This window comes from Alligator mississippiensis, chromosome 10, assembly GCF_030867095.1.
Source record: "Alligator mississippiensis isolate rAllMis1 chromosome 10, rAllMis1, whole genome shotgun sequence".
Classification (NCBI taxonomy): domain Eukaryota; kingdom Metazoa; phylum Chordata; order Crocodylia; family Alligatoridae; genus Alligator; species Alligator mississippiensis.
In genome coordinates, this window is record NC_081833.1 from 73,147,251 (window position 1) to 73,218,483 (window position 71,233).

General features: G+C 45.9%; 3 protein-coding genes across 4 annotated transcripts in view; 1 reads left to right on the forward strand and 2 right to left on the reverse strand.

Annotated features, from left to right (window-relative positions):
* Positions 1-41,550: 41,550 nt before the first annotated feature.
* FOXL1 (forkhead box L1) lies at positions 41,551-45,725 on the reverse strand. The gene has a single exon (XM_019488242.2). The coding sequence runs from the start codon at positions 43,404-43,406 to the stop codon at positions 42,549-42,551; it is 858 nt and encodes a 285-aa protein (XP_019343787.1). The 5' UTR covers positions 43,407-45,725; the 3' UTR covers positions 41,551-42,548.
* A 5,070-nt stretch (positions 45,726-50,795) lies between these two features.
* FOXC2 (forkhead box C2) lies at positions 50,796-53,626 on the reverse strand. The gene has a single exon (XM_006276695.4). The coding sequence runs from the start codon at positions 53,113-53,115 to the stop codon at positions 51,727-51,729; it is 1,389 nt and encodes a 462-aa protein (XP_006276757.1). The 5' UTR covers positions 53,116-53,626; the 3' UTR covers positions 50,796-51,726.
* Positions 53,627-60,671: 7,045 nt separating this feature from the next.
* The window catches only part of MTHFSD (methenyltetrahydrofolate synthetase domain containing), a 20,138-nt gene continuing 9,576 nt past the window's right edge, over positions 60,672-71,233 (forward strand). Inside the window, exons 1-7 of one of the 2 annotated variants that reach the window (XM_014609294.3) lie at positions 60,672-60,744; positions 61,236-61,342; positions 62,029-62,142; positions 63,247-63,360; positions 66,296-66,386; positions 67,199-67,311; positions 67,562-67,687. In XM_014609294.3, the coding sequence (XP_014464780.1) occupies positions 60,708-60,744; positions 61,236-61,342; positions 62,029-62,142; positions 63,247-63,360; positions 66,296-66,386; positions 67,199-67,311; positions 67,562-67,687 (702 nt within the window). In that variant the 5' untranslated portion in view covers positions 60,672-60,707. Of the gene's footprint in view, positions 60,745-61,235; positions 61,343-62,028; positions 62,143-62,187; positions 62,302-63,246; positions 63,361-66,295; positions 66,387-67,198; positions 67,312-67,561; positions 67,688-71,233 lie in introns of both variants that reach the window. The other variant, XM_014609293.3, reaches the window with a different exon arrangement.

The window sequence follows — 71,233 nt, forward strand, 5'->3', positions numbered from 1 at the left end:
TGCGAAGTGGAGTGACAGGAGAAATCTCCAAGAAAGGCTTGATCCTGTTCTCCCTGGAATCAGTGGCAATGAGGTACCTTGATCTAGTGTTATCACCTGGCCTCCTTCCTGAACACATTGCATCAACAGATTAGCCTCAAATAGCCGCAAGGATGTTGTTATTGGAGCTCTTGCAGAATTTAAGGCAGTTATGGAGCTTTTTCACTGAGGGCTTTCTGTCCCAAATGAAAAAAAAATGGAGTTCAAAGCTTTTGGGATTAAAAACAATCAGAAATCAGCACTGCATCTGATGAAAAACATGTAATTTTTTGTTGGGGAGTGGAGTTGGGCAGTGGGGGGTGTAGGAGGGAGCTTGTTTTACGCTTCTCGAGGTGGGGGACTTTTAAAGTTAACTAACTGCTTTGCTCACAGTAGGCAAAACGCTATCACTCCTGTTTCGAGGCCGAGCCAGCCCAGGGGTATCATGAATAAGGTTTATTCTTTTAATTAAAGCACAGGAAAATCATGTTTCAGCTCTCGGGTAATGCTTTTCCTAGCAAGTAAGTCCTAAAGAGTATCAAATGCAGATACCCTTTTTTAAAAATGAAGTGGTCAAAAGGTCTATAGGGAAGGAGGGATTTTGGAAGTATGCATTAAGTCAACAGAAGAGTTAGCAATGGGATAGTAAAATTTCACTTTTTGCTTTGATCGGCATTTCAGAAAAATGAAGGCGTAATGCAGAATGCCCTGTGCATCAAAAGCGAGGAAGCCTTTGTCTTTTATCTTCAGCATCAACCATGAAAACTGATATCAAAATGCTGTTACCTTTCATTCCCCCTGATTTTGCAGAATTGCTTTGGTGCACATGTGGTATCTTAATGATGGCCTCAGTTCCTGGGCAGCTTCAGGAGTTGTATATGCTCTAAGAATGAGCCAAAGTCATAATAATCTTTACCAGTTACTTAAAAACAAGTAGCTAAATTCTGCCTTTGGTTATCCTGATGCAGCCTCTATGAAATCAAGGGCTTTAATACTGATGGGTTCACTCTCTGTTCAGAAGAGACATTGAAAGGAGGAGGGAGCTGGGGCAGGGTGTAAGGATAGCTCAGGGGAGGAGAGTTGTGTGCTTGTTGACCCATTGAATTATATTCTGTTTTCACCCCATGCCCCTTTTTCAATCCTTCCAAGCACATTAATAATCTTATGATGCTTGAGTTTGAATCTAAGCAAAATAACTTGACCTGCCTCTTCATATAAGCAGCCTTTGATCCAAAGTTTGGGTTGCATCTGGAAGCAACATGTTTCGAGGTGCTTCAATCTTAGGTGAGGCTCAAACGCATGCTTAAAATTAAGCGTATGCTCAAGCACCTTTCACTGGTGTGTGTGTTTGCATTAGTTCCTCCTTTTACAGAGATCTCAGCCAAGTGCAGTGCTGAGAACTGGCTCTGAACTGTCACAGCACTTGGAAAAATTGGACTGGTTGGTTTGGGTGCAAGCCCACTGGTTGTATAATAGATGTTTACTGGCTCTCAGAGCGCAGCAATAACGTCCATCACATGCATTTCCATTGTAAAGCACAGGGTGCCTCTAAGCCACTGGAAAGAGCACGAGCAAATGAATAAAACATGATTGTGACAAGTTTGCCGGCATCCCCTTGGCCTGTATCGTGTGTATTGCAAAGGCCTCTTTGTGAATCTGTTATGTACCCAGGCATTTTGTGCTGCTTAAAAGTTCCAGGGATGTGTGAGCCTCCCTCTTTGCAAAGGAGCCATGAGCCAGGGAGCAAGCTGCTACGAAGCAAGATAATAAAAGGATGGAGAAATGTGTGTAATATGAGGAGCCGCTTCCATAGCTTTAAGATAAATGATTAGGACATCAATTAAGACTTTGGAATGTACTTTCCTTCCCTCTTAGGTTTCGCAATGAGCTATTCTGTATAATATATATATAAAAAAAACCCATACTAAACAGAGCTGATATCAAAATACATGCATAATAGAGTCAACTGATAGCCAGCCTCACCATTTGGCAAAGGAGAGTCTCACATGGTTCTGAGGTTATGGTTCTTCTCCAAACCAAGTTCTTCCAGAAAGATGACGGGACAGTCCAGGAGGTCAGGCATACTTGTGCAACCAGCCAGTGCTGCTTGTTGTTAGCAGAGCCAGAAAAACCACAAAGGCAGCATTTCTCAGGGCGCCTCTGGCCTACAGAGATGAAACTAGTGAGTGAGTATTCACTGACCAAAGTTGCATGATTTTATTTTTAACTGACCAGATATTTATTAATCTTCTCTAAGGTCCAAGTTCAGCCTCATTTAATGCTGAAGCACTTTGTGAGCAATGAGGGAGACAATTCCCACCCTCCTTATGGACAAAGCTTCAGAGCTTGCCCGGGCCAGGGGGCTGGGCCCGATGACCTGATGATCTTCCGAAGTCCCTTCCAGCATTGCAATCTATGCATCTATGAACTTCCCATTGGCAGGGAAAGGAGGATTAAAACAAACAGAAGCTAAAGTTAAACCACAGATTGGTCCCATTCTCTTTGGGATTCTCCGGTCTTGATCCTTTATACTTTATGAGTGCCTTGGCATGTCAGCCTCAGATAAAACAGCATGACAAAGACTCCAAATACAAGGGGTATGTTGTGAAGCCTGTCTAACTCCAGCACACAAAGATGTAGTTAACTGAGTTAGTTTGAAGTCGTGTAGAAGGCAGGGTAGATGTGCACCTTATAGACTAACCAAAGTGGATGGGTGGATGGATGGATGGATGGATGGTTGGATGGATGAGTAGGTGGATATAGCACAAGCTTTCATGAGCTGAAGCTCACTTCATCATAACAGTATAATAGTATGTTTAATACGTACTAGTCATAGTCTTTCTGTGGTCTTTCCTTAGCTTCACATGATCACACCACAAGCCTCCCATACTTGCAGCCTACCCCTGCCAGCTCTTCGTGACACATGTAGCCCTCTGAAACTTTGTTTAGGCCAGGGATCAGCATTATAGGGCCCATGGGCTGGATCCAGCTTGAGGAGACATCCCCAGAGCTTCTGTGCTGTTTTGGCAGTGGGGGCCCTTAGCCGTGTTTCAGCAGCAAGGGGGTTTGCTCATGTGGCAGTTGAGTTGTAGAGAAAAGCAACAGGTTGGAAGGGCCAACGCACTTCAAGTTGAGCTGGGTAATGTTGGCCCTCTACTCCTGATACGTTACCCATCCCTGGCTTACGCTACTCACACCAATATGAGCAAGGAGTCCTCAGGAGAGAAAAAGATTGACAGGACAATGTCCTTGCTCTGGTACCATTCATCCTGAAGAGTCATGTCAGGGCAAAGGGGGGGTCAGGAAAGACGTAGCAGCGGATGCTTGAGCAGGTGGATCTGTTCAGAAGCAATCCATAGGCTGAATTTTAGTAACACAAACATTGACAGAAAGCAAATATCCACGTTGCACGCACAAGCATTCAATAACACCAAATGTTTAAAGCCGAAGTACAACGATTCACACTGGAAAAGCAACTATGCTCATCCCATCAGAGACCAGAAAGCAATGTTACCTGATTGGAGAGAGTTGGCTCGCCGTGTGAGTCTGAAGTCAGTCAGAAGGCAGAGGAGATATGCACCTTTACAGACCAAGTAAATAAAATATGGAGAGAGAGAGAGAGCACAAGCTTTTGTGAACACAAGTTCACTTCATCAGATGTTGTATTCTGATTTCTTGCTCCTTCCTATCCTCTGCTTTCTGCATGCCTTTTCACAGCACCCAATTAAATGAACTTGGGCTGAACTTAGGTTCAAGCTCTTTCTTTATATATCTTATTTATGTACCTGATTGCAATCAATCCACTAAGTAGAACAGAGATATGTCAAATAAATCTGAACAAGCACATTCAAGGAACATGCAATTGGTTCAGGGGCTATTCCCTAAGCAGGAAAAAAAAAGAGGTTAAAACTGGCAAATAAAAATGCTGCTATTAAACTATTCACTCACCTCTAACTGAGATGCATCCAGATCCACAGGGCTTCAAGTCAGGAGGTTTTAACAGCTTAGGACTGCAATACTTAGGAAAACCTGGTGTTGACAGTGCTAGGCTACCCTGTGCTTTCATCAAGCCACTGCATCTAGATCTGAACTGCCACTTTTCTCTGGCTCTGCAGATCCTTGATGTCCTATACTGCCCTCACATCTTGCCCCCACCTCTTGTCATGGCTGGTAATTCCTGTTAAAAGGTCTCGGGTCTTGCTCGATACTAGGCCACCCTCTATTGCCACGAAATCCAACCCTTGACGAATGAGCTTCCAAAAGATGCAGCCATAAGTACAAGTAAGCATGAAGCCGAATATCTCCTATTGCCCTGAAGGTCTAAAATGTATTCATTGCATGTTCATTTTATTTTGAAAATCAGTATCAAGCCTGATCTCATAGCTACTCTGTGCATGGACCTCCAGGGAGGTCTGTCCCATTCTGCCTCCTTGGATAGAGGATGTAGGTCAACCACCAGTCAGGATCTGCAAGAGGATTGTGACCCCTTCTAGTAACCGGTGATTCATACTAGGTGGTGCTGACTTCATCGACATGCCTTGACTCATTTTCACCGGCTGAAAATTTGCAAGTAAAACTGCATTCACCACAAATTGCTTGCCCACTTCTTGTGCGTTTTAACCCAAACACCATAACATCCTCTCAAGCAGTTGATATGTTTGGTCAGCACCGAAAGGGAGAAATTCTCACCGTTTTGCATCTCCGTATGATTCAACGTCCTGTGAAAGTCCTGGCATTTCATCCCAAATTTCTGTGGGGCTTCCAGAGCTGTTGAACCTCTTCAAGACATTTAAATTTCAGCTTTGCCTTTTGTTCTGCTGCCTGGTTAAAAAACTTCGGTGCGTGTCAAAGGCGGTTTCTCTGCTATTGCCACCCAGATACCCACGACATAGGGGAACTGCTGGCTGGTCTGGGACTTTGTGGAGGTGCAAGTTCCTGGCCACAAATGAAATCTTTCATAAAGAAACATTTCAAAGAGAAGCATGGCTGGAAGGGACCTCAAGAGATCATCTAGTCCAACCTGGGGTCAAACCTGCCACCTTGGTTTTTATTAGCACCATGCTATAACCAACTGATTGCGACTAAATTCTCCTTCTTTGCAGTATACAAGTCAGGTTTTCAACAAATGACTTTTTGTCCCCCGCGCCCCTACACCACTTTCTCTCACCATCAGTCTGAGGCCTACGTTTAGCGCTCAGCAGTTGGCCCGGTGGGATCGTACTAGGCTACTTTCAAGTAATCGGCTTGAGTTTTCACAGCTGAAAGAGAGGGATCCAGTCATCCCTAAGCTGACCTTTGCAATTGCTTTTTGCCACAGAGGTGCTATAGAATTTGGGCAGCTTTTTAGAAACCTCTGTATGCAAGGGAACTTTATTGGTTTGAAAACATATTATTCGCGGGTGGCAATGTGCATAAAGCAGGACTTCTGAAAGGGCAGCCAGTAAACGTGCTTTTCTTTTCATTCAGAAACAACTGCAGCATTCATCTGCCTCAGCAGAAATGATTTTTATGATAATGACCAATACTTTCATTTAAAAATCAAGTGAAATAGTCAAGTTAGGTTTATAGAAACCTCCCAGTGACTGTGGCATGAAATGCAAACCTTTCCACGGAGAAACTTTCCATCGCAGATGTTCTCAGCGGGCACGATGCTTTTGTCAGAGGTTTCTCCAAGCTGGAAAATTCATTTGTTCTAAGTTCACACTACATTATGACCCACACCACTTTGGTTTTTGGAGTAAATTAATCCTACCCCTTATTTCTGCACTCTACACTCATTGTGAAAATGGATCGCGTTATTCCCAGTGCTATTCTTTCCACTGACCTCCATGTTCTTTGAATCCACGTTTTGTATGATGACACAAATATTTTCACTTTCTTTGTAACCATCTATTTTTACAGTGGTTCAGTCCTTTTAGCCACTGAAGAGCATAATTATTTGCGTCTGATATTTCCTCTCTTTGTGGACAGGGGCGCACATCCCTTTAAGTCACTGGAACATTTTCGGTTATGGCAATGATTGGTTTCTATAGATAAATAATTATCTAAAAGGATGTCACGTCGCTCCGTGCCACCTGGGAAAACAAGTCACAACCAAAGCACTTCTAGTGGTAGAACGAGCGGTGTCCAAGATTTAGCGAGGCAATATTGCAGTCTCCTTTCTCCTGTCCCACGCACATGCGTTGGTATGCGTTCTCAAGGATCCAGTTTTCTTCCCTGCTCCAAGCTGACTCTGGAGATTTTGCGTCACACTAATCAGTTTTGATAGTTTTCTTTTTTCCGTACTACTATTTCCCATACAACAAAGGCCCTTTGACAGCAGAATCCAGATAAACATGGAAATAAATAAATAGTGTCTTTTTAATTTGAGTTGGGTACCCATGGTTTTTTGGCTTGACAAAATTGTCTGAGAGCAAGAGTCCAAGCGCGTTCACATTCCCGATCTCAACCCATACAAACAAAGGAAGTGGTTTCCTGGGAACGAAAGCCACATGAAAGCTCTGCAGATAGTGTCTTACTTCCTATAACTTCCTCTCCCGGTAATGTGTTGCCTGGAAGCTCACCAGTAGAATTGGGCACCTGGTGTTTGGGTCAAATTTATTAAACCAAGTGAAGGAAGGAAAATAATATAGTTGTCCATATTGGTTACAAGCAAGCAACTTTATAGCCACCAATGCCAGACCCTAATACATGCCCATTTCAGGTGGGTTCCAGGCACATCGATTAAAGTAATACTATAGCTGTGGTTATTTCTATTTAATTTTACTAAAACATAAGCAGGCAAGTATAGCGATCTGAGGCAGTTACCAGGCATTTAAACTACATCTTAAAGGTAAAAACACATCTTCACTGGGGCCAAAATCTATTGCTATCTCAAGGCTGGTTAGTGGCATTTCCACCAAAACACATCGTCCTTATTCACTACTTACCTAGCAGAGTTTTAACCCAACATCCCAGCAGTGCAAGGCAGAACGGCTCGTTCCCAATCCTCAGAGTCACTTATTCCTCTAAACTATAATAATGAGTAATTAAAACTTCAGTGAGCTAAAGGATCAACACTTCTGGAAAGACATCGGGGGGCAAAAACTCCAAATGGCTTCAATGGGGCTAGGACCATAGTTACTTTGGTATGAACCTAACATATGGCTTGTCTGTTTGGGAAGTAGACAGTGCTTCAGTACCAGTTGGCTGTGGATGTAATGGAAAGTGCACAGGGAAATAATATGACTAGATGATAGGAGCTATTAACATTGATCATTTAATTAAGGAGGATGCCGCTTCCACTGATTAAACCAAGCTTTTCATGTGAAGAATAAGCCGCTTGCTGGTCTGTTAGCCACTTCCGGTTGTAAAACTTGACTTTGTACTTTGCAGCATCGCCAACAAAGGCAAATCTCTGTAAAACACCTCAAATGTTAATAATCAATGGCCCGACATTGTGTCTTATTCCTTGCAAATTAAGCTTTCGACATGTGTTTGGATCCTAGAACTTCAGCTGTTTCGGCTAATTAGAAAGCTAAAAAAATGCGGCTTAATGAATTCAATGCTTGTTTATGTTAAACTGCCAAAGACTTTAGCAATGAAAAAGTGTGATTTGGGGAACATCTGATTACAGGCCGTGTGGAATTCCATATGTCAGGAAAGCTGGAAAGCATTTTTATTGAACTATCGTCTAGAATGTGAATTAATTTCCTACTACCTCATAAGAGCTTCTAAGCGGAGCTGACAAAGGATTTATCATAATTATTGCTCTGGCCACAGTCATGATTATAAATGATACGTGTGTATATTTTGTTTATAAAATTTCCAGTTCACAATTAAAACATCCTGCAATTTTCTTTTCTTCTTCAGTGACTGATCATCAAATCTACCATTTGTTTTCAGAATTAATACCTGTCAAATCTTTCTTTTGATTTCCTCTGCCAGAAAAAAGGCACTAAAAAAGAAATGTTTGAAAGATTTTAATATAAAAGTGTAAGTATTGATATTGGGGAGTCTAATCATAAAGCGCTGCATTTGTTTGGTGCTTTAAAATTGAAGCAATGATGCACAGACAAGTTTCTGCAAACTTTCTCCTAAGTCAAGCACCTTTATCCATGTTGCCCATGAATGGTTCCCTTGACTTTTCAGAAAATCACATATGAGAGACCCAAATCCTAGTGCCAGACACACTTGTACGCTAGTGGTTGTATGGACTCACATACCTAAAAGACTAAGTGTTCAGTTTTACAAGACTGTGTGTGTTTGCACAGGAAGAACACGCTTCCAAACAGGAAGAAGAAATGGTGCCACGCGACTTACTTGATCAACCACAACTCACCATCGTGCCTTGAAAGAGGGGATCCTGCATACAAATAGTTGGATGAAATCCTGTGAATTGTTTGCTAATATTCACATGAGCAAAGTTGCCGTGTAATAACCATTGCAATCTGTTCAGAGTTATCCCATTAGAGGAAAAACAAGCTAAACTAAATACTAAATGGTGTGAATTCTGGGTAGGCTCTGAAGGGGAATTTAGTACTCAAGTAGTGCTTGGATCCCACGTTTCCCAACTCAACTTGAACGTTTCGATAGTGGCCCTGTGCATGCAACATGCATTCACTAGATAGTCTTGGCAAGAGCAGATTATCTGAAGCACCAGTTAAATGATTCTCCAAATGGGTGTTATAGCCCCAGGTTCGCTAAGCAGGAATCCCTGATTCACTCTCTAATGAACATACTCTGGTCTCCCATTATCGACACCTGGAATTTGAGTCATCAGCCCTAATTATAAAGTCACTTCTGGGAGTTAAGCATTTTAAATGGTTCTCAGGACAAGGAGAAGAGGTAAGCTGCCAGGGGGAGCTCATCTTTCCACCTGTGCTTCGTATGAGACTGTTTCGTGGCTGTCGGTGATAGTACCATCCTGTTGGCTCTTTTATTGCCCTTCAACTGAGAGGAAACCATTTCTAAGGTTGAATCTCCTTGGCCACACCTCTGACCAGAAGGACCCTTTTTTTCTGGGTGGCTTATGATGTAGTCATCTATGTGCTAAGAGCCAGATTGAAGATTTCCAGTACTTCCACCCAGAGACCAAATAGCCCTTATGGATTTTAAGTTATACCCTCTAGAGGCAAAAGACCCCATCTCTCATTCTTGATGCTGAGAGCTGTACGGCCCCGTCTGGCGACTAGTGGAAGGCAAGCTAAAAGGGGAAGCATCCCACTAAAAATATATATATATTTTTATGCAGACATCTTAACAAAGGATGAGCTAATCTTAGAGATCGCCTTTCTTTTTTTTGCTATGGGTCAGCTCTCAAACTGTGGGTCAATACCTAGATGGGTCCATCTGGAGGCCAAGGGGATGACTCCAGACTATTTAGACTCTGAGTCAACAGCCCACCAAGGTAGCGTGGGGAAGGCACAGCAGTTTCTGCAGCAAACAGTACACCAGGGAGCGATGTGGTTAGCTTCCTATCCAGCTGCTTCGGACTCCCAAGCCCGAATGACCTGGTGCTGGGTCAACTGAGGGTAGCCTTTGGCATGAGCTTGGCGCTTGCACGCCCACCTCTGGAACCACAGCACGATGCCTTCTCCGCTCTGCTATAGCTCCCAGGGCATTGCAAGTAAAGGGCCTTACATCTTCAGCTGGGTGGCTCCTTCTCATAGGTTTTAAAGTGCGTTCATGTGATCAGTGAACTCCAGTTCGCTCCGACTCTGTTTGGTCTGGAAGGAGTCCAAGGAGCTCCCATTTGCATTTTGAACCCTGAGACCCAAACCTTTAAAGTGCCAAACAGTCGTGACTGACTTCAGAAGGAACTGAGGGTTTATGCCACTATCCAGGTCAGACCGGCAGCCTGAAGGTGTTGCCGCTCTTGGTTCGTCGAAGTAGCTGATGGCTGTGAAAAATAAGAAGTTAAAATGACCCTCTGGAGTTTGTCAGGAGTATTTAATAGGAGACAGACAAACTGTCTCTGCCTATAAACCTAAGCTCTATGCGGGCCTGAAAAGGAAAAATTTGATAAAGTGTAATCCAATGTGGCACTGTGAAAATTCCATAAATCCACCAAAAGGTCCATTTTTACTGTGTACTGCGTGTGTACAATAGCCGTATGCCTTTCAAATACATTTTTACTGGTTGATAACATCTCCAGTTCAGTAACTAGAGACAGCCATCCTCTGCTTCTTGATTAAGGTGGAAGAATAAACACTTCTCCAGCCCTCATCTGAATCACAAGTACCTTCTCTGTTCAAGCCCAGTCGCGGAGAGACACAGATGTGATCGGAGTGCTATTATTGCCACAAGTGTATTGCATGGGTTAATAAAACCACCGCGGTGCATAGAAAACTCAGGATCCTAGAAATTACAACTAAAATGGCAGAAGGAACACCAAGGCTGGTATATCTACCCAAAGATAGTCCAATAAATATAATAAGTTTGCAAAACATGTGTTTTGTCTGTAAATCAACTTCTCATTTTCCAGTCACCATGTGTGTGTGTGTGTGTGTGTGTGTGTGTGCGTGTGCGCATGTGTGTGTGTGTGCGTGTGCGTGTGATTTTAAAGCTGACTGCTTTGGATGCTGTTCAAACAGCCATACATTTTTATCAGGGTTTTTTTTTTTTTCCTTATGAAAGTTAAAAGCCTAATGGGATTGCTGCACAGAGATTGAACAGTTCCAAGGGAGGAAGTAATATAGGATAAAAAGAAGAGTGTTCAATTTCAAAGCCTTCTCGTAGAAAGTTTCAGAAAGCCATGAATAGAAAACCCTTACGCTAATCGCGCCGACTTACATTATGCACATGGAGTCAGAAAAAGCATTTCCCTTTTTTTTTTTTTAGCACTCGAAGGAAATTAAAATAACATACTTGAAAAGAAGGTTTCGTTTGTGCTTAGTATTGCACATAGGGGAAGCATGTTTCCAGCTCGCCCTGTTAAAAAAGGCTGGATATATTTAGGTTCAGCTACGATGGGCCAGAGCTGACTCTCCGGATGGATGTCACTCCCTTACTTTAGATGCATGTGCCATCAGCTCGGGCTTTGGATATTCGGAAACCCTTTTTCGAGTCATTATTAAACATCGTCCATGCTCCTTCATTTTCCTGATGCACCGTTGTCCAGAACGTCTTTGCTTGATATGGTGCCTGGGTTTCCCTCTGGAGATGGGACCATCTGCATTTCCCTGTCAATGCTCCTCATCGGTTTCCTGACTCTTTGTCCCCTCCCCATACGCTTCTGCAAACTTGTAAGCCGTTCCGGAAAGCGGGCCAGGTTTTCCCTTTGGAGGGCCTGATATTTCTTCCTCTCCAAAAACCGATAACAGATATTTATTTGTACTACTACTGGAAGGGAAGGGAGAACAGAAGGGAAAGTAAATTGTGTCCTACAGCGGTGTCTGAGTTTCTCCGCAGGTGCCGGCATTTGAGAGGGTTGCTTAAAATTGTTCCAGTTATTGCGGCCATTTAATTTTCTGACAAGCAAAATGAGTTGGAACTGCTTTTCAAAATGTGCCCGTCCCTCCTTTGCATTGAAGCGATCAGCAAAGGCAAAACCCTGGCTCTGTCCTCTCTTCTGCTTCTCTTCCTGAGACGTGGAGGAAAGGAGGGACGCTTGGATTTAATGTAGGAAAGTGTCCGTCTCAGTCTGAGTCCAACGTAGCTGTTAGAAAAACTACATCCAGGACAATAAGAAGCTTCCCACTCATCACGACCAACGGATGCCCCCATGCATGGGGTAATTGCCCCTGGAGTCAGGCTAAGGCAACTAATGAGCCTGGCGTTGTGTCCAAATGTGGTCAAGACAAAGCCAGGTCCACACAGTGCCCCTCACTTAAACCAAGGAGGAGGGTAGCTTTAGGGTGCAAACAAATTTCAGCTCCCACACCATCGCAGCAGGAGAGAGCTGGTTTGGAAGGCAGCCAGAGCCCAAGCCCTCCAAGAAACCAAAAGTCACATAGTAATACACTGGCAATTTGTGTTGTGGTCCATTGGGCATCTCGTCCGCCTGGACATGTCTGCAGCAGCCAGGAACCGGGGGAGAGAGCGCGCTATGGTCGTTCCACACATGCTGTACCCCAAAAGGGAGGTATTGGGGCTGCCTTAGTGTGCTGTTGGGTTCATCCCATTGAGAACCAGTGTGATCCCAGTGGGCAGCTACCTTACCGCATCTTTGGGACGAAGCAGGTGTGGGATGCACGTCACCGTGGTGTTCCTGCGTATGGTTTTTGGAGGGTGTAGATCTGCTCGTTAGAGTCAATGCCTGGGAACTGCGTGAGATTTGGACACTGGCGCTGTCATTCTCAGCTGAAAGCTCCTGTTCTTGCAACTCCCTCTTCCCGAAAATGTAGCAAAGACTGAGTTGGCCAAGCCGCAGCTCAGGCTCAAATGCTAGGTTACAGGCATGCTTTCTGATTGCACAATGTTATATTTCTTTCCCAGGGTTTTTTTGCTTGGTTTTCCTAGTGCGTTGATGCTTTATGCCACCTGGCACTTTACAGATGAATTGATGAGCTTTGTGTTCTGTATCGGCCCAGTCCTGAAGGCCTCGCCTCATTTGCACCCAGGCAAACTCCCGAAATCCCCCTCTGAAATGGCCCAGGGGAGATTTGTCTTCCATTGGGGCCCCCCTAAAAAACAGACAAAAGCTGCCAAGGTGCAGCATTATGTTTTTAACTATTCTTGTGGAGCGTGTGACTACTGACGTAAAGGCCTTCATATCGCAACGGTAAGGAAGTAAAAAAGTTGAATGCTGCTCAGAGAGCAGACGTCGTCCCTTATTATGCTTTGTGGCCTGATTGTGGGAAAACTGCTATTCCCATCCAGCCCATATAAATAGCAAGAAAATATATGCACAAACATGTTTGCTGCATCTGACTTGCAATTACATTCAAATATATTCAGAGGCTTTTTGTGATCATTTTTCTGCAAACAATGCTGCGGTCAGTAGGCACTGGCCTGAATGTTTGCAGAGGCACTTTGATTCAACATGTCAATGAGAGTATTTAGGTTGTAAATGCTCACCCAGGCTCTGAGTGTGTGCATGCAGCTACTTGATGGGAATGTGACAAGAGGAAATTGAATATAAAGTCGGCTGGACAGCCAATAAATCAAGCTTATATCTTCCTTTCTACCTCAGACAGGAAGGAACCCAGCTATTTTTAAAGCTGTGGTCCACGTAGGCTATTTCTTGTGCAAAAAAGAACAAGATTTGAAAAGCCCTAAAATTTCATCCCTCCTACGTGTCTCTCTCACACTCCCCCCATCCTGCCTCGCAGAGTTACATGTGCCCAATAATTTATTGAAGGAGGGGTCCTCTTTATAAAGATATGCATGATGACTGACTGAACTAAATTGTATTTACTGCCTGCTCAAAAGAACAGTCTGCTTGGGGAAAATATATTTTTAAAAAAGTCTCAATCATCAGGACTGTAAAAAATCCAATCAGGACTGATTCGCAGCCCAGTTGCGATTTGGGGAAAAAAACGTGTCTAAATATGACAAATAAATTGTCTATGACGCGTAGTTTGACTAGCTGTCCTGTAAATCTCATACGGTAATATTGCTTCATCTTTGGACAGTCGTAATTCGTGTAATCAGTTATTCATACATGACCTCATTAGGGCTGCCTGGTAGAATTAATTCAGTCCCAACAATTCCCCAGTGTGAATCTTTGCTGATTAACATTTTCATTTGTCTTTCCTTAACAAGCAAGTTACAGCAGAGGAAGAATTTGGGAGCTCTAAAGTTTCTTTTAAGGAAAAGTTAAACATTCCTGTTCAATTTGCTCTGGCTGGCTTTATGTTACATTGTCCTTAATGTTGCTAATTTGAAAAATAGTCTTGGAATTTAATTTTTTTTTCCTGTTTCTGATAGAGATCCAAGTGCTAATAAGGAGTTAAGTTACATTTCGTAGTAAGGTTTCTTAATTGCCAGTGCTGGCTGTAACTTGAACAGTTTAGAGATTCTGTTGATTATGTCAGCTTAAATATTATTACATCCAATTCCCTCTGTGATAACTGACGTTTTTGTTCTGGACCTTTGCACCACGGTCCTACTTTCTTTCAAGTGGGGGTACTGAACAAATTATGTGAATTTGGGATAGAAATGAGAAGTGCAGCACCCCTGGGGCGCTCACGCCATTGTGACTGCTTTGTAAAATGGTTTCTCCTTATAAGCATGGTCCCTATTTGCCAGTCATTTCAGGGGAGATTTTCAGAGGTACAAATCAGAGGTGAACGCTGATGACTTAATAGCTTTTCAGTAGAGGCTGGGCATCTAATTGTCCTCAGTGCTTTTGGAAATTTCTCCCTGTAATACTTTGAAGGTGGGACTTTCCAAGAACTTAATGATATTAGACCCACTGGGCACGTCTACACGAGACACTAAATGTGCAGTAGCCTAATTCTACTGTGCATCACAGCAAAAGCTGTGCTATTGCACTAATGCACAGTAAAAAGTAGTCTACTGCACATTAACGTCACTAAAAAGGCGTGCGCCGGTGCTACTGCGCAGTAGTGCTGGTTACTGCTCATTCAGTTAGTACCTGTTATTATTAAAATTAATGCACATTAATGCATGTGTATACATGCCCACTGAGTATCGAGGCCATTGGGATGTGTTCCTAAATCACTTGGGTGATATTCAAAATCCCGCTTTATGTACCTACAGCACCATCTCTATAAAGGCTTCCCAGTATTTTCATCATCATCAAGACAGGACCCCTCCCTTGCACTCCTCAGACACGTTAGAAACCCTTTAAAATGAATTAACCCTATGCGAGTGGGTCAGAGGTATACAGTTGGACCGTGTTAAGTCTCACTGATGTTGCTGGGATTGAAATAACAGAGGAATAGAAAGTACAAGCGATTTATGTACGCATAAAAAGCCTAAGGCTTTTAGATTTAAAGCCACCTCTGAAGAGAGGCCACGCACAAAGTCTGAATACTTAAAAGGCTTACGATAAGTCTATGAAGCTGCTGGAGATTTAAGCCACAGATCCTGGGACGGATCCCCATGATTTCAATGGAGCTGTAGCAACTTACGCCAGTTAGTAATCTGCCTCCACGTTTTGAAATGCATTTTTGCGACAAGGAGATATAATAAGTTTGGACAAAGTCAGCGGAGGTGGCCCAGCGTCCGTGTGATCTGGCTCAGATCTGCAGCATGCTGTCCGGCTACCTCCTCAGTGAAGGTTGGTCAGCAATATCCCATTTGTATGCTCGCGCCTTGGAAGGGTGCGCAGACAGACGATCTGTTAACTGCAAATCACCAACAGCTTCACCGGCGATTTGTTCGTTTTGAAAAATGGTGTCTCTGAAGGTCCAATATTGCCCTTAAGCTGCAGCTATCATTGTCTCATATATCAGCTCATTAAGAATACGGTTCCTCTCAATGGGCTGATTCAGATGATAAGAGACATCAAGTAACAGTCCCTGACAGGAGGAGTGTGGATAATACCAAGCAGTCTGATTGGACTCAGCTGTCATTTCCTCCCGGGTCCTATGCTTTCAGAGGAGTTCAGCATCGGTTCTTGCCGTCATTGCTCATTTTAAAATATTGCTCACCGGAGTTCAGGGTGCTTTTTCTTCCCCCCCTCCCCTGAAGTGAATGTATGGTTGTATTCCTCTTTAGTGTCTCAACATCTCCATGCCCAGAACATATCCTGTTCAGATTCAAATACGGGTTCCACGAAAGAAATGTGTTTCTAGTTTTGCTGGTGTCAGATTCGCAGAAATAATTTGAGTCTAAACTTTCCTCCCAGCCGATCCTGCTGTTCTCTGACTTGTTTTCCAAAGGAGAAGGCTCGACAGCCTCCAAATGTCAATTTGCTGATTTCCTCCCGCGGTATGACAATCTTTTTAATAAAAATGATAAGGACTCCTATTAAAGACTGCGGTCAGCTTCAGATTTCCTTGACTGGAGCAGGCGACTGGAGAGAACAAAAGGTACCTTACAGCGCAGGAAATAATATGAATATTTGAAGGGATCTGTAAGGTTGAGGAACGGCCCTTTTAACAGCAGACCTTGTGCATTTCTAACATTTACATTAAAGAACAATATTTACCTTTACCATGGTATTCACAATATTGCCTGAACCTAGGGAGCTACTGCAAACATCGGGATAAATGTAACAACGATGAATGACAAGGGTCTAGCTTTCCTGGGTGCCCATTATATAAGTGTATAGTGTTTTTTTAGCTCTGCACTATTTTTTGAATGTATTGTGTCTCCTACATCGACTAGAGGAAAGGGTTGATCTTATCACTCGTACGCACGCCTGGCAGTCTGGTGACCTGGGGTGAAATGGGAATTTTGCCACTGACACGAGCAGAGCCAGGATTTCCCTCCTGATATCAGTCATCAACTCTGCTGCTGACTTCAATGTGGCCTTGGTCAAATTACTTCACCGCTCTGTGTCCCTTTTCCCCCACCTGTAGAAGGAGAGAAGCAGTTTACTGCAAGAAAAGTAGTTGGCAATCCACAGAGAAATACTGCAAAAGAGTTGAAAGGTTATTTTTATGAAAGAAATATTTTCAGCAAGTGGAACTGACTGCTCTGATGTGAAGAGCCTTTTAAGAAGATCGATATTCTCTTCTTAAAGAAAAAAACATTTTTGCAAAAATCTTGTTGGTCTAATAAAGGGGATCATCTCGACTACGAGTCCTGATTGCCATTCTCTTCTTATGCACCTGTAAGGAACGGCCTGGTAAAACTCTGGCACTGATTTGCGTCAGTCATTGTTTTTCATTGATTCTTTTTTCTCCTAAAGTGTTACAAGATTTTCATCGGCTGAAAAGTTTCCATCAGAAGTTCTCTAATCACGGACCTAATTCTTCTGTCTTTGAAATGAATGGCCATGTTCCCAATGCCATAAGTAGAAGCAGGATCAGTTCTCATATAATGGCCTACTTTGTTTTTACTGGTTTATTATTATTATCAGTGACTCCTGTGTTACTGAAAGGTTTATTCATGCTGTCCGCATGATTTTTTTTTTTTATTTCTAAGCCTTGGGTAGGCGGGTGAGATCACGGAGCTGGCAATGAGCGTTTAAGTGTTGCTTTTGGACTGCCTTGCACCTTATCAGATTGGATCAGAATAGTGCATCTATTTGACAAAGCTGCAGCCATTTTATATACCCAGGGTTGTGCGTTTAGCAGAATCTGAATGGTAATGATCAGAGTATTCCCGCATGGATCTGAATGTGCATTTCATGGGAATAGCCGGAAATGTGTGTTCCTGTCTCTCCGGGTCCGATGCGTTTTGTTACCATGACACAAGGTCTTCGGAGGCATGCTCTCTGCTCAGATTTGGAAAGTGCCTTTTGGATTTAGTAGAACAAGAAGCAAAAGCGCACAACCCAGGAAGTGAAGAAGGAAAGAAGCCAAATTCAATAGCATGCTGTACAGAGCAGCACAATCAGAGCAGCGGGTCTTTTTGCTCCATTTTCCTTGTTCTCGAAACAAACTTGGTTAACTCAGAATTGGGAAGAAGAGAGGGAATTAATTCCCTCTTTGGTCCAAATCTAAAATTCCATATTAAACTTCTGTCCAAATTCAGAACATTTTGACCGACCCTTGTTCTTACCAAGTCCATGGAACAGACATGAAAATCTTGGGGGGGGGTCTCTTAAAATGAGGTCCTCTGAAATGAAATGGTTTCCCCTCATTTTTTCCTTCTAAAGATCACAGGCCTAGATTCAGCCAAGGTCACTGCTGGCTTCGGCTGATGGTTGATACCGCTTGGGATGGAGCTCTGCTAGTGCAAACTCCGGTTGTAATAATTTTTCCTGGGTCAGAAGAGACTATAGTGGGTGCTAAGTAGCCAAAAAAGAGACACAAAATAGGAGAAGTAATGTCTAGGTGGACTGTTTGAGGACTGAAGGCATGAGTAAAAATGGCACAGTATGGCCTTTAACAGAAGCATGGACTCATAAAAAGTGAGAGCTGGAAGGGGCCTCAGGAGATCACATCTAGTCCAACCCCTGCTCAAATCAGGAGTAGATCATCCCGGCCAAAGCTTTGTCTAGCCAGGTCTTGAAAACCTTCAAGGATGGAGATTCCTCCACCTCTCTGGGTAACCAGTTCCAGTGCTTCACCACCCTCCGAGTGAGAAACTTCTTCCTATACTTGTCTATGAATGTCTATACATGTCTGGCTGAAGAAGGGGATAAAACCCCTTCTAAAACAAATGGGACACCCTTGAAATGGTGGGAAAGAAGCAGATAAATGGCAAACTGCCATGTCCGTTCATAGCAGGAGGTCCCAGAAGGACCAGCCTTTCATGGAAAGTCATTTCAATAGGCCAACAAAGGCAGCAAAGACAGAGTTTAGGTTTGCTAAGCTGCCGGTATCTAAGGATTTTGCACTGCTGCCCATCACCCCTGTGTTGGTGTGGCTGCCATGTAATATAGCTTAGCATGAGCAAAATCCCAAATCAGCATCATAAAGCCTCTGGCTTTTTTTTTAGTAACAGGAAGCTTTGCTTAGAGTCTCTTGGTAGAGTCTCTTTGGTAGACTCTCTTGTTGACGCTTCAAATGTCATCCTGGTTATGCTGGCCAAGTTTCTCCAAATAACATTTCACATGTTCTACGCATGGACAGACTCTGGATTGTCTAATTTCCTCCATACCAAGTGACTTACTGGTAGCTTTAGACCCTGGGAGAGGTGAGCCACTTTGATTAACCACAAAACCCCAAGCCGTCATCTAAAATTGGCAACTTAACTATAGTTAGAGCCCACCTTTTCATGGCTCCTGCATACCACAGGGACTGGGTCGTCATACAAGCATCGCGCCATTTACCTCGTGTACCATCATCCGTTTGTCTATGTGCTTGTATCTGACCTGGGTCTATGGACCCCATTCAATGTGACCTCCCACCTTGCAGTTAATTGTTGTGCTTTCTAAACACGTGTTAACATCTACCTCTTTTTTGCTCGTCATCGGGCACGTCAACACATGAACTTTAATGTGCATTAGCTTATTTTAATGCGCATTCAAACGGCACAAAAAATGTGCTATATCGCAAATGTGTATTAAAATAGGCTAATGTGCATTTTTGTAGTACCTCACAATGGATGGGATTTATATACGGACTTTTTTGGCTCCACGACATGCTGGAGATCCACCACTTCAGAGCCCACTCGGTTAATCAAGTCTGGTCCGCACACGAGCTTACACGCTCTGCGCCACGCCGCTTGCAATTGTATAAATGGCAAAATACGTGTCAGCGTGCAGAAAATGGCGGTGGCACTCTTTTGAATTAAAACACTTTCTATGTGTTTAATTCAAAAGTGCGCTGCCGCCACTTTCTCAGCGCTGATGTGCATTTTGCTACTTATACAACTGCGCGTGTCGCAGTGCCGGGTGCTTTTCACACGTGCGGAGTTTGCATGTGTAAAAATGCCCAGAGGTTCTAGATTTAATGTGCATTACCTAAAGCACATAAATGAACGTGCCGACATGCCCATCATGAATAGGCAAAGGGAGCTGAGAAATTCTCTTTGGACTTCTCACCATTTATTGTGAGTCTGGAGATGAAGTCATTCATGTACTTCAATAAGGAATCCACAAAACGTTCAAATTCTGAGGGGGTCGTCGATCTTATAAAGACAATAATGTCGTCCCATGAACTCATTTGATTTCTGTTATATATATATATATATATATATATATATATATATATATATATATATATATATATATATATGGAAGATCTAGAGATACCATTTCCATCAAAGTTCTTTAACAAGTTGTACTATGTTACATAGACGTATGCATACATGTTTCCAGACATGTATGAATGGAAATTTATCCAAACCAAATGGATATAATCTGGCCACGGATAAATTCAGGCTGGAAATGAGAGCGATCGGAGGAGTGAGGCTCCGTGACAGTCTTCCAGCAAGTGCACTAGTTATAAAATGAAGCTTGATTAGTTTAAAAGTGGGATTACATGAGATGGTCCATTATGATGGTCAGAGACTAAACTCATTCGCCCCTTGCCATCTTGCATTCTTTTGTCCTTGAACAAAATTATGAGTGCTTTTTGGTGGGGTTTGTGTGAGATTTAATTTACCAAAGATACAGTATAATATTCAGGCAAGCCCTCCATGAATTCAGGCTATGATTTCATTTAGACTCACCGGCAAAGCAGGTTTGGGTTAGATTACTATCCGGGGTGAGGAAGAAAAAGAAAACTCAGGTGTTGCAGGAAGTGTGGTGGTTGACTCAGCCATTTGTGCTCTCACCTTGAAATCCTTGAGCAATTCAAGGGCTTTGCATTTCACTTCAGGTTGCCCAATATGGTTCCATTTCAGCACCCAAAAAAATATGACATAAGTGTTTTGCTCTAAGATTATACAAAGCTGCGTGAAAGCAAGAATTGCAACTCTTTTGTACCGTATCTTCACTGAAATAAAACATGAAAATTGGTCCAGATGAAGATGATTTCTTTTTCCGTGCTAGAGCATGGAAAATGTGAATGCTTCCACATTTCCGTGCAGAATGAACTATTTCACAAATGTATTTGTGTAGCCTATATGGTTACTATCCAGATGGTTGTACCAGTGAGCTTGATGATCTCCCCAGATCTACCCCTGCTGAGTAGGAAGATGTTGCTACCCTAGGAGAAAATGCAGATGCTGGGAGATTTTCGGTCTGTATGTTAGGTTCCCCTTACATTTGTCGTACACTTAACGAGGGTAATGGATTTAAAGGGTAGTATCCCTTTAAATTGTTTGTGAGCCCTCTAGTGGCATTCCTTGTATTCGTGGTACAGTGACACACTGCAGTGCAGATTGTGTGTAGTTACTAAACATGGTTATTTGGACGCTTTTTTGCCTCTGGGGTTCCTTCATGCCATAAAGCAAAAGGTGAAGCGACATGCAACCAGAGACGACACGCTTGCAAGTGTGCTTTTGCACGTCTTCGGCTATTTTAGTGCAACCGCTTTTGCAAATTCGTGGTCGAATACCGGTTGACAACAACTAGTCTCTGTACTCTATTGGTCTCCGTACCCGGAGCAGCCCGAGGCCCTGGGAACGGGAGGCTGGAAGCTAAGCAGTGGGTGGCTGGCTGTGTGAAGGAGCATTATTTTCCTGAGTTTTGTTGGTGCCTGTCTGGGTGGGGACGTGAATGGAGAAAAGACTGTTTAAACGAACCTCTCGCTAACCTCGGCCGGCTCCCTGTCTCACGTGGAAAGGCCGAGAAGTGAACCCGTCCAAGTTACTGGCACCGGTTCCCACCTATCATAGGCTTGGAGGTGATTCAGTCACTTCCCTCCTGGCTGTTCCTGTTGCAAATCACTGAAGTACATAAGAATTTGGTTTTTAATTTGGCATGCGTAGGAGGAAAACAAGCCCTGAGCTTGGCAGTGCAAATAGGATGATCGCTGTGGGCTCTGTCAAGTGTGACATCTAGCGACCTAAGCCTCCACCCCGGATACGCACAACTTCTATTTCTGACTTGGACAGCGATCTGCCCTGTGGCTCTTGACAAGTCGCGTCATCTCTCTGAGGGATGATGAAGGTACGGGAGGCAGGAGTCTGTCCCTTTACACCCTGCCGAGCCAGATGAACGCTGATGGATATGAATGCAGAAGGATGGTGCAATAATGAATGCGTGTGAATTCTGCAACTCTGGGAGGCAAGCGCTAAACTCAAAGGGTTCTTACAAATAACTTGTCATCTGCGGCCTGAAGCTATGCTAATCAGTGGGAGTTGGCCTGTTTACTTTACTGGGTCAGAACATGGGTCTTTTAGCCTGTGTACAGCTGCATAGCCGTCGATCCAAGATCAGACCGATGGGGAAACTCAGACTTATTTAAAAAAATATATAAGTAGGGATGGAAGGGACTTCAGGGACAGATATTACACATAAACCGGTTTCAGTGATCAGAAACGGGTTTAAACCTGTAACAGAACGGACATTCAGTGCACATAAACCAGTTTGAAAATGGCTGCAACCAGTTTGAGATAAACCTGGTTGAATGTAGTATCAGACTTCACTGATTTGGGTCAAACCAGTTTATGCAATGTCTGTCCCAGACCCAGGAGGTCATCTGGTCCACCTGAGGCTTGACTGCTATCTCGGTTATTATATGAGGTTAGACTAGTCCATATTTAAAAAGTTACCCCTTGCCCTCTAACAGGAGCACTTAGCCCTATTCCTGGCAAAGAAAAGAAACGATGGGAAGAGAGTGAAAGTACACTTTTATACCAGCCTTTGAAGTGTTTTATTAATCCCTCCACTTCCCTCCGGCACAGGTTCATGAACTGACACCCACAGCCCTCTGCAAATGGGAGCTGCATCTCCTGGGAGTTTTGCTGAAGTCTCCAGTGTTGTAGTGACCCAGCAAACAAGCCAGTGCTTGGGAGGAATTGGTTAATATTAATAAATGATAACACCATGTGCATAGGTAGCAGTGATGACATGTATTGGGTTCAGACCGTCAGCCACTCTAATGTAGCAATAAAGCAAGGAAACTTCAGAAAAAGGACAGCTCTGCTCATTTGACTCCTTTGATGCACAACCGAGAGTCTGCAATGACTCTGGGATCAATATAGCCATTTTGGCATGGCCCTGCCTAGGGCATAGCCACAGGCAGTGCTCACTTCTGCATGGTGGTGATAGCAAACTGAGCCCAAAATGCTAGAGAGAGATGTAGCTTCACCTCTTCCCTGCTCCTTGCCACTCCCTGCAGCTGCTGAGAGACCCAGGGGATGCATGGATAATACACCCTCCCAGAGACCAGCTGCTACACGGAGATGCCTGAAGGCGCTCCCTGCACCCTGTTGCACTCCCAGCACACAGGGGCAAGCTGCTGTGCCAATCTATTAACACAGTGCTTAGCACCGTTGATGTCAATGGGGAAGATTTGTTAATAACCCAATTAAATCATTCATCCAGCTATGACAAATCCTGTCCAAATATGGCTTATGTTTCTTTAGTGATTGCTGTTGCCTAAGCCAGTATCGCACCGTGTTACTGCCTGTATAACTGCGTTTTTGTGGTTTGCAGCAGTTCCAGTTAAATCCAAATGCAGCAAAAACATGACTGAATGCAACATGACGTAGTCAAGTACTTACACCCCGAGACTGATGGGGTTTTATAGCAAAGGACTGGGCTTGATTAAATGACATATGGCCCGGGGATCCTGTGATCATGTCCTGCCTCTAATCTGGGGGATGGCAGAGAAGATGGCTTGGCCATGTTTGATGCCCTTCACGCTATCCAGGAAGCGATTCAGCTCTTGGGGAAAAACTCATCCCTGTGAAAGGGATCCATGCCCTGAGCAAGGCCTGCTTAAGCTTGTTGGAAAGGTTAAATACACACTGCAGGGGAGTGGATTTGATCTAGCCACCATTTATCCCCTAGGGAGATCAAGGTCAAGCTTGTGCTATTACACAACAGATCCTCTAGCAGGAAAAGGAGCACGGTTGTGATCACTAAACTCCCAGCCCCATGCAGCCCTCCTGCTAGCGCTCTTTATGATGAGCCTCACTCATATTTTCCTGCTACTTCCTATCTGCAGAGACCATCCGATTCAAACTCCATTACATCAGGTGTTTGGGGCCTTGATAATGAAGATATGAGCTTATCCTTCCTGGTTAGAGACCAGCATTTTATTTGTACTACCCCGTGATTCAACTGACGGAGCTTTGCAGCTCTGCCAAAAATTGCTTTAATTTATGTTACGTCGGTTGTGCACTCCCAGTCTATGGATTAGCCCCTTGCCTAATGGAAAGGCTGGACTGTCAGCCTAAGTCGTATCATTTAATAGTTGGGTTTTGTTAATCTCCTACACAGGAGCATTAAGCCTTAACACTTGCTCCAATGCTTTATTACATATTCCCGTGGTCAAATGGCATCAGCGGTTCCCCTGGGTCTAGTGGGCTAACATACACCAGCATTACCCAAGGAAGTGATGTGGCTAGCATTATATACAGCTGCCACTGATACCGCAGCCTGAATCATCGACAGGTACCCGGGTACAGTCAGGTCAATTAAATTACTGCCAAAAGCACCTCTAGGGCTGGGCTCAAACCTGCATTTCTGGAGCTGTATCAAAATGACTTCCCGGCTCTACCACCACACCCCAGTTCAAATGCCATGCTCTGTGTTTATTTGAAAAGGAGCTAGACCTCAACGCCTTGCCTGCCCCATGTACCACAGGCTAAGGACAAAAGGCATGTGATTGTCACAGCAACCAGGACAACTGAACAACACACAATGCCTTCAAACACTGGAGATGGGTTGATCCAAGGCCAGTCATAAAGCCTCTTGAGCCATCCAGGCCTGCCAGCAAGCTCAGGACCAGTGAAATCTCCCCTGCGTGGGACGGCCTGCCATGCTGCAGCCCATACGGTAGATTATAGATGCATGTGCAAAAGGAAGGGCTATCTACTGATCCCCCACCCACTATTAGGAGAGAGATTTGATTATCCCAATGAACAAATGAGGTCCTCTGCACTCTGTCTCACCACCTAAGAGACCAGAAATGTTTTGCAAAGTTTTGCAACTGCCCTGGGTTGTGCTCTGAAGATGTAGTCAGAGCCTCAAGGGATGTAACTCAGCATGACCATGGAGTCCAAGGATCTGGGATCCCCAGAGTGGGCTGAGTTCTGGCCCAGCGGTTGATTCCTCTGTGGGCAGAAAATGTTTGCTACTGCAATATGAAGGGGAGGCACCAAATCACTCCGGTTATGTTGACAATGGGTGAAAGGACACAGCCAAACGCAACTACGTGAGAACGGAGAGCTCTGCATATAATACTAGGATTGGTGGCATGACCACGGGTGTGTCAGCCCAGTAAGCAGGGACTGCAGGAAGCCCACTCTAAGTGAAAATCAGGTATAACAAGTACTTGTCAAAAAAAGAGGGATTCTTTTATTTTTTAAAGCTTCTGTTTGTTGGTCAGAGTGATTTCTGTCCAGGACGATATCATTGCATCCCTGCAGCAAATGGAAAGTCTTAACAAAACACCATGTACTGTTACCCAATGTGCTGTTGGAGCCAACTTCTCCTTTTGAAAGAAGCATTGCCTTGTGGTCTGGGCACAGGAATACAACTAAGGAGATCTGGGTTCAGCTCTATGCTCTGCTATAAGTTTCCTTGGGCAATTCATTCCACCTCTCTGTGTTTTGGTTTTCCCAAGCATGAAATGGAGGTATTAAGACTTTGATTGCAGGTTCTCCATGGCAGCAACTGTTTTCTTCCTCTCTGAGCATCTGCTGCAGCTGCTGAACATCCTCAACTCTTGCAAGAAATTGGAAGTCATATACCTGCATTTGAACCAGCGTCTCTTTTCTAGGCATCCCTTAAACCAGGGGTGGGAAATTATTTCGAGCAGAGGGCTGCTTACTGAATTTTGGAACTTGTTCTTCTGGAAACATGTAAACCTATTTTCACAGTTTTTAGCAAAGCCATTGAGGGCTGCTTGACAGGCAGCCAGGGGCAGATTAATATTTATTTCCTAAATTTTTTAGGGACCCTGCAGGCCAGATAGAATGGCCTGGAGGGGTGCATCTGGCCCGTGGACCACTTTTTGCTCACCCCTAAAGGCTTAAACATATATTTTCAGTATGTGCTTATGCCTCACAGATGTGAATAAAGCTGTAATCTATGTCAGTCAAGATGAAGATTTCAATTACGTTTATTTTTAATACATGCTTAAGAGTAGCCCTCAATAGGAACTGATGTAAGCATGTGCCTGAGACCCTTTCTTGAATCCTGGCCTGTGTCAAGGAATGAGTCTTTTTCCCTATCTCTGCAAATAATATCTGATTTTTCTATAGGTCTATGCCATGCTAACTTTAATATCCCCATTAGGTATGTTCTATGCATAGCTGCTTCCACTGACCATTAAGAATCTGGATTAACTCTCCTTGTTTCATGCATTCCCAAAGACTCAGACATTTTTTCTCCTACTTCCATGAGGTTAATTATGGTCCCCATAGAAATTCTTTTGGAAACATGTGAACCTGTTTTCAGAGTTTTTAGCAAAGCCTAAAATGCAAATAAGGAGGTGGGGGGGAGGGGACCCCAATGGGCTCATAAGGGAAAATATTGGGATTGCAATGAACCACAGTGTGAATTTTTTTGCTGAGTTCAGTTATTATTTTTATTCAAATTTCTTATATCCCTGGCCATAAATAAGAATCCTGAATAATCTCTAATTTTGGTTCCAGTATCTGCTTCACTTTGTTTTAGGGGGGAATATTTGTGATCTGTCAAGATGATTGAGTGTATTTTATGGTGGCCGAATGAAAGATATGAAAGAAAGAATATAACTTTGGAAGAAAGCAACATGCTTTTCTTCAACAGAGGATTTCCTCCATGGAGACATCATCACAGACTGTCAGAAGCTGGGCACATCTCCAAAGGTTAGAGACAGGGCCAAAACATATAATTTCTGCTTTACAGAGGGCCATTTCTGTCTCTGAGCTTTTAAATACTGTCTCACCGCAGCTGTGAAACTCTTGAGTTCTCAAAGTGCAGCTGGTAACCATTGTTATTAGTTACCTACAGGATATTTTTTTAATCTATGGTCTATCCCAATTACAACTATCAGACGTGTTAGAAATGCATGTCAAAGTGTGTGTGAACTTCAAGCAAAACCTATATTATGCAGCTTTTAAACATATTTCTGTGAATAACATTGTTTTCCCCTTCTCTTGCAAAACTGACTGTAGTTAATAAAGCACATGTCTGTGCCTCGAGGAGTCTGAGTTGTCATATTATGAATTACTATTACCTGAAGTATTACTTTTATTGCAGTACAAAGCACCCAATACCCTGAATTGCACAGGGACCCAGTGTGTAAGGCACTGTGCGAACACACAAGGAAACACATACTCTGTTCTTGTGATTTTCTACGTGGAATTTGCAAAACACTGACTCTCCAGTTCAGGTTAGACAAATCATCGGGATTTTTAAAGCATCAGACACAGACGTGTGGCTTGCACAGGCAAGAGAAGCAGATACAAACAATTTAGTTCGTGCACTCAAGTCAGGGTTGTGCATGTGCATGAACTTTTCCTGCAACTTGGATTTGTCCATATGGGCCAGGAGCCTAATTCAGCTTCGTTGAGGTCAGTGGAAAGACTCATTGCCTTTCATGGAGCTTCAGACTAGGCTGGCCATGTTCTGTGTGTGTGCTTTAAGATGCTGAGTTTGAAAAAGATCAGGCTGACCTATGCAGCCCCGTGGAGAGAGGTAATTAGCCATGTTAGTCTGAAGGCAGACCAAAGTCTCCAACCTGCCTTTATCATGTGCCTGGGTAATGATGGAGCCATTGGCAGAGGCCAGATGTCTTTTTTCCACACATCCTCTGAGAAGCCACCCCTGGAGTGAAGGGAATCTCTGCCCCAGGGTCCTGGCTGCATCCCCCACATGCGGTGGAAACAGTTCAGCTGCACGCAGGTCCCTTCGTGACCTCAGGGAATGGAGGATGCATTTTCCCTTAAACGAATAAAAAGAGAGACTTTGGAAAGGAAAGCACAGTACCTTGGCTCTGGTCATAGCATCACAGACAATGAGGGTTGGGAGGGACCTCAGGAGTCATCTAGTCCAACCTCCTGCTCCAAGCAGGACCAGCCCCAACTACATCATCCCAGCCAAGGCCTTGTCTAGCTGGGTTTTGAAAACTTCCAAGGATGGAGCTTCCACCGCCTCTCTGGATAGCCTGCTCCAGTGTTTCACTACCCTCCTAGGGAGAATATTCCTCCTAATATCTAACCTAAACTTCTCTTGCTGCAACTTGAGCCCATTGCTCCTTGTTCTGTCATCTGCCACCACTGAACACAGTCCAGCTCTGTCCTCTTTGGAGCCACCCTGCAGGGAGTTGAAGGCTGCTATTAAGTCCCCTCTCAGTCTCCTCTTCTCTAGACTAAATAAACCCAGTTCCCTCAGTCTTTCCTCACGAGTCATGCCCCCCTCCAGCCCCCAAGTCATTTTTGTTGCCCCCTGCTAGACTCTCTCTCATTTATCCACATCCTTTCTGCATTTGGGGGGACACAAAACTGGACACAGGACTCCAGATGTGTCCTCCCCAGTGTTGAATGGAGGGAAGAATCACTTCCCTTGATCTGCTGGCAATGCTCCTACCAACGCAGCACAGGATGCCATTCACCTTCTTGACAACAAGGGCACACTGCTGGCTCCTGTTCAGCTTACTGTCCTCTGTCACCCCCAGGTCCTTTTCTGCAGAGCTGCTGCCCAGCCAGTCAGCCCCAGCCTGCACCGGTGCATGGGATTGCTCTGTCCTAAATGCAGGACTTTTCACTTGTGCTTCTTGAACCTCATGAGATTTCTTTTGGTCCAATCTTCCAATGTGTCTAGGTCACTCTGAATCCTAGCCCTACCCTCCAGTGCATCTACTACTCCCCCCAGCTTGGCGTCATCTGCAGACTTGCTGAGAGTGCACTCTGTGCCATCATCCAGGTTTTTGATAAAGACATTGAACAAAACCAGCCCCAGGACCGACCCCTGGGGCACTCCACTTGATACCGGCTGCCAACTAGACATCGAGCCATTGATTACTACTCTCTGAGCCCAATGCTCCAGCCAGTTTTCTATCCACCTTACAGTACATTCATCCAACCTGTACTTCCTTATCTTGCCTGCAGGAATGCCGTGGAAGACTGAATCAAAAGCCTTGCTAAAATCAAGGTACACCACATCTACCAGTCTCCCCACATCCACAGAGCCAGTCATCTCATCAGAGAAGGCAATCAGGTTGGTCAGGCATGATTCGCCCCTGGTGAATGCATGCTGGCCTTTCCTAATCACTTTCTTCTCCTGCAAGTGCTTAGAAATGGATTCCTTGAAGATCTTCTCCATGATATTTCCAAGCACTGAGGTGAGACTGACTGGTCCATAGTTTCCTAGATCCTCCTTCTTCCCTTTCTTAAATATGGGCGCTGTGTTTGCCCTTTTCCAATCACCCAGGACCTCTCCTGATCATCATGAATTTTCACAGATGATGGCCAATGGCTCTGCAATCCCATGGGGCCGGATGGGATGCACCTGAGGGTGCTGAGGCTGATGTATTTGTACATGTCCAGCTTTTTTAAGTAGTCCCTAACCTCTTCTTTCACCAGAGCAGTAATCTGGAGAATGCAGGCATCCGTCCCACTGCCCTCTTGCATACTAAGCAAGCCCTCAACCATTATGAGCTAATTCCCTGCACCCATCAGGTTACGTTCATCTTCAGCCATTTCAGTACATACCTACATTTTGGCAGTGCTTTAAAATCTTACGCCATTTTCTTTTTGTTTTAAGAGATTTTTTTTTTGTCAAATGTGTGTAATTTTTTACCAAATGTTCCCTCTCTACCTGTTTCAGGGGTGTCAGTTGTAGCCGTGTTGGTCTAAAGACATAGGCAGACAAGTCCCTCGATACCTGAATGTTCCCAAAGAAGTCCTGCATCTTAGCCACTTACTACTTTCTTGCACGTGTCCTTTCCCCCCTAAGAGAGAAAAAGGAAATTTTCAGAAGCAAGCAGGAAGAATATGCAAAGCATAATAAATTATGGAAGCAACCTATTTCATTAGCAGGCTGGTTGCTAAGCTCCTAGGATAAAGACCTGGAGGAGCGATAGTGCCGAGAGTTGAGGTAGGACTGTGATGGGGTCGAGTTATGAACTCGGGTGAACCTGAAAGGTTGCAAGGACACTGCCATTCGTGAGGCACAGAGTGATGGGCAAGTCAAAAACCCTGATGTAGAGCGCATGGCTTTGGGTGAAAAAGCAAAAACTGTCTGTGTTTTCCTTTAAAATTCTCCTTGGAGTGGGTTTGCTGTGTCAAGAAGCCATTCTGAGTTGCATTGGGGTTGGGTGGACTCATGTATTTGTATGAGAGAGAGAATAACACCATGATGATAACCAGCAGTGGTATAACAACCAGGGTCTATGACCAGCAGCTGTGGTTGCTGCCATTTTTCCCTTTACTATGTTCCTGGTGGGTAGATGGGGCATCTACAGGAAGAAGTTTAATCGGCTGAAACAGAAAAATGGAGAGAAAAGATGAGCCTGAAACACAGCTATGCAACTAAACATGCCACTTACCTTTGAATGTCTTTTAATCACACAACTTTCCAGCAAAGACTAAGCTTTGGTCCCTTCTGGACACTGCAATGCTGTGTTGCACTTACTAAATACATGGCTTTCAGGGGAACGTCCATGACCTTTTTCATAAAATCAGTAAAAAAGACAGCTGCTCCCAGCTTTTTCTGAACATATGAATTTTTTGTGTGTGCATATCTCAGTCTTCAGCTGAGCTAAGATTTAAAGGTGTGTTGCTAGATCATCTTCACTAGCTTGATCTGACTAGCCCAGCCAAGAAGAAGCAAGTTGTTCTTTAACATATGCTAATCTCAATTGCCACCCTGCTAAAGGGCAACACCCTCTGACCTGACTACAATTCGTGATTAGTGTGATCTTCCCTGTACGGAGATCTGAAATGCAGGCGCTGAAAGCAAAGCCAGCCAGAAACGTGGTTTTGTGGATCTACTGAAGTTCCCCCTTGTTCGGAGCAAGGCAACAACTGATGGCTGGGAATTAGTGGCTGTAAATAGATAGCAATGGTGTGCAAAGCCTAATTGCAGTGTTTAACTCTGAGCAGGGAGGCAGTGCCCATCTGTCAGAAAAGCACACTGAGTTTAAAGAGAGATAAATGGAGACACAAGTCACAGCCCATGTGTCTGCCAAAGGATTGCAGGTAGCAATGAAAGGAATCGGCTAGGGACGCAATGGCAACCCCGGGGATCCTTCGATGGACAATTAAATTGACTCAGGCTGAAATGAGTAGATTGATTGGCTTCAGATGCTTTGCAGGATCATCCCTAAGTATGGACAAACTACGGTAATAACAAGCATGGTTGTTGAGCCACCTAAGAGGATCTAATGACCCACCTTTAAACACTTCCCTAGGCAAAGCCTGAGTTTTAGGAATTACAAAGCAGGAGGGACCTCCTCATTTATTTCCATGGTGTGCAAAATAGGAAGCTGCTACCGATTTCAAGTTGTGGTCATCCCGCTTGTAAAGTCCTTGCAAAGGCTTGCTCATTCAAAATGTCCCTAAAGTGTTACCCTGCTGTTTCAGCCATTCTTTTCACCAATTTGAGGCCACACATGGGTTAAAAAAAAAAAAATGGTGGTGCACTTGCAAATACACAATACGTTTATGAGACCGTGGAGGAGAAACCATCCAGTCTTGTTGTAGAGCCCCTCTGACCAGCCAGAAGCTTTACCAGACAAATCTTTTATTGCACGTTTTACTGCTTGAAGTGTAACAAACCTTGATTGTGTTTCTCTTATATAAGCTAAGGTTAAAAAAAATTGCTACAATGGACTTGCTGTTTTCTGTTTGTCAAACCCGTAAGTCAAACATCTCTGAATTAAGCTAAGAAAATACAAGTCAATCAAAGGTTTGAAGAAGCCAGCACATTGGAAAGGCATGCAAACTAGCAGAAGTAAGACCTGTTTTCCAGCTGCAGGTCTGTATCCCATTGTCTCACTAAAGAGGAGGGAGCTCCAGCCTGTTCAGCTCCTGTTTTATGTCTGCTGTTAATCCACAGTAATATGAATAAATACAGATTTACAGAGATTTATATTAGGGTAACCTGGAACATGACCAGATTTTTTTTCTTCCAAAATTACATCATTGTTTTAAAGGTTAATCTTAATCTAGAAAATCTTTCCGTCGCAACAGGGTATTATTTAGTATTTACGATATATCGATTGATTATTCCCATGTGTCTTTCTATTTATTGAACATGTCTACATGAAATGCTTAATGCGCAGTAGCCTAACACTACACAGTAGCGTGCCAGGCAAAACCCGTGCTGATACGCTATTGCACAGTAGTATTATGCTACTGCACAGTGAGCGTCACAAAAAAACTGCACTGGCGCTACTGCACAGTAGCATGAGTTACTGCACATTTAGTTAAGTGAGTACTAAATTAAATGAGCAGTATCTACCCTGCCTCAATGAACACGTAGGCGAGCCCAGTACAGCTTCTACTTGTAATAACTATTTTCTTCTATGAACATATATGACCTGTTCAGCTTAAAACAAATATGATCTCTAAAGCATCAATTTAAAACAAATGGTCACTCTATTTCCCCACCTGTAAAATGGGGTTAAGTATACTGACCTCCTTTGTAAAGTAATTTTGAGCTCTATTGATGGAAAGGAGCTAGTCTGTGTTTGCACTGTTTAATACAACTGGGCTGATCCTCACGGAGGCCCCTGGGTTCACAAAGAATCATTGCCAAGCTACAAAAGTGCACACACTTACTGTAACCATTGGACTAGTGTCCTGTTAGGTATGTGCTTCATTACCTTGATGATTTGGGGCCGGTCAGAGGAAAGCTTCGGGGAGGTTCCCCCCAAGATCACTCATTAAGTCAGTGGTAGAAGCAGAAATAGGATTGTCCTCCTTTTCTATGCCTTCCTTTGCTCCCTTGGATGCACAAAACATTTAGAGGATGCTTTTATGCGATGTGTAAATGGCACGACTCCAAATTCAGTTTATTCGCTCTCTAGCAGCGACAGATGCCAGCAGACCTGTCCCTGCCACCAAACAGCAAAGGAAAGGTCATTTTTAAATATGCTGATGGGTGATGTACTTACCACTCTGGGATCTTGCTGATCACCGATGCCCTGATTGTGCCAGGGTCTTACTTACACATAGCACTTTGCAGACTTGGGGTCTTAAAGGAAATATGAGAGAGACGATATAGGATTATTTTAATTCCAAGGCATTTAAAAAGGCATTCAAAGGCACTTGGATGCCACCGTTACGGCTGTGACGTAAGGACCTGGATAGAACAGAACAGAATTATAGTTATGACATTCTAGCATCGCATTCATACGCGTCACTTTGGGGAATACGATCCCTGTTGATTGCCTATTTACCATATTGATGAACAGAAATACAGTGTGGTGATCGGCATGCTTGCTGAGGCCTGAACAAGCAAAAAGACAGTGCTTGCATTCGCTAAAGATGAAAAGCGTTCCTGAAGCATTGAAAGATCACAAACCTATTACATACATGAAGTCTAATGAGGGGGCTGCGCCAATATAAATACAACTGTTTAACAGTTTATTTTAACTATCCAATGGGAATGGAGTTACTTAAATGGATTCATATTGCCAACTTTTTTTTTTCTTTTTTTTTCCCGCATGGTATTTGTTAGAAAATCAGGATTTTCCTTAACTCAATGTCTTGTGGTCTCCTTAGCTTTGTTTCTTAACAGGGTTGTCTTTATGTTAGTTTTCTTTGGCTTCCCAATAGAAGAGTAACAGATTTCTTTTGAAGTTTTTATTGATGAATGAGCTCCTATAAATAACTCTCTGTGGCAGCAGCCTGATCTCAGAGTTTACTCTGGAATAATAGTAGCAATGGGAATGGAGGAAATTTATGGCAGCATGACATGAAATAGTTTAATGGGCTTCATACTGTTTAACTTAATCTTTACAGATGTAAAAACAGAAATACAATTATTTTAACAACTATTATTACATATTGCTTTTCTAATGAAAACACTGACTTAGTAAGCAATTTAAGATATGTAGAGAAGAATTAAGGTGGCCACCTCGCCACGGATTCAGGAATTAGACTGTTGCTACAGCGTGTTTTCAAACATCCATCTGAACAACTGGAGTGAGCTCAAATATAACGTATGAGGAAATGCCCACACACAGGATCCTGCACACACACGGACTCGAATCTCTCAGCAGCCCTAAATGTGCCATGCTCTGGACCCTCGTTCTGCATTGCGCTGATGGATGTAGATGCTCTGAGGAGGTGGAAGGCTGGTGACCTGGAAAACCCAGCCTTCAGAGGATCCTTTGTGAGGCTGATGAATCCTCCCGGCGTTAACAGAACTGGGGACATTGCATTAATCATTCCCCTGGGTTTCGTGCATCTTCGTGCAGCCTGGGGAATACCTTCCTGGAGCTCAGCGGGCTTCGGAGTAGAGGAACCTAAGCCATGTCTACATAGTAAGGTTTTTACTATGCCAGGCAGCAGCACCCTCAGACAGACTGCATTGCTCTGCACAGGCTGCTTCCTCAACTGCAAGCAGCCTAGCTGCATGGTCACAGCACTGATTAGCGCTCAGCTAATTAGCCTGTCCGAAGCACTGCATGGACGTGGTCACCCTGCTCCCAAATCGGGAGGTGCCACGTGACGCATTTGAGCCTCTGCTACTGAACACAATAAATTTACCATCAAGACCGGTCTTAACTACCAACTCTCGCACAATCGGTATCCCACCATCCCTTGAACAAGTGATCGGTGTTATATGGATGCTTCTCGCTGCCTGAGACATCACTGCGGGGCCTCCACCCAGATGTGCCAAAAGCTCTTGAGTTGCCCAAGCCTTTTTGTGAGACCCATATGGCTTTTGAGTGACAAGAAAAGTAGAGCCAAAAGTAGAGATGAAAGCAGACGGACATCCAAGGCCCCAGGCCACTTTCCATGCACTTGGGTTGGGTGCAGCGAAACGGGGGAATTTTCGGTTCCTTTCATGAAGTCTTTTCTCTTGTAATGAGGATATTACCTGTGCCTCAAAGCGCTTGAAAAGGAGCAACTACTTAGTAACACTGGGACTGAGGAATACAGGATGAAGGACTGCAAGGGGTCTTCCTCATCTGGTGCCCAGGCCTCTGCAGTTGCAGGCTTCCCTGTCCAGTAACATGTTTCATGAGTGTATTATCCAGCTCTACTGGAAAGCCACTTGGGCTTCTGCTCCCACTACTTCTCTGATGGTTACAGACATGCTTCTAATTTTATTCTTGTGCCCACATTGTCCTTGAACCCCTCTCCCCCCCAGGTGATTCCCCTTCATTTTAACTAATGTCCTCCATTATCCAAGGTTTCTTAGATGGGGTCAGAGAGACCGTCAAGCAGGAGGCCTAGGAAACCAGGCACCCAGCTTTGGCATTGGATGGATGACGATTGAGGGAGACCTGCAGATGACTTCTGAGCACTCCTTTTAGAAAGGAGCAGCATCTCCCTCCCCTTTCCTCCCCCCTTAGCACCTGCTGCTGATTGCAACATGTGTGCAGTGCCTGGAGGATTTGGGCAGACCCTCGAGCCAGCTGTCCTTGGGCCCCCGTAAGATTATGGATTGCCTTCAGGCACGTTAGCCAGCCCCCGCCCTGCTGAATCTCAGTACAGCATTTGCTGTTCATCCTACCAGCATGGTTGAACTGTGGTAGGTCAGAAGCAGGATTTCTCCTGCTTTTTTTCCTACTTGAACCAAATAGGGCAGGACTTATCCTATTTATGAACTGGGGTCAACATTATTGTCACCTCAAATGGGTTCAAATGGTGTCTATGTACATGCATATGAAAGGAAAAGAGTATCACATAATATAAAGGTATGATATCCCATGCCTACACTCTGATGTCTCCATCAGTAAAAAGAGCAGAGTTCAAATACAGATTCCCAAGCGAGTGCTTCTTTCTATTCTGGGTACGCTTGGTATTTTAAGGCAATATATAATGAAATACAATTCAACCTCACTGCAAATTCCTATTTATAACATGCCCCATTTTTTTACAAATCTCAGCAGCAAAGACTAATTATTTCATCGTGAAGATGCAGCACATGGACTAACCCGATAAAGAGAACACCCTCTTGTAAGAAAAAATGTGTCCCAATCATATAGGAGCTTGTTATAATGAGGTTGTACTGTGTGTATGCCTCCTACCTCCATGTATGCCCAGCAAAGCAATGCTGAAGGCAAGCAAAAAAAAAAAAAGAAGAAGAAAAAAAAAAGCAGGATAAAGCATGAAAGCTAATCTTGGTCTTCTGTCTGTGTGGTTAGGATGTTATAATTTTCAATTAAGCTGCCTTATTTGGTACTTTGATCATAGTGCAGCTGAATTAGATCACTGTAATGTAAATTAAGTCATCATCCCACAGCTGAGTGCCTTGTGTTTAGCTGTTCCAATAGTGTAAAAAAGAGCCAGAATGAACTAACCTGGGTTTCTGATTGAATCCCTGGGTCCTGTTCAGGTGAGATTCGACTGGATTCTTGGGTGTAAATCAGCATAGCAGTGTTGCACAGTTTCATTGTTACCATTAAGGGGAATTGCACAGCTGCGGCTCAAAACCTGTCAAAGCCCATACACTTATTCTCACTAACTACAAGCTTTGGGACCCAGTCCACAATGATTTGTATATCAATACTGCCTATTCATTTAAATATCAGATAATCTATCCCTGATTTGTAGTCCTGCTACAGGCGTATCAATGTAGGAATCTGCTGTTTGGGTATTTACATTCTTCCATGCAAAAGAATCTCATTTGGGTTTGAAGAATAATTGTGTTTTAATCATATCTTAATGGTCCCAAGACATAAAGTAAACCAAACGTAACCAAAACAATTCCCTCAAAGTTATTCCTTCCCTTGGGCTGCCCTGCATCCTCTGTTTCCAATAGACTGCAAGCTTTTCAGAGCATCATATGTCTTCATATTAGATCTCACAGAGTAACATCCATGTTTTCAGGGCTGGACAAGTAATAATAGTGGATAGTGATGCTCTGTTAACTTTCTGCATAATGCTTCATCAGAATAGCTGGCTCCTATCATTGCATTTGTCCTTGAAGTGGCACTGTAATAATGACATTAGCATAAAAATAACGATTTATTTTGTTCTTTCAAATGTCTATTTATCTGTAATGGGAAGCATACATTATGCATAGCGCTTTCCAAGCCTCAGAAGTCGCTCATGCGAGAAATAACTTGCAAATTCTGACTTGATTTCCAAAAATGTGGGAAAGTTTATTTATTTCTCTGTGCATTCCTGATTTGCAGTGTGCTCTCTAAAAATGTCGCTAAGATGCAGGCTGCCCGAGCTCATGCTAAATTTAGCAACTGTATTTCAAATAAACACTCTTTACGCTTTGCTGAAGCTGCCTTTGAAGCTGGGTTAAAACAAATTGCATTTTCATGAACATTAGCACTGCTTTACTTTGGAGTAAGCACGCATCCAAATTAGTAATAATGTATTATCCTCTGTAATCTGAAAATGAGATTTAGGGCCTAATTCTGCACTCCCGGAAGGACAATAGTATCGGAGCCCACATGTATTTTCCATGAAACACATTCCACTTCCTTCATTGAAGAAAAGCTATCTTTGAGCTGTTTATTAAATAGCCCGTCCACTCTGTAGGACCTCTGTGCAGTAAATTCATGTTGATGTCGAATTTAGCACACGTATGCTCGGAAGGACCTGGCCCATTTTAAATCACTTCAGAATTTGTCTGGATAAAGCACTAAAAATATATTGTTGGGAGCAATTATGCAATGTCCAGCCTGATTAATGACATAACCTATTAGCCCCTTTTTTCCATCTGTTACTTCTCTGGTTCTGTGAGCTCTTCTTCTTGGTCTTTGGGCTAAATCAGATGTGCTGCCTGTTTAATATCTGATATTTTTTTTCTTGGGGGTTGGCATCTGGAATAAACAGAGGTATGGACTAGGTTAGGGCAGCTATTCTAAGTGGATGGGGGCTGCATATCCCCTTAAGCTTCAGCAACAGGCCATGGGGGTAGGGGGTCACGGCCCACATCACCATGCCACATCACCCCCTGGGGTAGGCACAAAATGTGGAAGCCGTAGGAGGGAGGGAGAGCTGAAAGGCTCCTGTTACTATTGCAAATGGAGAGATAAAAGGAGTGGGAGCCCAGGGGTTGCAAGCCCTCACGGGCTTCATGTGGCTGGTGGGCTGCCAGTTGGGCAGCCCTGGAATAGGTAATAATCTACTCCATCCTGCCCTCTCCTGCCAACCTATGCATTTTATAACCAACAACCTAGCAATTAGCAGAGAATTTCTGGCCTAGAGTTTGAAAAGAGCTCTCTTCCTATGCAACCAAGCAAAGAGTCTGTCTTGGGAGAGGCAGGAAAGAAAAATAGTCACTATGGTTTTTTTCTTAATAAGTAGCAAAAAGTATGATCGTATTTCGGTTGTCATCATGATTCCTGTGATTTCACCTTGGAAGGAGCTAGGATAAGGCAGCCATGGGCTCTTCTGACCAAGGGCTCGCATTGGCCCATACATAAATACTTCCCAGGGTTGTTTTTAATGTGTCATGGGAACGTTATGCGAACACTCACTCAATGACTGGGAGCCCTACTTACATGCAACGCAGTTCCCAAATCATTTCAAGGTACCGCTCCATGCAAATGTAGCGCCCTTTATAGAAAACTCGTGTTTGGAAAGACGTAATCCTGCGAGCCAAATGACTTCATGTCTAGTGTGTGGTGCTGTATACACTCTGTGCTCTCCCACCAGTTAAAAGTAGCTGCATAACTCCAAGACATGAAACCTTGATGAGTTGAGCTAGGTCATTCCTACATAGTGGAATGGAGAGGCATATACACCACCCACACTGGCAGTATCCTATTTATGCTGCATCTGAGACTATTTTCTACTTTTTTCTCAGTGTTTCAGACTGCAGAGGTTGAAAAACCCATGTTGAAGATTCCTCAGATAAGTTAAATAGTGGGTGGTGGATTTGAGCGCCGGCAGCTGCTCCCTTGCTATGGAACAGGTGTGAAACGAGGGCCAGCAAATTCCAGAAGGGTGTCAAGATGCTCATTTATATTTGACATTTTTTTGCCCCAAGAGAATGGCAAAACTGTCAATGTGGCTTCTTCTTGGAACGACAATAATGTGTTCAACTAGCTGCAAACAGAATGGGTTGTATGTGCACATAAATGCATACTCCTGCGTGTGCATTGATGGAGCCTGTGCATGATAGAGTTAGTGTTAGAGCATTATTTGGCTTATGGGTGGCATGTGAAGGAAGTGTACAAATAAATGATTCTTTACACTGGCCATATGTTTCTTTTATGCATATTCTTTCTCAGCGACAAGCATTGATCAGCTGTCCGCTCTCACTCCAAACTTCCTCTCAGAATAATTAACCGATTCATTCAGAATGGGCTTAATTTTGACACAAAAAGATGTATTGATTTCCAAATTTAGTTAAATTGTTTAAAACTAACAGAGATGCAGTGATAGCATTCCTTCTCTCCTAAAATAAAATAAAATAAAACAGAACGTCACTGTGAGCTGAGAAAATAAACTGCCGGAGCATATACAAATTAACACCACTCTGAAAAAGGGGTTAGGAATAAAAAAAAGATCTATGGTATGCTCTGGGCTGAAATTCTAGTTTCATTTTCAGTCCTGCATAAAACCTATTTACTGTCCACCCTGTCCTAAAGCAAGGAAGTGAGAAAGTCGCTCAGCCATATTATTCTTTCTGACAGCCTAATAGCAAGGGGACAGCCTGTAAAATTGAAAGGCTACTGGTATTAAGCTATTCCACTTCTTTTAACACAACTCATTAGCTTGCAGACCTCACTGCAACAGTATATCATTGGGACCAAAAGCTTTGGCTGGCAATGTCCAAGCTGCCCTCTATGGACAAGCCATGGGCTACAAAGCCCTTCTCTGATCTCTGCAGAGAGCAGGGCTCTTGGTTCAGCCTCCTTGATTCATCTCCAGCTGGGATACCCATGGGAGGAAGGACGGAGATGCCACTGAAGGCTGTTTCCTTATAAAAGGGATTACCGTTTCTTTTCCTCTGAGACAAAGAGCACCCTCTCACAGGATGAGAGCCTGGAGCCACGGGACAGGGGAAGCCACCATCCTCCTCTTTCTCCACCCACAGACACGCTATATGCTACAGGGGAAAGCGCTGGGATATAGCCTTGTCCCTCCTACCAAAGTGGTGTCTAAAGGGCTTGTCTGGGAGCTGAAGAGATATAAAGCTGGATGGGAATGAAACCAGGGAGTTGGGTGATAGGGGCAAGGCTAAAAACCAAGAAATGTGTAAAATTGAATTTGTTTTCCTTTTTATGGGGCTGTTTAAAGTGAGGGGAGAGGAGTGTTGTATGTGGATATTTGTAGGCCAGCCTGCAGCCAAAAATTATTCCCCCCACCCGTCCACTTCTGAGAACAAATGCAGTTGCTTGAGGGGTGTTGCCTCGGTGCAAACTGCAGCCTGATTTGGAGCAGTGCCCATGAGATGGCATCTCCATGGGGATGTGCCACGGGAACTGGTTCAGTGTGGGTAACAAGAAAATCCACAGTGACAAAAGGGAGGGGTGGTTTAGGGGTTTTTTTCTCTGTTATTTTTTAAGTGGAGAAAAACCCTTGCAATTCAGAGCAAAAAGACCCAGCCTAGCAACTGTGAGTGCTGCAAAACCTAAGCGAACCAACAGATAGTCTGTCTGCTTGCATCTTTCTCTCGCACATCTGGAGAAAGGATGCTGAACTAAAAGGACATCTAACTTAGGTCTGGTAATAAGCTACGTTCCTGCAGATCTCCCTCCCCTGTCAGCCGCTAGCCAAAAACCCACCGACTCCCACTTGGAATAGGGTCTGCTTCTCGTCTTCCCCTGCACCCCCTTTCACCCCAGCTCGTAGACATGCAAAGTGCCCATTAAGCACACTGGCAGATATACCTGAGCGAGAACTGTGCACGGTTTAAGTGACACGGCCATATTTCTGGCTCTTTGTGCTGCTTCTCGTGAGTGATTTTGCCACCCTGACTCCTGAAAGCCTTTCATGATGTCATCCACAATCCCAGACTAATAGGACCCTCTTCACAAGGTGGCCATTTATTTAATTCGCTATAACACCTGTATCACATTACACAAGTGAACAGCATATTAAACTAATAACCTGGAAAGGAGAAAACATTAACTCTTTCCACTCCAGCCATGGGGCTGCCTGAAACTGGACAAATTTATTATATTCCTGTAATTCCTTATTCACAGTTTTAAAGTCTCACCTGTCAATTTAACACCACAGATTTTCAGTGGCCTCAGCCAGCCAGCATTATGTTTGGCAGCTCAAATAATGTAACATGGTCATGTGTGTACCTGAAAGCCCTTTCTTGCAATTCAGCTATGGATATAAAAGTGAATTTTCAATCTGGATATGTAAAAATAAAAGAGGTTGTACCTGCATTGGTACGATACATATGGCTAACTGGCTATGTTAGCTTGCAGACGTTGATAAGGTCAGGAAAACCTCCTACAGCTAGTGACTTTCTGTACTTTCCCACATTGGGTAAAATAAGAATTATTTGCCTATTCTGCTCAGCAACTAGATGCCAAGGAGTTAGGACATTTCAAAGGCAACCCGGAAGGTCCTGTGGGAAATGGTAAGGATTTTGAAACAGAGCTTTGTGGAGATAGCCAGGTCTCTGCTAGCCAAGGTGTTTGTTTAAAGTCTGTGCGTGAACGAGAGAGACAAGCCTTTCAGAGCAGTCACTGGCATCTTGAAGACCTTTCATTAGCATCTCTCATCTTTTTCCCTTCAAATGCGCTGAGCTGTTCGATGCACAGTTGCACTCCAGAACAAGTCCCTTTGGATTACCGCCACACCCCAAACACACATCCTGGAAAGCCAGGGTCTTGCATTTCTAAAAGGCCAGGTTTTTCATCCCTCAACCCCTCAACATCATTCATAATCAGCTGCATGAACTGAAGATGATTTGGAAAGAATCAGCCATATCATTGAACAAAATATTTTATTGGATATAGGTTTGGTTTCATAATAAAAACAGATGAATATAGATGCTTGTCAAAGGGCATCTACCCGTTAATATACAAAGCCTCTATTTATGGCAAGAAGACGAAATGCTCCTGACTGTCTAGTATGTATCCAGATTAAAAAGAAAAACCTATGAGGAGCTGTTAGCTGCTTTCCTGTTCCCCCTGGATGTCTGTCTGCCTGGTCACATAGGCAGCTCCAAGACTGCTGGTTGCTATTGAGGTCAATTCACTTTGCCAGATCTGACCGTGGATCCCTGCCATAGGAGCTTTGCAATTTCTCATTGTACAAAATTAAGACCAGGAATGACATCCAGGGCTGATTCCAAGCGAGCAGGACTGTACAGAAGGCAAATATTTTAACTCACTTTGCTCCTCTGACTTGTCCTTATGCCTTCGGTTTGCTTGAGATGGCTGAGCCGGTGGCTCAGGTGTGTGCAGGCAGCAAGACGTGTTGAATGCAGAGCCACGCACACATACACATAAAAGGGAGGGGAAACCTCTTAAAAAAACAAGAGATGCAAAGTTGCTGGACCGAACTGGGTCTGAATAGCATAAAACCATAAGCATTGTCAATGACTGGGTCAAAACTAGGTGCATCTTGCCCAGTCTCCCATGTCACACAGAGGGCAGAAGCAGGGACTTTTCCTCTCACTCGCAGTCTGCAGCACTGAAAGTCTAGGACGCTCTAATTCAGAGGCGAATAACTCAAAGCAAAGCCCAGCTCATGCAAAACCTCTGCTGTGTGTTGCAATGAGAAAAAAATAAGGTTTGGGGTTGTTTTTTTAACCTTAGAATTAGAAATTGGAAGGGGGACCCCCCAAATGAAGGAGAAGTCTGCTCAGGGGGGGTGAAAGGAGGTTGGAAATGCCCTGAAATCTGAACCTGGACCTGGTAAGGGATGAGGATGGATGTGGGGGTGGTTCATCCCCCCACCCACCCTCCTCCCTGTTTCTTTTACTGGAAATGAAACACCGTCTCAGAAAAGGGCAGCGGGAAATAGGAGAGGAAGGGGATGCCGAGCTGGTAGAGTCTACCTTGCACCTGGGAGTCGAGCACCAGCGAGGCGTTGAAAGCCGGGCAGAGGCTGGCATGGGCCAGGCTGGGCTGGCTCTCGCCCGGGGCTGCCCCCGCCTGCACGTCCTCCGGGGCCGGCTTGTGCAGCGCCGTGCGAGCCAGCAGACTGTCTATGCTGAAGCTCTGCGACTTGCCGGAGCTTTTCGGGGCGCTGCCCCCCGAGGGGGGCTCGGGGCTGCCCTCCAAGCGCCGGGCCAGCGGGCAGCTGCCGGGCTGCGGGGCTGCCGCGCCGTCGGGGCCGCCCTCCGCGGAGCCGCCCCGGCATCTCTTGGCCGGCTCCATCCCTGCCTCCTGGGCGCCGGGGGCTTTGGGCTTCCTCTTCCTGCGCCGATAGTTGCCGTTCTCAAACATATCCAGGCACTTGGGGTCCAGGGTCCAGTAGCTGCCCTTGCCCGGACGGCTCTTCTCCCGGGGCACCTTGATGAAGCAGTCGTTGAGCGAGAGGTTGTGGCGGATGCTGTTCTGCCAGCCCTGCTTGTTGTCGTGGTAGAAAGGGAAGCGCTCCATGATGAACTGGTAAATCCCATTGAGGGTCACCTTCTGGTCCGGAGCCTCCTTGATGGCCATGGCGATGAGGGCGATGTAGCTGTAAGGAGGCTTCTGGGGGGGCTCCTGCCTGGGCATCCCCCCCGACGAGGCGAAGCCGAGAGCCGCAGGCAAGCCAGCCCTCTCCGCCCCGTACAGATACACCATGGAAGAGCTCAAGCCGGGCAGGGGGCTGCTGTAGAGGTGGCTCATGCTGGACGTGGCTGGATCTGCCTCCCAAAGCAGGGACAGGGCAAGGGACAAACCTCCCAGGAGTCCACCAGGGAGCTCTCTGGGATCCCAAGCCTGCTTGAGTCCGCTTCTCCCCCTCTCCCAGCTTCATAGCTCTCTCTCTCTCTCTCTCTCTTTTTTTTTTTTAAAGTTAAATAATTGTTGTAAGTTTGCTATTATATGTTGACTTAGCGCTGGAAAATAAATTGTCTCCGATAAACAGTCGTTTGTGCTCTCAGCCCACCCACAGTAATTAAAATTTCATTGCTACACCACTCCTGAGCTCGCTCCACGTGTCTCGCGGGGACCAGCCAATGGGTCTCCGGATCCTTCCTTCATTTGTTTAGAGAATTAGGCTGTTGATAAGTCTGCCCACCCACGTCGAATCAAGCTGTGTTTATTTGGAAAAATTTCCGGGCACCCAATATATAAACGCACGGATCTGATGTTTGAAATATCACGTCCACCCTTTGACGCTGCAAGCACACACAGGCAGCCCAGGCAGGATGTTCGCTGCTGGAGCCCGGGGAGGCGAAGGCCACGGAGGGCTGGAGTCAAATTGGGGGGTGGTGGTAAAAAAAAAAAAAAAAGATCAATGATGGGGGTGGAAGGAAGCACTGCAATGTGGCAGATGGGGTGGGAGGTGTCACCCCACTGGTGCACTGAGGAGGGGTCCTCTGTGCTGGCGTGAATGAGCCTGGCAGGGGCTGATTTGCTGCGGGCGCATTTTGAGCGTGCACAGTGCTTCGTGCCTGGAAAAGGCGGAGGGGAAATGTGTGCGCCTCTTCTTTGCACTCTGCCCAGGTGAGCTGCGGGATTCAGGGGGATGCTCCTGCCTCCCAGCAGCGCAGCGGGCAAGACCCCCAGTGCCCGCCTGGCTGCACGGCAGGAGCTGCGGCGAAGGGGAAGGGAGCAGTATGATCCTTTCGGGGTACGCCTTTACTGGGGAGCCTGGACAGAGGGTTAGCATTTGTGAATGCAGGCCTGTTGCTTTATATTATGTACTTTCCTGTTTATAACAAGGAGGGGGATTATAACAACTTTACAAGTGCGCGCAGCTGGCCCCTGCTTACATTAGGCATTTGGGATGCCCAGTTTTTTTCCCCTTCGCACACACGCTCTGGGAGGTTTTTTGTTGTTTTTTTATTTTTTTTAACGTTATTGGCTGATGCAAGGGCTGCCCTGGAGGGGTCCGCATGACCCGGTGCAGGAGGAGGTGTCGGCTGGTCCTTGATCCCCCGCTCCAAGCATCCAGATCCTGGCAAGCCACGCTTGGGGGTGCCCGGGGCAAGGCCTGGCCGGTGGAAACGGGGTGCATTGGCAGCTCCCAGGCTCTGGATCTGCGCTGGAGGGTCGCCTGCCTCCTCCCCTGGGATGGGGGAAAGCAGGCAGGTCGCAGCCAGATCCCTATGCCACTAGAAAAGGTATGAATGCAGGATCGGGGCATTTCGGTAGCTGCTGGAAGGGAAATGCCCTAGGATATGGGGGGAAGAGCTTGGTCCTGTGCCTCTCACCCTGGGAAAGCCCCCGAGGACCCGGGGGAAGGTTGCCCCGAGTCCTCAGGGGAAGCTGCCGCCCTGGAGCATCCTCGGAGGGATGTGGCTTTGCAGAGCCAGGCTGGGAGGGTGGCCGCCCCCTCCGCCTCCGCCTCCGCCCACAGGTTGCCCCCGCCCCCGGCTGGGAGTGCCGTATTTGCAAGCCAGGCCGGCGAAGGAGGAGCTGGGAAGCTCTGGAGCAAGCAAAGCCTCTTGCTGGGGGGCTGGCAAAGCCCTTGGAAAGTGACTTCAGCGTGTGCGTGTGTGAAGCAGGCCGGGGGAAGTCGCTTCCCTCCCCCACCCCCAGCTCCTGGGTGGGGATTTGAGGGGAGGGACCCGCAGGGAACAGCATCCCCTCCCCAGGAAGGGAGCCAGCCCCCTGTCCCGAGGCTAAGGGCACAGCCGCGTGTCCGCACCTAAGCCCGGTGCCAGCCCCAGCAATGCAGGCGGGCGGGGCTGCAGGGGAAGGGGAGGTTGCTTTTGGAAATCAGGTCTCATCAGCATCTCTTCGTCAAACATTATTTCACATAAAACTTCCTTGTAAAGGGGGATCTGTGCAGCGTTGCTCGGCTCCAGCTGCTTTCACTCAGCTGACACCTTATGGACATCTGCAAGGGGGGGCTGGACGGGAGATCGGCCCGTCCCGGAGCTCTATGCACAGATCTAGATCCACGCCGAAGCTTGACTTAAATCCTCCCAGTTTTCCCTGGGGAAAGCCGGAGCACGGGTCATCCAAACACCAAATCCCAGCAGATCTGCAAGGATCCCCCCCCCCCCCCCAATTTCTTGCCTTACTTTGGTAAATACAAATAGGAATCCCCGGGGGGGAGAAGGCAGACCCCAGCCCCGGCCGCCAGCTGCCCAGCTGGCCCTGCCTGAGCAGCTCCCTCGCCCCCTTCTCTGGTTCTTGACCCAAGACATTCCTGCAGCTCGTTACATTATCTGGGTGGGAGCTGCCTCCTAAGTGTCTGTAACTCGAGACTTTCTAATGACTTGGAAATGACCACAGGCAGAGCCCGGGAGGGAGGGCTGGGGCGAGAGCTACATGCTATATTTCTATAATATATATATATATTAGATGATATATATAATATAATGTATATATTAGATAATATTATATGATATACTGTATCCCAAAACGACGTCTATATGCACTGATTCATATAGGTAAAATATGAATTTATATATGAACATATATGGATCGTGTGTGTGTGTGTATAAATAGATATATTATGGATCACATAAATCTATAGATCGTGTGTGTATGTATGTATATATAATATGGATCACATATCTATGGATCGTATCTCTTGCTCACACACGCGTGTGTGTATATAGATCACATATAAAATAAGTGTGTGTATATGGATCACATATAGGTATATATTGATCACGTGTGTGTATATAGCTATGTGCTATACTTTATAATATAGTGTGTCTATATATATATATTTATATATAACATATATGTATTGTAAAATAAAGCATAGCACAGCTTACACACACATGCATGTGCATGTGCAGTTGGGATATAGGCGTCGTTTGGGGATCTCTAAGGGATGGAGGGGATATCTCCTGGCTCCCCGGGGCTCGGGTCCCTGCAAGGGGGCAGCTCGGGGGCTGGCTGCCCACCAGGAGAGGGAGAAGGGAAATGAGGAGGGAAGATAGGCTTAGAGAAGCGGCTCGTGCTCCCTCGAGGTGATGGCAAGCTGGGGGCACAGAGGCCTGACGCGATGTGAAACGCCGGGCTGTGACCACAACGGGTGTCTAAAGATGTAGGGGTCTAAAAACAAAGCGCCCCCCGCCAAAAAAAATCCACCTGGAGGCTTCCCAAGCCAAGTGCCCGGGATCAGGGTCTAGTGCTCATCACCCAAGCTGGCCGGGTCCCGTTACCATAGGCCTGGACGGCTGGCTAAGGGATCGTCGCCCACTCTGTGCCACCCTCACCCCTCCTGCAAAGGGGCTTTTCGTGCTGCCAGGGCAGGTGCAAGGCTTGCCTTCAAGAGCCCCTTTCCCCTCATCCCCACGGCATTGCCTCCCCCAGCCTCAGCCGCATTGCCTCTCCACAGCCTAAAAAAACAAAACACAGCGGGGTGTGGGGAGAAGCTGCCAGCCCCCCCGTCCTGCTGCGGCTGGCAGCGAGGATGCTCAGGGGGGAGCCAGGGGCTCCGGATCTGCCCGGGGTGTCCCCAGGTGGGTTTGGATTTCCCGGGCAAAGCCCTCGCCCGTCGGCTGCATTGGCAGGAAACCCAGAGGCGGAGCCCAGCTGATTTTGGACAAGGGATTTTTTCCCCCCTTGGTTTGTGTGACTAAACCCCGAGCCGCAGCTGGGGCCAGGGCGGGCGGGATGCGCAGCCTCGGGGATCCGACCCACGAAAGGCCCCGATCCTGCAAGGGACTGGCTCTGCCCCTTTCCGAGCCTGCCCCGAGCAGGTGACGTGGCTGCATAAAGGAAAGGGGAGGGGTATCTGAGATGGGGGGGGAAGCTGGCAAAATCCTGGAAACCTCAATTTAAAATCCCTGGCACTCGACCCCGTTGCCCCCGGGGTACCAGCAACCAAAATCGCACGGATTTCATTGCGGCAGGAGCACGCCCTTGTCTCCTGCCCCCGGGCATCGACTGGCGAGTCAAACACCCCCTAAAACTCACCATGTCCCTTGCCCTGGAGGGAGGAGGGACGTGTGTGCACGTCTGTCCCCAGCAAACCAAGAATCCGGATTAAGGGACCGGCTAGTTCAAAGCGTTTAACCGGTGCTAGTTTTACCACGGCCCTGCGGATTGCCTGCCTGGTGTCTGAGCCACCTGTCTGGAGCAGCAAAGGACAAGAGCAAACTCCCACCCCCTTTCCAATCCAAAAATCATCTCCCCCCTTCACTTTTCACTCAAATCTGGACTAAACGGCGCTTTGCAGCAAACATTACCGGGAAGAGCACCCCACAACATGGGAAGCTGGGGAAGGGGACGGGGGACCAGCTTTTCCGAGAAGCTCTTGTTCTCTTTCAATCATGTGTCTGCAGATGCAAAGGCTAGCTCCTCTACGTGACTGCAATCTACGCTGGGATCTTTCCTGGCCTTAACAACAAAAGAAATCTGGAAGAAACAGGGAAGCCTGTTGTGTGCTCGAGGATTGGCAAAAGGCAGCGGTTCAAAAATAAATAAGGCTTGCAAAGAGAGGCGGGGAAGAAAAGGGGATCGTTGGGAGGGGAAAATCGGACAGAGACAGTTGCATCCTTCGCACCCAAACCCTCTGTGCTGGAGGCCTGGGCTTCACCCTCCTTCCCAGGGACGTTGTTCAGCCCAGTAACGCGCCTCTTGACCTAAATCTTCCCTTGGCAAATGGCACAGGCAGACGTCTTTGTTGTTTTATTAGCATCCTTCCAGCTCTCTCAGTGCAAATGCACACAGCCCTTCTGGGGTTGCGCGCGCCAGGGAGTGCAACATGAGCGCGCAAAAACCAGCGTTTCCAGCTCTCTCGGATTGCAAGCTTTATCCCGGGCCCTGACCGCTGCTACCATCTCCTAGGGAATTCAAGGTTTATTCTCCCCTCCCTTAGCTATGTTCAGAGCCAGAGCCTTGCGGCAGGGCTGGTGGGGAGGGAAAACGCTGGGAGCCGACGGATTCTTGCCTTAAGCTAACGCCACTTTGCCCCGCACCAGATGCAGAAGCGGCATCCCCAGCCCACGAGTCGAAATCAGGGATGAGCGATTAACGTGCTGGATAGTAATCAGCATCGTGGTCCTTTGGGGATGCGCTCTCCTTGATGATCTAGCCCAGTCCGGGAAATCCTGACCGCGCCTGCAAAGCACCTCGAGGCTCGGACAGAGGAGGGGGCAGCTGGGCATGGGGCAAGGGAGCGTGGCCCACAGGCAGGCTCCGTGTCCTGCTCTCCCACCGCGGTGTCCTCTGTCCCCTTGGAACTGTCCAGCAAAGCAGAGCGAGTGCTGCCCGGCCGAGAGCCCCCGGCTGGGGCTGGAAGCTGCTGCGGGGGGGCATTAGCACAAAGCGGCTGGGATGCGGCATTGCACCCAGACAAGCCTGGGACTAGTGCAGAACAGAGGCAGCCGCTTGAAACTGGGGGCTGCTGCCTGCTGTCCACCCCCCTCCACACTGGCTCTAAAGACCAACAGCTACCAACGCTGCCCAGCATCCAAGCAAGAGCAGGAGGTGCCATCACCTGTGCCCTGCACCCCTGAGATGGTGCATAGGGGAAAGGACACGAGCCACTGGCTCCAGCAAGGAACCTGAGCTGGAAAAGGGGCATTTTGACCTGCTAGGGCTATACTTTGCTTTCTCACACACACACACGCACAATGGTACCCCGCAACCCATCAGCCCCGCACCTTGAGTGAGCTCCGAGCTCCAGCACCTGATTCCCAGCTAGCTGCTTCTCAGATGAAAAGGGGTTGGGGGGGAGGGGGGATCTATTAGCAAAAAATCTGCACAAGACCAACGAGGGGGGAAAAAAATTAGATCTCACGGTATCTGATTCTTCCCCCCCCCCCCCTTTTCTCTTTAAAAGTCTCCTTGGGCTTGTTATTAAGAGCCAAGAGGGACTAAAGAGGCTGGCAACATGGCCGAAAAGTTTATGAGCGTGTTGTTTAAAACGTAAGTCCTGGCCTGTCCCCCCCCCCCCCGGCCATCAAGAACATCAGTGTCTTCGGCCGGAATAAAGCCAGATGAAAAGCAATTGGGGTAATATGCCCACGACTAATAATATCATTTCCAACCATCCCTCTGGTTACCCTTTCACCCCAACAGATTCAGGGTGGGAGACAGCAGGATTTGTCCTTTCAGGAGCGATGCATTATATTCTCCTCTTCACCGGGGCAATAATAATAATAATAATAATAATAATAATAATAATAATAGAGCACCGCACGCCTCTTGGCAATCTGTACCAGCAAATACAATTGCGGGGAGGACTAATCTAATACTACACAAACTTACTGCAAGCAAAAAAAAAAAAAAAACCCAAACAAGCCCATGGTGAAAACGCTCGGAAAAAAATAGGCCATTTTAAAAATCCTAAATGCTGCTTCATGCCTTGGCAACATGCAAAAAGGAGTGCGATCGCCTTTTTGTATAACTCCAGCCCGTTTGCCTGCTGCGCCTTATAAGAGATGGCTAAGCCCTATGAAGAAGGGGAAGGCGGTAGCTTTCAGCGGTCATTTAGGCATTCAGAATAAGAGCTGGGGCTGGAGCTGGGGAAGCAGAAGGCGAATACAGCGCAGCGGAGAGGGGAGTTGATGGGAGAAACGATTACAAAGAGACAAGGCGGCAAAAGCACCCTGCTGTGAATATAGAGGAGTCCCTAATGAGAGCAGAATCAAAGGGGAACGCGTATTGCCCCGTACAGACGTGCTCTCAGCAGCATTTTTGTTCCGTTTTAGGTATAAGCTGTGGCTGCCTGGCAAAACTCAGAGCCCATTATCGGGCCTGCACCTCGGCTGCTGAAAAGAGCCGGCGAGAAAGGGAGTAAAAGAAGTGTCTTAATCAGGACTCGCCCGGATCCCAATGACTGTTTTCATTCCCAGAACCTGGAGCCTGGAAAAAAAAATCTCACTCGAGCTTCAAGCTGGCAAATCCTCTCGTCTTTGCCAAGCAGTCCCATGCCAGCAAGTGCCTTCAAACTATGTTCCCCTGTGCAGCTGCATTATTTTGTCGGCATTCAATTGTGACATGAACACATTAGGAATAATAATAATAATAATAATACCCGTTAAGTCTCTGGGGAATCTCCTTTGCTTAAAAGCCAACGTGTTTCATGTTTCTCTGCCCCAGGAAAGGAATGGGGGAGGGTGCAAAAACACATACACACACACACATGCGCCAGACTTTGGAGCAGAAAAAACAACATGGATTTATTTTAAGGTAAGTACAATGAAGACCACATAAGACAAACAAACGTGAAGTCGAATAAAAACAAATAGTCCTTAGGAATGGTCGGGGCGGAATCTATTTTACAAAACATCACACGTCGTAAATAATAGGGGAGGGGGGGGAAAGTATCAGATACTTCGTCTTCCCCGCTGCCCCCAAATCCACCGCCACCAACGACAAAAAAGTACGAATAAATTATCGCCTCGTTCGGTTAAAAAAAATTGCTCTGCATGGAAAAGAAACTCTATGGCGTCATTGTCCAAAAGAAGAAAAAAAGAAGAAGAAATGGCTTGTCATTGATGGTCAGTTAGGAAGGGACGGGCGACGTTAAAAAAAAAATCCAGTGAACTCAACTTTAAATATTATATTAATGGCTCTGAACATCAGCCTGATTAGAAATCCACACACATTTTTTTTTTTTTACAGCACAATAAAGAGCACTTAAAAAATACCCAGGACATATATTTCTATATATATATACATATATATATATATATATACTTTTTTTTTCTTTTTAAAATCGTATAAATGATCGCTGTGTATTGGTCCATAACTTATTTTTGTCTCAGCCCCCTCCCCCCCACCCCTATACTCTAGCATATAAATCTGCCACTTGGCTTAGATAATCATATATATATACTTTAAAAGAAATCCCTTCTTTCTCTCTCTCTCTCTCTCTCTCTCTCTTTGTGTCTGTCTGTCTTTTTCTTTCCTTTTTTTAAAACCTTTTTTTTTTCCTTTTTCAAGTAGAAGTGACTTGTCTGGCTTGGAAAGGAAGGATGGAGGAAGGGGGGCAGGTCTAGAGCTCTCTCGGGGGGCTCCCAGGTGCGCTGACATCTTCCCTTAGGCGGTCTCAGGACGGGGGGCCTTGGCAGCTCGAGGCTGCTCAGTACTTAGTGCAGTCATAGGAATAGGGGGTGGAGTGGCGGTATATGGAGGGCGCCGATCTATAGGGGATCTGACAGCTCGTGTTGCCGCTCACCTGGTGCTCGCCGAGGCCGGAGCTCTCCAGGCCGAGCCGGTGGGAGTTGAACATGTCCCGCACGTTGGGGAAAGTCTGCTGCTGGGCGCCGAAGGCGTGGCCGGGCAGGTGCGGCAGCTCCGCGCCGTGGTTCAGGTACCACGGGGCGGCCGTCTGCCCGCTGCCCGCGCCCGCGGGGTGGTGGCCCGCGGGCAGCGCGCCGTCCTGCCCCGACGCCAGGCTCATGGTGCCCAGGGGCGGCGAGGTGCCGTCGGGGTGCTCCGAGAGGCCGTCCTCCAGCGAGGCCAGGTGCCCGGCGCGCTCCCCGGTGTAGAGGCTCATGGCCCGCATGCTGCAGTGGTAGCCGCCGCCCGTGTCCATGCCCTGGCTGCAGGGCTGGCTGTACAGCGGCGGCTGCGGCTGCGGGTAGCCCAGGGGCCCGGCGGGGCCCGGCCGGGGGCTCAGCTCGCCGGGGGGCGAAGTCCGCAGGGTCATGATGTTCTCCACGCTGAAGCCCGACGACAGCCCGTTGCTGGCGGCGTGGGGCTCGGGGCCGGAGCCGTCGGTGGAGGCGGAGGGCGTGGAGGCCACGCTGCGGGGACTGTCCCTCTGCGGGCTCAGCGTCTCCACCTTGGTGATGACCGGCAGGTCGGGCGAGGACGCCTCGCTCTTGATGACCACCTTCTTCTCGGAGGAGGACGAGGAGGAGGAGGAGGAGGACGAGGACGGCTCCTTGGGCAGCTCCTTGGGCTGCTCCTTCAGCAGCCTCTCCCGCACCTCCTCCTTCTCCTTAGCCACGTCTTTCTTCTTGAAGCGCCTGCGGCGGCGCAAAAAAGACCCGTTCTCGAACATGTTGTAGGAGTCCGGGTCCAGCGTCCAGTAGCTGCCCTTGCCGGGCTTCTTGTCGTCGCGGGGCACCTTCACGAAGCACTCGTTGAGCGACAAGTTGTGCCGGATGGAGTTCTGCCAGCCCTGCTTGTTCTCCCGGTAGAAAGGGAAGCGCTCCATGATGAACTGGTAAATCCCATTGAGGGTGATCTTCTTGTCCGGCGCGTTTTGGATGGCCATGGTGATGAGCGCGATGTAGCTGTAGGGCGGCTTTACCAGGTCCTTGGGGGCCGCGGGCTGGTGGTGGTGGTAGGGCCCGTAGGAGCGCCCCATGCCCGCGGCGTAGGGCTCGGCGTGGCCCGAGTAGACGCCCATGGGGCTGGCCATGCTGCTGTAAGTCCCCGCGCTCCGGTAGTAGTTGGGCTCGCTCAAGTAGGGCACCACTCCCAGCGCGTTGGGGTCGGAGACGGAGTAGCGAGCCTGCATCCTGGACGGAGCCCCCCTCCCCCGAGATCGCAGCCAGGAGGAGGAAAGGGGTGGAGGGACCTACCCTCTGCGGAGGCTGGCGACCAGGCTCTCTCCGTTCAGCAGCCGTCAAGCAGCAGCAGCATCCTTCCAGGGGCGCCGGGAGGATTGTGCGGGGCGAGCTGGCTCTCGGGGTGGCTATATAAATTTTTTTGGGGGGGGGGGGTCCCAGAGGCTGGGAGCAGGGAGGGCGGGGAAGGGGAGGTGGGGAAAAACAAAAGTCTTGAAAAAAAAAAAATAAAGAAGAAGCAAGGCAGGTTTCTTCTATCAACAAGGAGAGATCTTGCGAGCCTCTTGCAAACTCAGCATCAAAATAAACTCTCGGGTCGCGGCTGAGTCCGGAGGGTGGGTGTAAGTGTGTGTGCGGCAGAGCCCCGCAACGCCAAACTCCCCTTAAAGGGTTTGGGAAAGTTTCAAAACTTTTCTTGCTGAAGGCGAGTTTTTACTCTCCCCTGGCCACGCCTCCCGCCAGGACTCGGGGCCAATGGGCGAGCGCTCCGAGGCCTCGTCAGCCAATCGCGGGGCAGGGAGAGAATGCGGAATAAGATCACTGCTTGGAGCGAGATAACACGCAGGGAGCCATCGGGGTTGTATTTTTTTTCTTAATTTTTTTTTTCTTAATCCGAAAAGGGTTTTGTTGGGTTTTTTTATTTTTTAAAGGTGTTGGATGCAAAGCAGCTGACTGCCGGCCGGATCGCAGCTGAGCTGGGCTTGCCTGCCCGTGCTGTCCCGTTTCATCCATTGCAAACGTGCCCCTGGTCCAACGGACCCGGGCTCCAGAGCAGATGCGGTGTCCACGCCGGCCTCCTGCCTCCTTTCTCCCTCACCATCTCAGCCGGCAAAGACCGAGCCCAGGGCAGGGCTGTGCCTAGTTTAAATCCGCTTTGCTTTTGCACCGAACCGCACTTCTTTGCCCCGCGTCTCCCCTGGGTTCGCTTTGACTCCCCTAATGGGTGCCAGGTGGCAAAGGGGGAGCCCTGAGAAGCAGAGGGTGGGTGGAGGGTGACGATCACCCTCCCCGGTACACGTCCTGGGTGTCCCTCCCCACTCCAGGAGCCGGACATCTGATTTCTCCAGCATTTTCTTCAAGGATCGGGGCAATTAAAAAAAAGAATAGGTGTCGCTTGATTTTATACACAACAATTAAAACAGCCAGAAGCAAAGGTGGAGACGGGATTTCTAGCCGTGTGACCCCCCCCCCCTCCCCTCTGCCCCCCGGGTCTCTCTCCCTAATGATTTCATTAGAGGCAATCAGCTTCGGTTAATTAAGGACGCGAGCTGGAGGGGTGCGAGTGCAGGTATTTGTAAAAGCTGCTGGGAGCGGGCCGGCGGCGGCTGGAAAAGGCGTTTGTCTGCCCAGCAAACACGAAAGGAGTTAGATTTATTCTCCGATTAAAGAAAAAAAACAACCCTTTCTTTGGATGTGGATTTTCAAAGGGTGATTTGAAATGTAAAATAACTGATACACTCGCTGCGGAAGCAATCGGCTCCAGTCTCCTTTTTCTTTTTGCTGCTGTCATTTCCAGGATCTGATTTTGCAAAAGCAGCGCAGTTCGGGGCTTTTCTTCGTGGGGAAATCGGGGCCGGTTGGGGCAGACCAAAGGCTTCATAAAAAGCAAAGGCGATCTCTTTCCTCCCTGCGATTTGCTAGCAAATGCTTGATCTGCTTGGTGCTATCAAACCCGGTTTGATACGGAGAAAGCACCTTGTGGCATCTCCCTTGATTTGTGGGCTGTTATCTCGGCGCCCCTGAGAGCTAGGGAGCATCGGGAAAGCGAGGGGGCAAAGTCTGGGAAAGGGGAACTCGTTCTGCATTACTTTAAAATAAAATGCAGCGTTAGTAAAAAAAAATAAAAATACAGTACAAATGGCAATGATGGGAACTGGATTGGGAAATACAAGCTGGGCTCTGGCACTTCATTTTGATGAGGGAAAAAAATTAAAACATCCGTGCATGAGTGGGGGTCATTATAGGAAGCAAATGGCCGGGTGATTTATTTTTTGTTCTGCAAAAAGCACATGATTATAACAGAGTTGCCCTTAAATACAGCGACAGAGAAACGCGATGGGTTCAGCATGGTTTTTAGATCGACCTCGCATGTCTCAGCGTTAGTGTTCAGTGCCACAGCGCTGTGGAGAAGACCTCATTGCCCCAAAGCAGACGATGAAACACGCAGAGGTGGGGGGGGTTGCGTTGAAATCCTGGACAGTTTGAAACACACACCGAGATTTGCAAATGCAAAAGGCTGACCCAACCGATTTTATTTTAGACGCCTAGAGAGATCGTTTGCTAGAAGTTGCCTCTCAAGAAATCTTACCTCCCAGGAGTTCACCACTGGCCAAGCTTTGTCCAGGATGGCTGCCTAAAGAACAGCGAGCCGGAGCATTATGCTTGGGCATCTTGCATTTGGAAAACCTGTAGCGTCGAAAATCAAGGCAAGCTGAAAGAGCACGACTTTCGACTGCAGAGAAAAATACCTCGAGCCCCAAACGAGAGAGAAAGAGAGAAGTCCTTTCAACTGAAGGAAAAATATTCCCTTTTCCTTGGAAGGGGCTGCTTCTTTCTCTCTTCCTCTGTAGGACTCTCGGGAGCAATATTTAGATAACTTACTTGATCAGCAGCTTCTTGCAAATCCAGGGGTATTGTATTTATCCTTTGTGGACAGTCTTTAAAAAAAAAGCTGGAAACTTTCCGCTACAATAAAGGTTGTTGTTGTTGTTTTAATTAGAATGCTAATCGTTACTATTAGTGTCATTGTCATTATTGTCATCCTTGTTATTGTTATCGTTGTTATTGTTATTGCTGTTATTGTTACTATTATTGTTGTTATTATCCTCGCTGTTCAAATTGCCTTGCAATCCTGGAGGATGATTTTTTTTTAAAAGGTAGGAACAACAAAAGACGTGCCAGTGGCCAGCCCCGCTACAAAGCTCGCTATGATGCGTGCTCTGCAGCAGATTTATGGCATTGTTTTGCTACTAAAATGCAACAAAGCCAGTTGCTCCCGCAGCCGAGTGCCGCGCTGCTCCACCAGCACCTGATCCCTTTGCTCACTTCGTGGGGTTTGGTGCCCTCCGGAGGATAACCAGGAGAATTGAAAGGTTGGGATTTTTTTTTCCAGGGGAATCCTTGAATATGGGTGCTGACACCTCCCGGCTCTTCTCTGGAAGAGCAGGCAGGGGATCCAATAGTCTCTTCTGAGTGTTCATCCCGAAGTTTTGGGGCTGTATTAGGAGGTTTCTTTTGGACCCCTTCCCCTCCCCCTGGGGGTATTTGTTAGTAAGTGAATGGGAGGGAAGAGTTTCTCTAAAGAAGTCTGCTTTGCAATAGGCAATAGAAACCACGTCTCTTTTTTTATTCCCTGGGACAGATCTTTGTAGTCTCCTTTGCCTGAGGAAGGGCGCGTGAGCCTGCAAGCTGGCAAATAAAGAACATCTTTTTGCATGTGTCTAGTTGGTTTAATAAAAGATATCGCCTCTACCACACTGACTGCTTTTACCTGTAGACTGACACGGCTACAACCTTTATCCCTGGGACAGATCCCGCACTGACTCACATGCACCTGGATAATACTTGGCTTGGGGACTCTGCAGCAGCGACATCAGTACTGATGCCACCAACCAGGGACCGTGAACACTGCATCTAACTCAAGGCCAATTGGTCACGTTCAACCCAGCCTGCCCTGAGGGACAGCCATCCTTTCATTGTTTTCCAAGCAACACCATGCAACTGTCCTCAGTTTATTAGCAAATAAGTGTCGTTTGGCAGCAAGCCCAAGCCAAGGTGGTTGCAGAAAGATGCTTCTTTTGCATCTTCGTTTGTCTCTGAACCAAATTCTCGACCTGCTTTTGTTGTTATCCTGTCCAGTTCTCAGGGTAGCAACAGTTCTTCAATCCCCTGTGCCACAGGTGAGATAGCTAGCTAGCTAGATAGATAGATTTCTTTTGCTGTTCTTAGACTTAGTAGGTCAATTTTTGCGGGGCAGACAAGAGCACTGGAGTACAGGAGTTCCTGTACAGGAGTACAGGACTTGGACTTCAAGATCTTATTCAGTCTGCCTCTTTTCCTTCCTCCTCCTCCTCAGATTATTAACACTGCTAAGCAGATTTGCACTTTTCTCCTTCTACATTCAATGCTGAAACCTGGATAATTATTACTCTTTATAATTGTTTTACTCTTAAAAATGTTTAGAACATTTAGAAAATGGGTTTGTTTTTTAAATTTTTATTAATTAAAAAGATGTTTAAATATTCTTTGCTTTAAATGTTCTGATACATTTTAGTAAACTCAAACACTCTGGTAAAGCCTGCCATATAAGAGTATAAAATTGAATCATCCCACTTATTATCCTTGTTTTTAAAACAAAGCTGATGCAACTGCTTTTGAAAGCAAAGAAAAACTTTCCATGGATTTCTGTAGAAATACCAGATCATGGAGTAGTCTTTTTGAGCAAATGGGATTTCTAACTTCTGGAATCAGATAATAGCTAAAGAGCAAAAAGATCTCACATATTAGGGAAGGTCCTAGTTTAAGAACTTGCCCCAAAGTAGTAAGAAGTCCAAGGGCTAGAACATCAGCTCTCCTAAGCAACTCTATCCATTGGTTTCTTGAGTTGTGATTTACCCCTCACTGCAGTAACTGAGCCTCTTAAATTTGAAGGCTTTGACCTCACACCGGCCCTGCAAAGTAGAAAAGTGCTAGTTTCCTCATTGCACAACTGGCCGCTCGAGGCTCCAGGAAGCTCAGGGACTTGCCTGAGAAGCATTCAGTGGAGCCTAAGTCCTATGTTACTGCTCTAACCAATGCACCATCCTCATTCTTTTAATATGTGTGGTCTCCAAAGGGAAGGTGAGACATGATCCAAGCTGTAGGCGCCCACATGAGGAATGTATGCCTATCACGAGGTATCGTTCCAGAGATTATGTGGCTAACAGATTTTTTATCTGAATGAAAGAGTGGTTGTAAAGCTGCTCTTCAAGGGGCCTTGTCCTTAACTCTTTACAAGGGACATAAAATCATGGGGAATCTGGCCTGAGTAGGAAGGGAAGGTGCCCAACTTCAAGGCCCCAGGCCACATGGGTGGTCTGCTAATGTCTGGATTGAGTCCCTCTAACCTCAGCCACACTCTGCTTTAGTGTAAGGGGCTTCCTAAGTGTATCCCATTGTAGGACCTGGGCTGTAGTTGCTCTTAGTGAAGTGAATGGAAACCTTATCAGGAACTTCAGTGAAAAGCCCAGGTTGACAGCGGTTGTGGCTGTTTGAAAGTGTTTCACCGAACGCGTTCACTTAATCTATGTCCAAAAATCACCAGGTGAAGTACACAGGGGAAAGGTTCCAAGTGAACTCATTTCTTCAACTTGTATTTGTACAGATTTATCATGGGAAAGGCTATACAAAATCAACCGCAGCAGCAAGGAGAACATCCACGTCTCGCTGCCCAGCAATACATCTGTAACTCTTCAGGAAGGGAGCATCCTCATTTGTTCTGCTCTCTGGTTGGCACAGCAACAGTCAGCTCTGACTGAGATGTATATCAGGAGTATCCAAACCAAGCAGATTAGAAACCAAATGCATAGGACAGTCACTGCCCCAACTCCCTTTAACGTAAACCTAGGTTTCGTTGTTCCCATGACCTTTCTCTTCCACTCCATTAGACAACAGTCACATTCTTGAAACTGGCTTCACAGGGTAATTTTTTTTAATACTTTAATTCCATACATAATAAATATATGCTGTTTTAAAAACATTAAATAGTCTATTAACTCTAAGTGAGGATATTGCTCTTCTGAGTATGCAACTCAGTGTCAACTTTATAAATTACTCTATTTGTAACATGCTGGTTTTAAGGGGGAGAATAATTGCTCTGGGATTCATTTTTTAAATCTGTTTTTTTTTCCAGATACAGCACACAAGCAAAAGAAAGGCGGTGTTATTTCTATAACCTTTTCAGGCTATACTAGGCGCTCAGTTTTAAGCAGACAACACCCCCCGCCCCCCCAAATGATACCTGCTTTGAAATCAATGGTACAGAATGTCCCTTTGTACATGTAATCTGAGGAAGTGTATCACCGTTGCTCATGAATTTGGGCTATGCAACCATTTGTATTGCGCCTTTTAAATCTGATCTAATCCCCAGCTGCAGATTGGCAAATTATAACATAGCACTTGCCCACCAAAGAAGACATTTCAAAAAAAGAAAATGGAGCCAAGAATATCACATCCAGAAAGTCTCCAGAGGATACTTAATTTAAATGAAACATTCCACTAAGAGTCCTTATTTGGAATATGGCAGAATCTAGTAACGACACTCTACAGCCTCGACGCTTGGAAAAAAGTCTGTGATCTCCATCATCGTGCTAGTTTTGAGCATTGCACAGCCAGCCGCTAGACTTTGGTGACGCTCAGGAGCGGGAAGGGGTTTTAAATCATTGACTTCAACAACATTGAACCGAAATGAAAGATTTCAGAATCAGGCCCAGAAGTTGGTGCATTCATCAGACAAACCCAATACATGTTTCTCTTGCTTTATGCAGGTTCTGTAATACAAATTCGCTCTGATGCGACCCATATTTAAACCAAAAATTTGTTATCTGCGAGGTTAATTCACTCTTATGGGATGGGTGCGGTGCATTGTGGGAGCGACATGCACCAAAATAGTCTCTTGTGTGGATCTGTGCTGCTCGCTCCTTGTCTGCGACACGTGTTTTAGTTGTTGCCACCCCCGTTAGGGTACCATTCGCCACCACCCTGTGCTTGCGTGTACGGTCCGCTGTTGGCGAGTCCCAAAATTGTCCTTAAAAGTGGCAGAAATGGGTCTGGGGGTCAGTACGGCCAAGGTCTTGGAAGGTACCCCTAGTTGTTACATTGTAAAGTGGGTCCCTTTATGCAAATTCGAGTTATACGCCGTTTTCCATAGCATAAAGCTGCACACACACTGGTGTGGAAACAAAAAATCAGGAGGAGTTGTGCATTGAGAGCAGCTGAGCTTTTACTTAATAAAGGATAAGGGACCTGGATCCGGAGCGTGACTATTTTCTGCCTTTATAAAGATCCTGTGCCGGTCCCGTTTGCACTTTGCACACACGCTACCTCTCCTTACACGCCGGGGGTTTCCAAGATGAGCAGCCTCGTGTTACGTCACACGAGTGTAGCAGAAAAATGACCTTTTGCTCCAAGAACTGAGCAGGGGGTCGGCTCTGCCGCGGATCCCTCCTTAGATGACCACGGGTAGCACGTACGTAAACTCCCACAGGCCCCAAGCAAAATTTTTAGTATTCCCCCACCACCTCTTTGCCAATGATAATGATAATAATCATCATTATTTTCACCATTTTTAGCAGGGAGCGGAAAGCAGAGCAGCAGATAGGGCAGGGAGCACACAGCAGAGCAGCAGCTCGCGCCTCCTGCAGCCCTGGGGGAGGGCGGGGTCAAGCCTGAGCGGGATGCGATGATAGATCAGGCGCCCTCTGCGCACGCGCGCGCGCTTCGCGAGGCCTTTTGTCCTTCCCAGGCCGCCGTAGCCGATGGGGGCGGGGCGTTTATTGGGTTCCGCATGGAGGTCGCGGGGTGCTCGGGCGCTGGGCAGGCAGGTGGGAGGGGCGCGGATGGGTGCCTAGCAACGGGGCTGGTGGCGTTCAACCGAGGGGGGCTGGGTGCCTAGCAACGCAGCGTTCTGAAGGGACGGGTTGCTTAGGAACGGGTGGGAGGGCTGGTTGCCTTAGCAACGGGGTATTGTGGAGGGGCTGGGTGCATAGCAACGGGGCGTTCTGAGGGGTTGGTTGCCCAGCAACGTGGCAGGTTGTTTAAGAACGGATGGGGGGGCTGGTTTCCTTAGCAACGATATGTTGCGGGTGGGCTGCATGCCTAGCAACAGGGCAGGTTGCTTAGGAACAGGTGGGGGGGGCTGGTTGCCTTAGCAGCGGGGTGTTGTGGGGGGCTGGGTGCCTAGCAACGGGGTGTGCTGAGGGGTTGCTTGCCCAGCAGTGGGGCGGGTTGCTTAGGAACGGATGTTGGGGTGATTGCCTAGCAACAGGGCATGGCAGGGTGCAGGTCCTCACTGCTCCTCCCGCCCCTTGCGCAGGCCCCGCCTCCAAGCAGAGCATCCGGGAGAAGATCTGGGCCCACCTGGAGGCAAGCGGCCTGGCTGAGTTCCCGCGGCCCGTGCATCACCGCATCCCCAACTTCAAGGTACCGCACTGCCCCGGCGCTTGCCGCAGGGGTGACGGCTGCCGGGCCGACGCCGGATGCAGGCTCAGCAAGGGTTGGCCGGAGACGCGTGCGAGCCGTCCTGATCCCTCTCGCCTGTGTCGCGGGTGGCGGGCTCTTCTGCATCGCTTCGTCGGGGAACGCGCGGCAAAAGAAGTCCGTGTCGTTATGCCCATTTCGCAGAGGGGGAGACTGAGGTGCGGCTCACCTCCAGCCTGGCCCTGGACTCGCATCTCCGGGGGTGCCACCGTGCCCCGCGGCTGTAGTCAGGCTGTGTACGTGATGCAGGGGGAGCGATGATGGACAGTGGTGGCTAACTCAAAAAAACGGCAGCCCTCATCGCTGGGCAAGCGTAGGGTTGGGGAAGGCTTTCATGTCAGCAGTGGCATTTAGTGCACTTACCAAATACTGCAGTATATTCACGCACTCGGGTCCGTCGCATTGCGATCCACCTGACCTTTCACGTGCTTTGTGGATGAGCAATCGGCGCTATAGCTCTTTGCCTCTACCAGAGCTGCACAGCGGTCATCTTGACACCAAATGCTGAAAGCTCGATCATGCCTTTAGTTGCGGGAAACAAAGCAGGGACTTCGGTTTCATCGCGTGCCAGACAGCGAGAGATCCCTGTATCCGTTCTGAAAAGTTGTGCTGTTGTCTCATGAAAACAGGGCGCGTCTCACGCTGCAGCCAGGCTCCCAGATTTACCAGAATTCAAAATGGCCAGGACTGTTAAAATAAACCCCGATGCCCCGCAGAAGAATGCTCGATTTCTAACGCTGGAAGTAAGTGGAAGGGATTATTTTGTTTCTGTTGTTCTCTTCATGCAGGGGTCTCACCAGGCTTGTCAGGCTATCAAAGAGCTTGAAATATTCGACAGAACACGTGAGATTAAAGTAGACCCCGACAAACCGTTAGAAGGAGTTCGACTAGCAGCACTGCAGGTAACCGAATCCTCTCCGCTGCAGCGCTGTAGGACAACAGTGCTTGAACTGACCACGTCATCTGATATTTGTATAAGAACCTTAAAAATGCTTACTTCCCAGTGTCCAAGTGAGGAAAAGAAGTGGGTTTATTTTTTGGTATTTTTACAAATGAAGAAAACAGCAAGTTGATCACGGTAACAAGAACAGAACTCAGGAGTTCAGCTTTCGGCTCCAACCGCTAGATATATTCCCTCTTCTGCGTGTCAGGTAGCTAGCTGTAAGTCATCAGGATACAGTTCTTACTTTAGCTTTTTGTGCTCGTAAAGATTTGAACTCAATCAGTTCATGAAAGGTATTACTGACACGGTTGCTGGCCATTAGACAGGACAAGACTTGGTGACTCCAGAGGCCTTTCCCAGGACTTTAACCCCCTGTACATTAGAGAACATAGGAACAAAATGCTCGTCAAAAAGCTGCCGTATTATGAGTTGTGTCAAGGTATACACTTGCAGTCCACCCGTTTTGCCCCAGAAGCCCACAAAATCTGATCTGAAGCTGCAATATAACTATAAACACAATGTATTTTTTCAGTGTGTTATATTTTAAAATGCCTAATAGGATCAGCGTGTCACAGAAACTAGATTCCCCAGATCTCCTTTTCTCTCCCCCTGCCCCCACCCCCACAGTATCACTATAGAGGAAGATTTTTACATTTAAGTTGTTAAGCTGCTACATTTAAGTAAAAGACAATGAGACAAGCTTCCCAGATATTAATACTTATTGGAAAGAATTGATTTTCAAGTCTTGTACACACAAGAATAAATGTTTCTGTCTTTTTACCCAGAGAAGGTTCAGTCTTTGTGTGCTCAAACACATGAAAGTAAAGACAACTTTCTGGCATGTTTAAAGAGAAAAAACCCTTCAGCTGACTTGTAATTGAGCTAATGTTTTTTATTTGCACAGGCAAGGAAAACTTTGTTGGTCCCAACACCACGTCTGAGAACAGGGCTGTTCAATCAGATTGTTCCACCTCTGGGAGCAACTAAAGAGATCCTGAGGAAATGTGCTACTTCACAGGTATCAAACATGGGAGAGACTGAACCAAGGGAGAGGAAGGTTGATCTTACATTTGCAGTACAGGACTGAGGGTAGGAAGAGCTAGGTTAAACCCTCAGCTCTGACGTGCTACCTTCCTGTATAGAAATGGATATACTTCTCCTTCATTTGTTTTGTTTCTTTTGCCTGTACATTTTTTCAGGGATGTTCTGTCTTTTGCCAGAGGCTGGTGTAACAAAGCAGCACAAGGCCCCAGTCTCTAGACGCTGTCGTAGTGCCAAATAATAAGAGAGCCGGGTTCCAAAGGGTTCTTGTGGCTAAAACATGGACTCTAATTACATGCATTACAGTGAGCAGCTTTTTGAGATGGCACGCTCCTAAAACTTAAGGGCACGTGCTTGCAGCAGTGCAAATTGCCACAGCACATGACCCTGCACATCCCCTTTGTTACGGGACAAATTGTCCCACAACGGGTAAATTACCCTTGCCCAGCTCCTCCCATCTCTTTAGTTAGGGAGAGCAATTTTACCTGGTGGCCTGGAGCAGCAGGGACACAGATCCAGCAGCGTGGAGGCCTGGCTGGACAACCAGGCCTCCATGTGTCCCGCGCATGCTTGCTGGGCATGTGCACGCCACTTTTTCTTCTGAGTTTTTTTTTGTTTTTGGCTACCGAAAAATCTCAGTAGCAAACTTTGGCTCTGTGCTGCATATTTGCAGCATGGGGAACATTTAACATTCACCACGTGTGGTTTGCAGCGCCACAAAGAGGCTTGTGGTGCCACAAACTGCACGTGCTTACATGTCTGGATGCGGCCAAGGAGTCTAATAAATACAGTCTGCATTTTCTTGCCTAGCCAGTTTTATGATTTTTTTTTCTAAGCCTAGAGGGAAACATTTATTTTTTTTCATTAACTTGTTGCTTAATCTAAGTCATGCATATCTCTAATTGCATGGGAAAGGGCAGGTTTTTTACCATCTTGACTCTTAGGAAACAAATTAAGTAACATCCACTTCAAGTGATGTGCAAAAGAAAAAAAGTCCATTCTAAATGTACCCGTTTTCCTGAAGTGTAACACAGTGCTTTGCTGCCCTCTCGTGGTAAAATGTCATATACTATAGCTCCATCAGTAGGTCAGGAAAATCCTTTGTTTTTTCATCTATTTCTAGTATCTAAAAATCTAGGTACTATATCTGTCTGTCTGTCTGTTGAGAGATACTATATATAAATGCAGTGTTTTTAGTTGATTGGCCAATCCTGGTTAAAAGTGGGGACAAAAAAGGAGAAAAATGTTAAGACAGTAATCCAAATGCAGATTTCCTTGAATAACTCTGTATATAAATTTGGGATGGAAAACGTGTGAAATGCAGAAGTGAACTTCTCCGTTACATTTATTAAGCTATTAGGAGTTGGAATTTTTAACCTATGTTATTCAACAGAGAACTTTCTCCTGACCTTTTGCCTGGCCTTATACCAAATTTATGACCATGTTGTCATGATGATGCCTGTATTTTCAGACAGACTTGAACTAGCGCATAAAATAGTAAGGCTTATAGAACACCTTGTATTTAGAAAGGATTGTATAAAGAGTCCTCAGCACACTGATGTAAAGTAAACTTTCTTTTTCCATATTATATTTGGAGAGTCAGCCACCAAGTTCTGGTCTCACTGGGCTTTTTTCTATTATTAACATCAGCTTAGGATAAAAATCAAGATTTATAACTTAAGTCAATGTGAAGAGGGCCCATTCTATGCTCTACAGTCTACAGCCATCTTAACAATGAGTTAAAGTAGCTCTTATCTTGAGTTTTAATGTAAGATAAAGTCTATTGAAGAGAGAATTAAACATGGTAAAACTCCTACCTCTGGACACCCATGCTGAGGTGCCTTGGGGTGATTTTTTTCAGAGGTGTTAATTGTCTGTAGCTCCAGCCCTGATCTAGTCTACCTCCTTCTCTGATGGCAGAGCTATGCCACCTCTGCTAAGTGGAATAAAACTTCGCCAACTGTCCAGCAACTAGATGAAGATTCAGGTAGATACTCTCACGCCTTCTACCAGGTACAGTGGTCCATTCATCAGAGCTAACAGCTGTGTATAAACGTGCATGTGCTCTCTGGAATGACCATGACAACTATTGTCCATACCTGTGAAAGGCAGACAATTAGATACCTAACCAAAGTCTGTCTAGAATATATGTGGTAGAGAGAAGTTCAAAAAACAAAAGCTATTTGTTACGTTTAGAAGTTCTGAATTTCCATTCATCTGTCCCTGACAGAGACGGGCTGAAGGGCTGACAGATTGACACCATTGTGTCAGAGGTGGCGCAAACACCAAAAAGTTACAAGGAAGGAAAGCAGAAAGTTCAGGTCCCCCTGGAGCCCACATTTATCTTTCCACACAAGCAATATTTTTGGTCCGGTGCTGACTGTCTGGCAGTGGGAGGCAGGTGATCCAGAGCCTACTCCTGACACTGCTTCAGAAACGTTTCTGGTATGACCTTAACATCTCCATACCTTACCTTCTGCAGCTGAAGTTAATGCTTCCCTCTTTTGCAGAGGCATTATGAGGCTTAATTTAAGAATGTAAGGTGCTTTGAATTCCTCATGTGAATGGGGCCACTTATTATTAAGTATTGTTTGCTGAGATTTCCAACCCTAAGGGCCTCAAGTTAGTTTTTGGAATCCAACTCCGGCTTTCAGCACCTTCAGCTCTCCCACTGAACTATGCCAGAATCGCCTTCATTTTAGCAGAAAATTATATTCCAAAATTCTGACTCTGACTTGCTAGTAATTTTCCAGACATCTGATATTTGTATATGGAAGGGGCATTTCAGAGCTTGGGCATTTTATTTGCTTTGAGCAAAACAGGTTTGATTTTTTTTTTTTTTTTTTTATTGTTTCACTCAATTGGGAGCAAAGCCTTACTTGCTACCATAAGATTTCATGCTTGTTTTTCAGGGGGTAAAGGATTACAGTGTGCCTATAGGCCTGGATGCAAAAGTGAAAGTGGACCTGGTTGTTGTAGGATCAGTAGCTGTCTCTGAAAAAGGTAGGGACGAAGCTTTAATTTTGCTACATATTTTAAGTACAGTCCTTCCTAAGAGAAGACCAGTAGTCTCATCCACCTCCTGAAAGCTGGTGTTAACATTGCAAAGCTTTTGCAGGGAAAGGTGTTACAGTACACTAACTGGTGCAGTTCCCTTTGACTGGGCTCTTCAAGGAGTCTCTGTTCTCAGCCGAATGGGTTTGGGGGCCGATCTACTCCCTTACTATTAGTAATAGTCCCATTGAACAAAGCAGAGATGTGCAGAACAGGGACAGCATGAAAGACTTGAATGGCAGCTGCTTATTCCGTATCTATTTGAGGAAATCAATAGAAGACCTCAGTGGGCCAACTAACAGCCCAGCACCTTTCATCAGCATTACTATCTCTTTAAAAAAATACATTCCTCTCTTTATGTGACCCTGGCTTTCTTCTTTGTATATGAGTCAACTAACACCTATTCTCCAATTCTGCCTGTGCAGGTGAGCGCTCACAACTAGCGTTGTCTGACAGCAGGTCTCTGATTCACTTGAACTTGACTTTTTTTTTTAAATGTTATTTTTTTTCCCCATTGTTCCAAAACTCTTTTTTCCAAACTTCCATTAACTGGAAGCTTTTGGAACTTTACAGCTGCTCCATGAAACCAGCTTTCTTCTTAGTTTCACTGCTAATTCCCAACACAACGTTTGAGCACAAAAAATGCACACTTCCAGTAGGTCCTTTTGCAGGCTGCCTTTTAACCTGAATGCTACTTTGTTATTACCATGCCTTCTCCTCTGCTGTTCTTTAGTATAATTATCTCTCTTTGTACATTTTAGGCTGGAGAATAGGGAAAGGGGAAGGTTATGCAGACATGGAATATGCAATGATGGTGTCAATGGGAGCAGTCACAGAGGACACACCAGTAGTTACTATCGTTCATGACTGCCAGGTAAACTAAAATGTTAATTTTTGAAGGTCTCTTGGTAACAGTTCAATAATTTCAGTGCTAGGAGTGTGTCAGGCAGTTGGTACTGCACTTACTTAGTTGCACAACGATATTGTCTAGAATATAGATCAGGAGTTGGTTTTATCCTCTTGCCTTAATGGAGAAAGTTTTGATATTTCATAAACTGGGATTGAAGCAGTTTTGGTGGGTTTATCCTAATTTCTTACCACGTTGCTCTTCTTTCTGGTGTTAGGTGGTTGACATACCAGAAGAGTTGCTTGGAGACCATGATTTAACTGTGGATTATATCCTCACTCCAACGAGAACTATTAAAACCAATTGCAAACGATTAAAACCAAAAGGAATAATATGGCAGAAGGTAAGTTACTTCTACTGAAACAGGGTTAATACCCAGCCCTTGTTTCTCCTGTGCCTCACCAAGGCTTGTGAAATGCTTATCCTTCGAGTTTTCTATGAGATTTACACCTCTCACTGATGGACAGACACTATGTCTAGTGCTGTGAATATTCCTGCGTGTCTTCTTAGTGATGCCGATGAAATCTGAAAAAAGAAAAAGTAACCAGAATGGAAAAGTTAGTGATTTTTGCTCCTCTAGTAACCTTTGGGCAAGTGACAAAATTGTTCAGTACGGCTGTGTAACATTTTCGTTTTGAGGCTGTTTCAACTCGTTTCGAGCTTGAAACAGGGAAATCCAAATGAAACGAAGGGCTTCAAAATAACCTCAAAACGAAACAAGGGCAATCAAAACGTTTTAAAGCTGAAGGTGGGCTTGCCTGTAGGGAAACAGAAAGTAAGGAATGGGAGGGGGAGAAGGAAGGGGAAGATGGGGAAGGGCTGCTCTGGTATTGACTGTGACTGTTTGGCTGCCTGAGATGCTGCTGGTGCTACTGCGCTGCTTACTAAGTTATTACCTGTTGTCATTTAAAGTGGTGGACCGGACTGAGGTGGTAGGGGAGGAGGAGACCTCCATTGAGGCACACTACCATGTCATGTAGAGGCTCCAGCGCCAGTGAAGGCGTGCCTTACACACACACACACACACGCTCACAGTCACATATGTCACAATTTTTGTTTGTCGGCAGCTTGAGGTGCAGTTTTCTGGAAAGCCCTGCACCTATCTCCTTGAAACATGGCAGGCTGCATGCCCTCAGAAGGGGCTACCATCCCTGCTGTTTTCATCCAAATCTGCCAAAAAATGACAAGGTTATAGGCAGTTTCGTGCTTCCCCATTATAGCCTATGGGCGAAATGTCAAAACAGCAAAACAGTTTTGATGAAATGAAACGGAACAGTGCTTTCAAAACTAAGTGAAACTTGAAACAAAACACTGTCCCATTGAAACGGAAGTTGAAATGAAACGGTGCTGTTTTGCATAGCCCTAGTGTTTAATAAATGGAATCGAAAAAGGACATGATGTCTTATGGTTGTTGCAAAATGATAACGGCAAAAAAAATTGCCTCTGAATCCAAGGTTTCCCATCCTATCCAATTTGGGGTAATATCCAGAGGCCAAGATCTTCAGCCGTTTTCAACTCTCATAGCCCTACTGATGTCTTGGGAGCTGTGACAATACAAGCAATATATTTTTATCTCCTGAATTTTCTTGAAGTGGATTGTTTGTTTTCTTGAGACAGTTCAATGGGGAGGGTTATTTGCCAATCCACCTTGATGGGGAAAGTAAGGTTAAGTTTCATGAGTTAGTGTTTGGGACATTCATTTTTGGATAGCTTCAATTAGGTATGGGAATTAATTTATAAGTATGTTAGAGTTCCTGAATAACACAGAAATGGTTTTCCAGATATTTTCATGGATTAACACACTGTTCAGACTTGTGAAAAACTAAAAATTATCCAACAACAGCATACACCCAGTTTCACTGATGTTCTTATGAATGATTTGTGTGAAAGTTTATGCTGGAAAGTGATTTATATTCAGAACTATAAAAATCGAATTACGAACAGAGTTATCCAGTTAACTTTTTGCTTGATGCAGGCACGAGCACAAGTACTATTGTGTGACTTGAGGGATAGCTTGTCTGCTATAAATAATCAACTGTTGTTCACAGGAGCTAGTCAGGAAATGCTCATGAGTAATGAACACATTAGTAGAAACCCAGATCTATTGGGAAGTCTTTCGTAAACTGAAAAAGGGCTAAACGAATAAAGACATTTATCTACAACAAGCTATTCCACCAGCTTTATTTCTATCATGAGGACATTTCTATCCAGGTCAGGACCGAGGTAATAAAAACACCTTTTTATGCTAGTGTGTTTTCACAATTGACGTATTCTTACATTTCAGTTCTCTTATAATCTTATTTAATGTAACTGTTTAAAGGCCCAGCTCTCATGGCCCATCCGTCTTGCCAACAGGGCCTTTGATCACTCTCTTCCTTAGTGTCAGAATTCAACCTCAATAAATTGCCTCGCTAACATTTTTCTCCACGACCCTTCACAAGCCAAATCTGCAAAAGTCTCGAACGCACAATCTCTTGAAGGGTCCTTTAATCTTTGTGCTGCGTTTGACGCTGTCCCAGACGAGACCAGTCTGCGGCCGAGTACTGTATCAAAATGGATGTTGTCTTTGCATGTCTTCTCTTTTTTTCACTTATCAGAAAGTGAAAGAGGGATTAAAGAGCAGCTATATACAAGGGCTTGGGACAAAGGGTTGCCTTAATGCATTTCCATATATTTGCATTTACAACCTGATCAGATATATTTAGTAAACCATCGTGCTCTGATTCTGTGTCCTAGGCTGTTCTAATTCTCTTGGTGATGCTCACACGGGAGTGCAGTTATTGCTCTTCCACTTACTTGTTTCATTTTCTTATTCTGGTCTTACTACAATGATGACAGTGGTGTGTATACACATGCATTTCAATAAGGATATGACTGTCTGTTGTGCATGTTTTCTCTCTAGCTCTCTTAGGGAAAGAAATATGTGCAGTGGAGTCTTGATATCATAGGTTGCTTTTGTGCTTTATTTTATGTGTCTTTGCTCCTTATTGTTCCATGTAATTTGTTTCCTGGATTCAGTGCGCCTCCTAGCTTTCACTGTACAGCTACAGTTATTGCTGCTCCACTACAAACATTCCTAATAAAGGGCCTGATAAGCCAGTGATTTTTATTGACTGACAATCAGGTCCCAATTCCATTAAGTTCTGTTATATTTATTCCTACCAGTAAAGCTAGAAAAAGAAGGTGGGATGTTTTCAAACCCCCCCCACACACACACCAGAGGAAGCTGTTACCTTGTAGGTCTGTAGGAGTTGTCATATTAGTGGCAAAAAGGGCCCAAAGTTTCCTAATGTCTGAGATTTATTCTTCTAGTCCTCTCAGTAACAGTTACCTAATTTTTCAGATGGTTGGTACCCACAGCTCTCTCAGACTTTGAAGAAAGCATAGGTACCGCAAATCTGGCCATTTGGGGCTCTCACCTTTAAGGTACACCTTTAGGAAGAATTAGACACTCTACGTGTAATGGGAGCTCTCAGCATTTTGCAGATCAAGCCTTTATTCAGATATCTGAAAACCTTTTTCTCAGTTTCAGCTTTAAAGGGCTCAGGTCTGATAATGCAGGCACTAGTCCCTGTTGAGAGAAGCTGGCAGCTCAGGTCAAAAGGATTTGAACGACAATGGTAAGAGATTACACTGGACAAAGTGGTTGGGGGCAAGGAAAGAACTAGGGTGAGGAAGAAGATATTAAGGACACAATGTGCTGAAATGCTGTAAATTAGTGACCGGGAGCTGCCATTCCCTCCTACACCGTACATCAGGTGGCATGGTGAGTTGGAAGGCTGGAGAACAGACAACAAAGGTAATCTGTGCACTTCTGTCCTCCAGGGTAGTGGTCACTGTTCAAGCCACCACGACAGTTTAAAACCTAAAAGAACAATGACCTTCAGGA

What these genes read in the sequence shown, in the direction of transcription:
- FOXL1 (XM_019488242.2), bottom strand. Translation starts at nt 43,406, where the DNA reads ATGAGCCACCTCTACAGCAGCCCCCTGCCCGGCTTGAGCTCTTCCATG.
- FOXC2 (XM_006276695.4), bottom strand. Translation starts at nt 53,115, where the DNA reads ATGCAGGCTCGCTACTCCGTCTCCGACCCCAACGCGCTGGGAGTGGTG.